Source organism: Rissa tridactyla, chromosome 1, assembly GCF_028500815.1.
Source record: "Rissa tridactyla isolate bRisTri1 chromosome 1, bRisTri1.patW.cur.20221130, whole genome shotgun sequence".
NCBI lineage: Eukaryota > Metazoa > Chordata > Aves > Charadriiformes > Laridae > Rissa > Rissa tridactyla.
Window position 1 is genome coordinate 63,080,501 of NC_071466.1, and position 72,089 is coordinate 63,152,589.

At 39.7% G+C, this 72,089-nt stretch overlaps 1 protein-coding gene across 1 annotated transcript; it reads right to left on the reverse strand.

Moving 5' to 3' along the window:
• Positions 1 to 9,932: 9,932 nt before the first annotated feature.
• Positions 9,933 to 21,340, reverse strand: SLC10A2 (solute carrier family 10 member 2). Its single transcript, XM_054217017.1, has 6 exons — positions 20,829 to 21,340; positions 17,611 to 17,729; positions 16,384 to 16,472; positions 14,077 to 14,252; positions 13,074 to 13,231; positions 9,933 to 11,966 (listed from the first exon to the last, which is right to left on the reverse strand). Exons 1-6 carry the CDS (start codon positions 21,248 to 21,250, stop codon positions 11,833 to 11,835), a joined length of 1,098 nt encoding a protein of 365 aa, XP_054072992.1. The 5' UTR covers positions 21,251 to 21,340; the 3' UTR covers positions 9,933 to 11,832.
• Between the last annotated feature and the right edge of the window lie 50,749 nt (positions 21,341 to 72,089).

Genomic DNA, 72,089 nt, shown 5'->3' on the forward strand with positions numbered 1-72,089 from the left:
GTTGAAATAGTAAGTGGCAGGTCTGAGATGACCTGTGAGTTTAAGTCCACAGTTCCCTGGGTTTTTTAAGACTATTGAGTTTGTTTAGTTTGGTGGTATAGGATGGGCATGGAATTCACCCCACAATATCTGCAGCCAAAACCTCATCGTTTTTGGAAAAGAAAATAAGCTTTTATTACAGTGCTTCAAGAGATGGAGTACTCACTATCATCCAGGCCAAGATTTCAAGGGATCAATTAAAATCAATACAAACTACAATAAAGGATTTCAGTTATCCGTGTTAAGATCTAAAATTAGTCTAAAGTCTGAATTCACAAATTCCAATTGTCTATGCAGAACCTTTCTCCATGCAAAAGTAAGACCTACCTGCGTGGGTTTGATATCAGAGTTAGGGATGAAAGAGAAAGTCAATTTGTGCAGTCTACTACTCAATGAGAGCACAGTGAAAGAAATCGTGTTGAAATATTTTATATTTGCTTAGACTGCTTTCTAAACTTTGGCCTAAGAATATACAAATTATATTTGCAGCAATTACAGTACACCACTACTTAACGACACAATGATGGTAGAGAACAATACCATTCAGCTGTTTTGACAAGTCATTTCCTGTGAAAGCTCAGTCTGTGGCATAAATTCAGTGAAACAGTGTATTACTTAAAACCTTTTAATGTATATCTTACTTTTTCTGACTCAAACTAACCAATGAAATTAATGCAGACCGAGAAGTTAGGGACTGTACTGCACCCAGTAGATTAAAGTCTGTTAAAAAGTTGCAGAGTAAACCTGACTGAAGTGTTCATTTAAAAGAACAAAATTAAACAAATCTTTGTGTGTTTGCCAGAGTATAGGCTGAAGGGGAAAATAAATTATTTTCTTTTAACTCTTCACAGTTTAGCAGTCGCCCATTGCTCACTTGCTAATCCAAAGTGCATATCTTTTAGTTGAACTCCTGTCTCATATATCCTGTAATTTATCTGATAAGAAAAGCCATTTTTATCTTTGAAGTTGTAAAGATGAGACTCTCTGGTAAAAGTCTATGGCACACCCTATTTGATTCAGCATGTTGTTAAAGACAGAAGGAATATTAAACTTTGTGTTCTGATCGGAAATCTTGGAGCTGTTACTTAGTCAACTGTTTTGATGTCTAAATCTTGAAGGTACATTTTCAGAAAGAAAAGGAGGAATATTGAAAAATGTTCCTTCTTTGGCATTTCTTGATGTCAATAAGAAAAGTACCACAAACCCTTTTTCTCCAAAAACTGTTCCTACTAATTCTGGTCCCTCTTCTCAGTCTTATTTCAGAGCTCTTCTTGGTTGGATTGCAGTGCTGCAGTCAACACTTCTGTTTTTCCTTGTGGTATACCCACTTCTGTTTCTACCTGCTGGGGCTCCTACTCCAGTCAATATTCAATGTAGTTGCTCAGCTTTTACCCACCCTTCTTCTGTTATCTGTCTTCCTCATTTCTTTTTTTTTCCGTATAGTGTCCTCTATGCATATACCTAGTCATGCATTCACATGCATACTCCTGTAATAGATAAAACCTTTTTTTTTTTCGTCACCTTTCCGCTAGTGATCTAGCCAATCCGCATGCAGTAGGACAGAAGAGAAGAGCTCTCCTGTGGGAAGATTGCACCTCTCTGGCTGTGTCTAGACATCATTTGCTGTTAAATGTCATGTGACACATGGCGTTATCTGCCGAACGCTGACAGAGGGTTGGTGTGTACAATGATGCCTTTCTGGATGTGAGGTTTACCTCCTGCAAAAACCAGAGCAAGCGCTGTCCATAATGGGACTAGGACATGCTCAGGAACATCTCAGCATGAGGTAGAGGTGCCTTTACGCTGCCGGAAGGAAGACTGCCCTGCTATATTTATATACTGCTAAAGGAAAGAGGACCAGGGTGTGACTGATGTCCATATTGCTGGGGGGATGTCCTCTGCTATTACTGATGGGTACTGCAGAAACAAATAGCAGCATGGGTGAAGTGCAGCCCTTTGCTCACTCAGACTTACTTCCTGGCCACCTTGGTGTTCAGGAGCACATCCTTGTGCCCAGGGTAACTTACACCGACAAACTGGAGCATGTAAGAGGTTGAAGTGTCAGGGCTGACGCTGGTTGTTGCAGACACACACCACTCTGAGATGCAGCTGTGTTGGTCACTCTTTGCCAGTGTGACCTTCTCTGTCCATCCGCCATTTGAGCTGTGCTCGTAATTACCGTCTCTCCGGCCAAAGAGCTTCTCTCCCTTGGGCAGCCCCAGGGGCAGGGGATGGTCCCTTAGGTGTCTTGCAGTCCTGTGATGCTGCACCACTGATGTCAAAGTGCTCTTCTGAGGGGATAAAACACATGCCTACACATTAAATTTTGTGATTAAAGTCATAATCCACATATTCTGCCAGCTCAGTTCACTTATTTCAGTGGGGAGTCTGGAAACAGTACTCTGCTGCGTGGTGTCTGTCTGCTCCCCCTGGTGTCTACGCACTGTTCTCTTGTGCTCTTGGATCATCTTTATTTCAACCTTCAACTGAAAAGCAGGAATGTAAGCAGTTGCATCACCTCCAGGGAAAATCGTCATGCTGTTAGGAGGACAGGACTTCTGCCTTTGAGAATGGCCAGTCGCTAAAAGACTTGACACAGTGGAAGCCAGTCAAGAGCAGAACTACAAGGACAGCTTGGTGCAGAGGCTGTGAGCTAAGGATGCTGTGATAAGCTGAGCGTAAGGGCATAAGTGGCATACAAAGAATTAAGTGATTGAGCTTTCTTTAGAGAGTTGGGAAATGTGATTTAAATCTCCTTAGATAAAAGAGGAAATTGAACTCTGCCCCCCACCCCCCTGCAGCAAAAGTGAATTGGCTAATGTACAGTGAGAGGAAGAGGGCAAGGGTATAGAAAATGGGTCACCAACAACTGCATATATACAAAAAAAAAAAAAAAAGCAGCTGAAATGCCCTGTTGCTCAAGGACGCGACTAGGTTTGCTCTGAACATGATCATTAGACTGATCCCCTGCGGAGAACTGGGTGGGGGAACTCCTTATTTCTAGGGCCTGGCTGGGCTTTGGGGTAAACTTGTTTCTGACCTGAATGGTGTTATAAAGGAGACACTTCCAGAGCCTGCATGCCTGTGTTACTTGAACTGTCTGAGGAACTCCTAAATAGAACTGCAAGGTGCCTCTGGACTTCAGGCACTGTTGCTGAATAGTTTAGTGTTACGTACGAAAAACAGTTTTGTGCATTTGCAAAGGTGTTGATGGATCTGACTGATCAGCCTTGCAGCACCAATCCTTCTCCACCTCCTACCTTGTCAAGACGTCCTTTCTTCTCATGTAGAAAATGCAGAAGTGAGTCTACATCACCATATACATTTGAGTCACAGATTTTTGAAAAGCGGGCTTGAAGGCAGCACGTCACCTCTGAACGTGGCCCTGTAGTTCTCTGCAGTTGAGCACAAATAGCTCTTGCAATACAATTAACCTTCTTAACACAGTAAAAAGTAGAAATTCTCCTTCAAAAATTAATCCCAGGGATCGCTTTCATTCCTTCTCATAACCATTAACTTATTTAACAATAAAAATACACAATGTTCAAAGTGCAGTATAAATGGTACCAAGATCAAATTGTAAAAAAAGAAGAACATTATATGAAAGACATAATATTCTTTTGGGCTGAACATGCTCATTTTTTTCTATAAATGGAGGCCCTATTCCACAAAAGTAGAAATTGTTCTAATTGAAGTATCTGCTTCGTTAAAGCTTAATTTATCATTAACAGCATGAGTCAGAGCTGCCATAGATCTACAAGGAAACAACAGGGGAAAATACATGGTCTTTACCCTGAATTCTCTGGTCCCACTAAAGCCAGACAATTCTGAGCGGTTACAGAAAAAAATGGGTTTAGGTACATACTGTTACATCTATACCAGTAAATAAGCCAAGAGGAGGCAAGGGCTTGAGGACTGTCTCGTGACTGTCTGCACCCCTCCTGACCTGGCACTCTCGTGTGGTGCTGTGCTAGGTCTGGTGAGGGGGACTATTTCCAGAAGGGAGCCTGAAATGTGTCCCTCCTGCTCGTGGGGAAAGAGAGCTGAGCTTTGTACATGTAAGATGGCCAGTGCCACTTGGCTTTGGGGTCAGAGACTGCTCCCTGGATTATTTATTTATTAGCAAAGGTGTAGCCTAAACTTGCATTTCTGCTGTCACGTTAGCTTGGACTCGTGCCTGAGCCCAACCTATTCTCTTGTCATAGAATCAAACATAGAATGTGTTGGGTTGGAAGGGACCTTTAAAGGTCATCTAGTCCAACCCCCCTGCAGTAAGCAGGGACATCTTGAACTAGATCAGGTTGCTCAGAGCCTCATCAAGCCCAGCCTTGAATGTCTCCAGGGATGGGGCCTCCACCGCCTCTCTGGGCAACCTGTTCCAGTGTCTCACCACCCTCATTGTAAAGAACTTCTTCCTAATGTCTAATCTAAACCTGCCCTGCTCTAGTTTAAAACTATTGCCCATCGTCCTATCGCTACATGCCCTTGCAAACAGCCCCTCCCCAGCTTTCTTATAGGCCCCCTTCAGGTACTGGAAGACCACTGTAAGGTCTCCCTGGAGCCTTCTCTTCTCCAGGCTGAACAACCCCAGCTCTCTCAGCCTGTCCTCATAGGAGAGGTGCTCCAGCCCTCTGATCATCTTTGTGGCCCTCCTCTGGACCTGCTCCAACAGGTCCATGTCCTTCTTGTGCTGAGGGTTCCAGAGCTGGATACCGTATTCCAGGTGGGGTCTCACAAGAGCAGAGCAGAGGGTGAGTATCACCTCTGTCGATCTGCTGGCCACAGTTCTTTTGATGCAGCCCAGGATGCAATTGGCCTTCTGGGCTGCAAGAGCAGATGTCCACTAAAGTGGTGTCTTGTGGCCTGGCTCTGGACTGGAGGGAACCAAGCAGGGGAAACTAAGCACAGAGAGTGGGAGTGGCTCATCCTCCTGCACTGCCCTCATGGATGGTGCAAGCACAGCTGGTGCAGTCCAGCTGGCTGGAGAACAAGGGGTTAAATGTTGCTCTCTGCTCACCACCACTTGACCCCAGCTTCCTTTCCCAGCCCTCCCTGACTCCTCACCACCCAACTCATGCAGTTGAACGCCCTGCACATTTAAGAGCGCTGCAATGCTTCTGGGTAGGTGCCTGCAAGGACCTTGAGGAGGATTTGCTGTCTCTGAGCGAATGAGTTGCAGTGACTAGTCTGACCATATTCCAGTGACGCTCCAAATACCATAAGTGATGTTGGTGTTGTAAACAGCCCAGCTGGTTTGTTTTCTGACTGTGTGAGGTTTTTATTGTGTCTATCAAATGTTTTTTGTGGAAAAATTCTGAAAAAAACAATAGAATGGGTGAAATGGTACAGAATAGAAAGAAAGCAACTCCTGTGATTGTCCCTCTATGGACAGCTAAGCATGTATTCAGAAAATAATTTTCTCTGAATTTTCTCCTGTCTCTTCTATCACTACATTGTTCATTTCAGCATATACTGGTCTGTCTTTCCACTGAGATGTTATTTCCCTTTCAATAGGCAAAATATTTGAAAGCAGCTTGTGTTTTTCCTTAGGTTTAATGATTACTGGAAATGATTGCACAGACACAAGAACCTCAGAGCTCCAGTTAGCTTGGCAATGACAGAAGAAGGTGCTTAGGGAAAGGGTGTAAGACACAAGGGCATATAACTCGGCACCTTCCAGCAAACAACTATTAAAGGACTTTCCGAGCCAAAACCTGTACCTGGAGCATCATATTAAATTTCCAGCAGTGAATTTATGATCCATGAATTAGTTTTTTTTTTTTTTCATCTCTTTCTCAAGCCCACTTTTAACATATTGTGCATTAATTTTATCCATTTTTTTTCAAATGATCACTGGATATCTTAAACATGAAATATGCATTCATCTATGTAAGCTGTATGTTTTGTTCTGTTTCCTAAGTAGGTGTACTTTTATGGAAAATTGGTCCATATCAGATGTGGGTTATTTTATGAGTTCAGGGTATATTTTTAAAGAAAGAGCCTTACATGGAAAGAATTTGTGTTCTACCTACAGCAGATTTACTACTGACATTAGAAACACATCACCAGCACAACCTGTAACCCTGACATTTTCATTAATCCCTTGCAGTTAATTCCACTTGTGGGGAATTAATTGTACCATCAAATTATTTAAACAGGGACTTACCATCTCAATATGACCTCCTTACATCTATTTTGAATTCAGATGGGGCAAAGTGGCTTTTAAAAACTGTGATGAAATGTCCCAAATGAGTAACACACAAACTCATTGCAGAAGAAGGAGACAGAAGGTCTGCAGTCATATTTAAAAGAATGTATCAGATTACTTTAATGATATCTGATCAGCATATCTAATCAGCATATCTGAAGCAATTAAGTTACATCTATAAAATATGAAGCAATGTTAAATTTGTATGAGATGGAAACGCTGCGTGTGTAATTGCTAATATTTCTCATGGTCAGGAACAATTGCAGTGAATGAGAAACTGTGTACGAGCTTTGTGTGCTCTGTGAAAAAACAACTAGATTCTGTTTGCCTGGAACAGAAATTATGTCTTTTCATAACAATATCTAAGATAAGTAGTAACCAGGGAATATGCCACTTAAAGGAACTGATCAGCTCCCTGTTGTGATCAATAAGAATTTTCTTCAGTGTTGAGGTTTCCCTTTCTGTGGAGTTTTGAAATATTTTCTGTGATTGGAAAAGATTTCTCAACTGGTGGGTTATCAGAAAGTCAAAGCTCCAGTCCTTGTGGCTGAATCCCCAAATAATTGAAGTCCAAAGACGAAGATCTGTATTTCAACTTATTATTTTTAATGTTTCATGTTTTCTTAAATCTATCTTTATCTGAGGGAGGAGGCTGATTTATGATCTTTCAAATGTTACTGGCAATGGATTGAGTCATTTTACATTAAGTCCATTATGAGCAAGTAGAGATATCACTAATACTTTTTTATATGCTCTCTGTTTACACAGACATGGCTTGGAATGTCCTCACTGAATTTTATTCCTAGCCTTTTCAAAGTCCCATGTAATTCTGTGGAGAGATGCAGGGGTGGGAGAAATTTATTAAGGAGGCATACTTTGGGTAATTTCCAAGAAGCAGCTGGAAGTAACACTTTTTTTGTTTGTTTGTTTGTTTGTTTTTTCTAAATTCTGAAATATTTTGCAATATATTGCAATGGTGTTCTTATGGGCTTGCAATTATCCCATGCGAAGTGCTGACCCTTCATCTGACTGTGGACGGATTTGTATAGATCAGGGGAAACCCTGCAAGTAAGGATGACTCACACAGAAGTCACAAGGAGGGTTTAGCTGCCTACAAAAGTGCCCAGTGACATTTTAGATGCTGTGGGGCCACAGGACCGACGGAATACCTGTGACTTTCTGGGCTGGCAGCGGAAAGCAAGGCAGGACACCCCAGGGCGTCTCACATCACACTAGGTGCCTATGTTTAGGCAACTGAATTTCACACCCAATTCTGCATAATCTCTTTGTTTCCTTACAGAATTCCTCCCGTCCTAAACCAGGTATCTGAGAGGTGTGATGGCTTGCTTGCCAGAGATATCTGTCTTTTCCTACTGACAGTACTGACTGCTTGTCAGGGAAGGATGAAGGTCAATGCTGGAAACTTACTTGTAGATGGCTAAATTTAATGGAAATTAAATGGAGACAGTAATATCATTCCACAGTGCATATCTATTCATGAAAACATATTAGGACTCCTTCAGGGCTTTCAATTACCCATCTTCTGCAATTCCAGTTTGAAGACTGGCAAATATCCTGGCGAGTAACAGTTATTTTTATATTTGATATTTTAAGTTAATGTAGTGCTCAGCTTAACTGAGATATTAGTGCTTCTGGAGCGTAATGAATATTCCTTAGGAAACAGAAGCAGACATTTAATTCTACTGCCCTTCATTGCTGGCTTGGAAAATCCAGTCAGACTGGCTTGTTTGCCATTTGGTTGTGGTACGATTGCACTATATTTGCTTTAATTCTGGACATGAGCAAGTGACAGAGTTAATCTGGAGAGAGCAAGGGCATTCTTGTCAAATACCAAGCGGCAAAGGTCTATGCCTCAGGAGATAGAAAATACTGATTATTGTTTTAGATTTGCATCAAGCGTACAGTATGTTAATTGGTTGGACAAAAAAGTAAGCTCATTTCTTCTTTCTGAGGCTGACAAAAATAATACTGATTGGCAGAGTTTATAGTAGTGGTTTTTGAACATCATAACATGATTAGTCTAAAACAAGAAACTGATTTAACATAAATTGCAAATCAATATGCCTGTTAATGCTGTTCAAATTGCACTCTCTTCTGACTAACACAGCACACTATATGACAGAACCAGTGCTTCTACATGTCTTCTGGTCAGCTGAGAAATTAGTTATATGTTCACAGGAGATTATAGTCACCATACTAGGGAACACATCTTTGTACCCAGATTTATGGCTACAGACTTTGGTTGGGCAAGGGTGATTGTTGCATCCTTGCAGCCCTTATACTACATCCTTGCAGACCTTGGGTAGAGCTAGGCATTAATTCAGCTGTCATTTCAACTTTCAGATTATGTCTATCCTTAGACACACTTCAGCTCATTTTGACTGCAATGGCTTGAGAACCAGCAGTGCCCCCAAGTTAAAGCTCGGGGACTACCCAGGGTCTTTGGACATGAATAACTATCTAAAAGTAGAATAACTGTGTTAACCTAGAACCTACTAAGGCATCTGTAGGACTTGTTAGCCTGAACAGTAAATCCATGGTTACCAGTAAGGGTAAGAGTTAATTTGATTGTTTATCTGTTAGTCTGAACATCACTGCATGGTGCTTTTAAATTGCACATCCTGCAACGCCCCATCCACAAGTTGTTTCAATGGATAGAAGATTGCCTAAAGAACAGTGGTCACTAAGTGATACTGCCTGCCTTTGAAAGGGTTTTCATGCTGGAGAACATGAGAGGGGATGATGCTGAGCCAGTTAAACAAGCTGATCTTGTCAAGCCGGGGTTTTTCATTTGGCAATACCAAGACAACTGCAACTGCAAGGCTGGATGCCACAAGCCGCCTTACACTTAGAAGCCCATATCTCAGCATTTACACGGCTGACAGCCAAAGACACATAGTATCTTTCTGGAGACCTTTGGGGACATGCTACAACTTCCCCAAAAGTCCCTTATGTTGCTGTGAGATAGCCCACCCCAGCTTCACCAGTGATGAATGGACATTGATGCTGCCCTGACTTCTACATCTGGAGATTTAGCAGCTGTCATGACAACATAAGCCTGCTCCTGCCAACATTAACAAGCCTTGGGGGTTTTATTTTAGTTTTGGTGTGCTCTAAAGGCCTATGTTCATTACGACCTTTGAGCTGGCTTTGCTTCGCAAAAGCTTGGGACATATGACCCTTGCTAGAGGTAATTGTAGTGGCTGCAGAAACTGCATCCTCCCTCCTTCACCTGGAGCCCTAAGTGCACATATACATTAAAAAATGTGTATCAAATATGCCATCAGACATCCCATGTTCATTTAATCTTCATCAGGTTGCTCAGAGAGGTGGTAGGTGGCCCATCCCTGGAAATATTCAAGGTCAGGTTGGACGAGGTCCTGAGCAACCTGATCTATTGAAGATGTCCCTGCTCGTTGCAGGGGGGTTGGACCAGATGACCTTTAAAGGTCCCTTCCAACCCAAACTACCCTATGATTCCATGGTTATTAAACATATTCATTTTACACATAATCTGAGGTGTTTTTCTTACATCTCAAAGCCATAAACTTCGTCTGCATGTTAGGTTTCAGTCTCAATTCTTTCCCTCTTAAATTACTCCAGTGGGCAAAATTATAAATACTTTCTGACTTTATTCAGTTTAGTGTTTATACAGTTGCTTTAAATACACACATACACACACATAGTATAAGCAAGACAAACTATTATTCTTCAATACATTTTCAAAATCTGTTTAAAATATGTACGGAAGCATTGAAGTTTAGCATGGGGAAAGAGCAGCAGCTTGGTGTGTAAGAAAGACATGATCCTAACTAACTTCTGCTGCCCATTTTTTGATGGTCGCAAGATAAAGACAGTAGCCTTTTAACTACAGATGTTACAAATAGCAACTTGTCCTTTTCTCGATGAATGTGCTTTTGCACATTTATGATTCCTCCATAACAGACTTCACTACATTTTTCTGTTTAATCTTCGTTCCATAAAACATAGTATACCTCGTTATGTGCTAACTCCCGCTAAGTGTTAAACTCCTCCTTGGAGGTTATGACCACTCTGAACTCCCTCTGAAAACAAAGCAGCTTCAAGCCTCCCAGAGCTCAGGAACATTTCGAGACCCTTTCCCCCACATATGGTAGATAGAAATAATTTATTCTTTGTTTAATACCGGCATATTTCTGCAGCAGTGGAAAGCCACACGTCGAGAACTTAAAGTCCACAATTTTGGTTGTGTTTGTACAAAACCTGCCACCTTAACTCACAACACCTCGGAAGGTCCACTTGAATATGACAGAGAGGTGTATAGTTTCCATGTGTTGATAGTTGGCTCATTCTTGAATTTTTTGGTCAGCCAACCTCTCACTCATTTCATCTGAAGTTCTCTGGATGTTTTCTTTACATAAGAGCTACAGGACTAATGTTACTGAATGTATCCATAAAAAATTACAGCTGCAAAAAATTTACTGCACTGTTTCTCTTAGAATTATACTCCTTTTCTCCACACACTTAGGACAGCTTTCCATATGTACTCTTGAATTTTCGAAGACAAATAATGTATATGTACATCAAATTATTTCTGTCTGTGGTTCATATAATTAAAAACTTAAAGTTATCAACTACATCAGTGTCTACATGTCACAGGCACCTGTTAAGTTCAAATTTATTGAGTTCATAAAAAAAAATATAACTCTCTACAAGCACTATTGTCTCACGTTAACAGTGGTGAAAGTAGTCTTGGATGAATCAGGGACAATTTTGTTCCATTTTCAAATGCCTTCCTTTCAGTGCAGAAGTTGATGATTTCTTACACTTCCAAAAGCTCTACCTACTCCTTTTTATGCAGCTGTCACACTAAAATTGCTCTGGGCTTTGTCTCTCTGTTCATGTTTCCAGCACCTAAAAGACCCAGACTGAAGATGCAAAGATGTTACTTTCTATTACTTTGGGCAAAAAGTTAGAGTCATAAGGTACCTTGCACTTGTTAAAATTATAGTTTTAGAATAAATTAATGTTTCAAACAATTAGTACAGTGCAATGACTTTATTCTGCCCAGACTGACCTAAATGAAACTTTATTTCATTATTAGCTTGTTCCAATTTCATGGTTGATTCATGTTCAGTGAAAGTCCTCCAGCCTTATCAGATCTTCCACATCAACTCCTGTTGCTGCTCAGGCGCTTTTACAAGATTTCTCTTTGTTTGGTGTGGGGGCTGAGACTAGCAGACAGATTTGAAGGATCATGCGCTGGAGTTGGTAATGCAAATATCTGCTTGGTTTTTTTAGCAATAGCCCACCTTTATTCTGCCTTTCTTTAAATAAGCCGTAATAAAACATTAAATACTTTTAGGGAATTAGCTTCAAAACTGGATTCTACAATTGTGGCAGAAACTGTGTTCAAAATCAAAGTAGAAATCTTTCATAAGTTAATCATTTGTAAGTCTTACTGTACAATATCAGCAGAACTTCTCCTTTTGTTAAATATTTCCATATAGCAACGATGTGAAAAAAAATGCTTTAAGTAAACTGTGTATCATATCTTTTCAGTTGGTGGGAACAGGGGTAATTGTCTATTTGGACTCATTTGATACAAATCCTCCATTTATTTTAGCATGTGATGATGTTGATTTTGAATCCTCTTTTTCCTCTGTTTTCTCGACATCTGTCTTTGTTTTGACCCGATGTCTTCTGTAAAGACGGTAGCCTGGGAATTGGTATATATTTAGTATTAAATAAAGAAATTGTAACAATTGCCTGAAAAAGACACTGTAGTAACATGTAGCCATGCAACATTTTCCTTCCCTATATTGCTAAAATATCCCAACACCTCCAGACAGTTTCTTTAAAGCTATGTTTAATTATTTTATGTCAACAGCACTCATCACTGGAAAAGTACATTTAGAAAATAGCAAGGAAAACATTTTAAATTCTGCATTTGGTGTTTGACTGCTTTGTGTTCCTGTTGTGTGCGGTGACTTTTAAAAGTATCACCTGTCTCCCTTGGGGAGACTCTGGGCTCCTGGCTGGGTCTGTGGGACTGACCCTTACTTGTACGTGAGCCCAGTTTGGCAGGAACTGGGACAAAATGGTTTGTCTGTCCCCACGCCGTTGCCTGACAGAGAGGTGGGAGTCAAGGCTGTGCCTCACAGGCTGTGTCCCTGGGGCCATGCTCCGGCATCAGGCAAGACGGCTGGTTTGGGAGTGGGAGATCAAGAGTCACAGCTGGTTTTAGGTGTGAGCCACAAGGGACAAGGTCCCGACCCTCGTCAGGTTGGTTGTAGTAGCAGCAGTGCAACTCACGAGAGGTGTACGTGGGAGGAAAAAGAGACCTGTACTTCTAATGGAAGATGTTTTCTTACATTAACTTTGAAGCTAATGCCTGTTCGTTCAATCTCTGGTAGGAGGGAGAGTTTGCGCATGATTGTGGGGATGGCCCTGATGGGCAGCTGTACACCCAGGGATCCTGGGGCAGTGGGAGAAGATGCATTTGCCCTTCCTCAGCCAAGGGTAGTAACAATCCTGTGCTCAATGTATTCTCATGTGCCCAGTTGTAGGTGGCGGAGATCCCCTCCCTTGTGTGGATAAAAGGGGGTCTTCCAAATCTTGAACTGAGCCTTGTATATTCCTAGTCATGTACAGGGCACAGCACAGTCATGATGCTCAACAATCATTTGGGTCATTATTTACTTAATTATTTTCCATTTGATTATTTTTATCCCTTCTTGTTTTCTCCATATCTGTGAAAAATGAGACTAATAATAATAATAATGATAATTATAATGCTATAATAGAAAAAATATATATACTTTACCTCCTAAAATTAGTAGTGCAAACAACAGCTGGAAAATGCTGTAGATGAGTGGGAAAGTAAACATCAGTTCAAGTTGTTCAGGAGTGAATGAGAGCTGTACTATAGTTGAACATAGCTGAGTGTTTTGCATGCCGGTTTCCAGAGACACTGTACGACATCTAAAGGGAATAATAGAAAGACAATTGTGAAATAGCAGCCCTGTGAGTCCTTATGCTTTTTAGTAATTTGGGTAAGAAAGAAACATAAAGTAACGGATAACTAAGAAAATGGTATCCTTCAGCTCACATAGTCAACAAAACACTCCACAAGTCATATGGCTCTTACCACCAGAACACACAGTTTTATGGAATAGAATCATAGAATCGCCTCCGTTGGAAGGGACCTCTAAGGTCATCGAGTCCAACCATCAACCTAACATTGCCAAAACCACCACTAAACCACGTCCCTAAGCACCACGTCTACTCATCTTTTAAATACCTCCTGGGGTGGTGACTCAACCACTTCCCTGGGCAGCCTGTTCCAATGTTTGATAACCCTTTTTGTGAAGAAATTTTTCCTAATATCCATCCTAAACCTATGGCAGCTCAGCAATTGTAAAGGACTGTGATGCATTTTGAAGCTGTGTATGTGGCACTCACTATCTACCTGTCTTGTAACCATATTCTAAATTATAGGCTGCTGTGTCTTCATGAGAAATTTTACTGCAGTCCTGCCCCACTTATGTCAGTCCTGTTTCACTCATTTAAAATGTAGGACATGGGCACACAAGGGGAAGATGTACAAAAGATACGAGGAAATAGTATAGTCAGAATCTGTAAATAAAAATGTGCACAAGAAGGCTTTTATCTACACATAGTATCACAGAAACAGCATTGGGGAAATTGTGACTCTGTAGCATAGCTAATGTTTAGGGAGCATTCTCAGCATTGATTAATCATTAAATGAAATTTCTTTCACAGCTGAAAAAAAGCTACAGCTCTCTTTGTCACAGAGAATTCCATACCTGTGCCAAGACAGACCAGCTATGCGGGCCAGAAAGAATCCCAGAGAATAGCCAGCTGCTGGAAATATGGTGCCAATGATCCATAATTTGGGTGAGATAATCCAGGAGCCTTTGTAGAGTATTCCCCCAACGACAGCAATGAGCACGATGAGGATTGCTCCCACAATGGAACCGACCTGTGAGGGGAAAGAGGAAGGACTGCGTGAATAAGAGACCCCAAAGAGATTTAATTGCATTAAACATAGTGTCAAACCTGCCTGTGGAGTATCTCTGAGTCACTGAAACATCTTATTAAACCTAAAACCTAAAGTTTATGGCAATATAATTCACAGCAGACAGATTAGACAGCTGCCATTTTTCCCAAACAGGAGATTTGTGACATACTTTGATGTGTGACTACAGATATAGATCATGGCACAGCAATAATAGGTATCTATAGCAGATACCTGTAAAACTAGTCTCTTGAAGCCTTGGCTATAATTGTACTTAGAACTGGAGGTTAAAAATAATTTCACAGGTGTGATGTGAGTGAGGAATGGTGCACACATTAGGAAAATTTCCCCAGAGTTGTTGGGAAACTGACAGCCCAATATCTAGTACAATGCACTTTTCTTCCTCACTTCTTGAGCAGTCTCACTCTGGGGCTTAGGATAGTGTATGCTAACTAGATGCTAGATTGTTAGTGATAGGAAATTATTTGCCAAGTGGAGGAGTAAATCTGTAATGTGGCTGAAAATTTGTATTTGAAAACTGGCTGTGAGCTCCTATAGCATTTCTACATGGACATAGTCGCTGTGTTCGTCTTATTTCCTGTGGCTGAATGTACTGAGATCTTCTCCGCTACTTGCCAAAAAAAGGGTTCATTCACTCTCTTCTCAATATCCAAGTGAAATGTCTGCCCTTATGGCATATGTTGCCAGGGATTTCACCATCAGACTTCTGGGGCTAAGCTTAGGAGAATCCATTTCTCAGCTAAAGTGTGTATTCCCATTGAGCTGGCTTCATCAGTCTTTGGCTGAAGCCTTTTTAAGAGCACTGAGTGAACAAATACTTTTGTTTGACTGAGCTATTAACCACATGCACCTTGGAAGAAGAAACATGGTCTGGCCATGACAAGCTCTTCTATTTCACCTGGCACACTGTCTTTGTGCTCTTATCTCCATTTCTCACTATATGGACCTTAATCTGACAGTTACGGCTCAATCTTCACTTGAGGCTTCATTGTCCTATATAAAGCAAACTGTCAACGGACCTTACTGTGTGTTGCTCACCCACTTGGTAAGAAAGAGGATGAAACGGTGTTTTGCTGAGAGAGCAAGTAGAGTTTCTTTTCATGTGAGTGCAAGTCTGTGCTTTTCCCTTAACTGATTAAACAGGAATAGTACAGTTTTGAGCACAGCACTCAACAATATACAAGTTCATAAGTAACCTGTGAGCACGTTTAAAAATACAACACAATAAGCTAAGAGTTTAAGAAAACAAATTGACTTAGAAGGACCTTATTTGTGTTCTATCCTTCCTGAGCTGCTAGATGAGTTTTCTTTAAGAAAATTTAGAAAATATATGTGTTAACTATTAATGGTTAAAAAAGGCCAAGGGTACTTTATACGACTGACAATTGCTTTAAACCTAAACCTAATGTTCAGAATGATTAATTTGCTGTTAACGCTAATGCAGCTAAGTTGTTATTGTTGTTATTGCTGTTGTTTTTATGATGATGATGATGGTGAGAGTAGTTTGTGCTAAAACCCCCATATTTTTGATGCATCTGAAACTATTTTGCAAAGATAGTTGAATTTTGTGAATAGTTAGGTTTTTTTAACAGTTGGAATATTTTCAATTTTTTTTTTTAAATAAAAATTTACTTCACACTGAAAAAATTGCCCTCCAAAAATCAATAAACTGGTTTAGAAGTAGAATGCTTTTTTTTTTTAATCCAGAATGTTTTCATTTTTTATTATTTTGCATAGAAAAACAGCTTCCAGTTGACCTGAATGATTTTCCTTCCAATTTCAGTTTACATTATAAACTGAACTCAATTACTAACATAGTCGTAGCCAAAGACAAAGTAGGCTCTTTGGATAATGATGGTTTCTAATAATGTATGCAACTCATGCATGTTTGTGCAGGGGGAAAGCAATATGTTTCTGCAGTGTCTCATTTGTTTTCTGCTGAAAACTTCCTGGCCCTTAAGAAGTCAGATAGTAATACTATGAATAGCAATGCACTGCTTCAGTGGTGCCACTGATTGCATCATTTGGAATAATTTGTCCATAATTATTATTGCTTCAGCCTTATATATCCTACCTTAAGTATGACTTTTGCTTTACTTGGCCATCTGTGGTTAAAATACATTCCGAACGAAACGGGAATTACAAGAGCTACCAGTGAAATCCCTGTAAAAAATAAGAGAAGAGAAAAGAAAAGTTAAGCCCACGTATCATGCAGAAGTTCATGACAGGAGGACAGACACCGTGTAGAGCGGCTGGGGCTACAGAGCAAGCCTTCAGAGGATGTTTCTGGTATGCGCACCCCAGAGCACACATGCACCCTCTACCCACACCTGCCCATTTGCTTTTCTATAGAGTCTGTTTCCTTTGGCAGTCTGTTGAAGTAATTGCCATTCTGCTGAGCTACACGCTCATTCACCTGCATCAGAAAGGCAGACAGAAATTTGAGTGTGCTAATCATCACTACCCTGTGATGTGAGTAGCTATATTAAATGTTCATTTTGTCTGCACGTGTTTCGTTACTGTACCATATCAACAACCGGTTTAGAGCTTCTTTTGTTTTAGCCTCCCCCCTCCAGTATTTATTTTGAAATCACAAGCAATGTATGTGATTTTTTTTTTTCCCTGGGACAGTGGGAAACGAAACTGAAGGATATGGAAGTGACTCTGATGGCTTTTAAGATTAGCACAACATGGAACTGCATTTGGTAAGCGCTAGGGCCACAGCTCTGCAAAGCACTGGAGCGTGTATTTCCAAATACTTTGACTATTTTCTCTTTGTAGCTGGATGAGATTTTTGACAGGAAGTCAAATGAAGCCACTCCTGGCTGTGTAGATTGCAGCTTTTCAAAGAGACTCAGCAGTTTTAATCACTTGCTTAATTATCCACGTGTGCTTAAGTACTTTGCCGGATTATGGTCTCAGAATTTAGCACTTTGCAGGATTGTGCCTTAAAGCTGTTGCAAACACAGGGGAAGCGGCAATTCCTGTACGAATTACTCTATACTCTTATCCCAGTACCACATAGGTCTCCAAACCATTTGGAAAGAGAAACATGCACAGTCTCATAATAAATATCTGTACAACATCTGTCATGACTTCAAGTCTTTGTTCTGCAGAGCTGTGGACGAAGTGAAGTGATCTAGGTAACATGGAAGTTATTGAAAAGTAGGAGGATGAATATTTTTAAAAATCTGGGGTCATTTCTTCATGACTCTGCAGGATGATGACATAAAGGTGGTTGTTACTCAAGGGAGGATAAAGGACAGAGTCAGAAGGGAAAGCGCTGGTTCACTGGACTCACCAATGCTGTCGTAGGGGAGTACAATTGCGTTAGAATCGGTCCACATCTTGGTGTAAACAAAGAGGCAAAGCGGCATCATTCCCATTGCAAGCAGTGTGGAGCAAGTTGTCATGCTGATGCTGCAAAGACATCGGTTAGAGTGACAGTTCATCTCATGCTAGCCTATAGTCTTTCTCGTTTTCTTATTACGACTTCACAGCTTATGAAACGTTGGGCAAGAAATGCTGCTGGCTACAGTCAATTTATCCTGTATATCAGGTTAGAAAAAAAGCTAAATGGAAGGAATGGCTTCTGCTGAAAAGGACGGAACATAAAATATCGACGTGTTCTGCAGCCACAGAACAATAAGTTTCAGTGCAAATGAGGCAGTCGGACAGGCAGCCGTCAGAAAGGTCTGTTGGCAAGTCTGTCTGCATGCTGCCTGTCCGGCTGGCTTCTGAGAGGGTGACAGGCTGGACAGGGTCAGATGGACGTAAAATGGAGCTTTCCATTATACCATCAGTTCTAGAGTGTTAAAATTTCACTCCAAAGCCAACAGCAAAAAAAAAAAAAAAAAAGAAATCCGTCCTCTAGGATGCGTGATGTAATAAAATCCCCTTTTCTGGCTTGTTTTGCTCTAGACCAAAGAGTAGGTGCTGAGAATTACTCAGTGAAGCTGAGTATAAGTGTTGTTCCTTCTGTGGTTTGTGCAAAAACATTTCTGCTTTAAGAATACAAAGTCTTGAAAGCATCAGGCTGATACACCTTGCACTAAAAGATGCATTCTGCTACAGGAATCAAGAAGGCAGAAAAGGCAAGACAGCTAAAATAAGGAGGAAATTCTCAGAATCTGGTAAAATACATAAAAGTATGCCTACAAATCACACTCCTCTGACATAAAAATAATGAGAGAGGGTTCTGGTTAAGGGACTTTGGAAATTTCCTTCTGAGCCTCACTTCTGATTTCTCTTTTGTGTCTTTTGCCCTCAGAAAAGGGACTACAGACCCCCTCCCGCAAAGTGGGCAGATCCAGAGAAATCTAGAACAATTAGTACAAACCCCGCAGTAATATCTGCATTAATTTTAGTTCCTGTCACTCTCTGTTTCAGAGTCATTGAACAGAGCCTTGTAGGAGCCTCTGGCAAGAGTTCCTACGCACATAGAGAGAAAAGACCCATGGGCTACAATTAAGGTCAGGTGAAGCCCCAAATGGATAAAGAGCTTATTTTTCTTCCTCCATATTTCCTACAGCTTCATACTGTCCCTGTATCTACATCCTGCTCCAAAGTCTGCATGTTCTCTAACCCCAGTCCCTGTCAAAACCAGATGTCCCTATGGGAAGCTTTAGAGGGTATCACCCAGGTCTGAGTTACTAAGAAAGGTATAAAACCTCATACTTCACCTTCCTGTGATTGTATGAGCAGTAGAAAATAAATTCCTGCTCCAACGTGGTCTATTTGCCCTGGGATGTTTTGAAGCAGGACCGTAGACGATGGTGATGGGTTGTTACATATAAACATAAAATATTATCAGTTATAAAGAAAACCTTGTGTGATATTTCTATAATACTGTGCTGACTCCAGAAAACAGCCAAGCTACTTATACTGCTATTCTTCTGTCAAGAACTGAAGATACCGTACCTCCCATATCCTCTGGTCCCTGCATTATCGTCACGAAAGTACTGACCAAAAGTCTGACTTCTTAAGGTAAAGGTCTTTACCTGAAGAACAACCTTTTATAGGTATTTTCAATTTACTTCACCAGTAAGTTCAATCTACTTCGTCAGTATCATGGGATGTAAACCCTGCTCATATTTATAGCATCATCCATTTGGATTTTTACCATTGATTTCAGTGGCGCCACTCAGAACATACGGAGCTGAGAAAGCATAGTTTAGCTCAATGTGTTCTTCCAAGGAAAGGTTAGGACAGAATTTCAGACTTGTCCTGGATATCTTTCCATCTGTGGTTCCTTAGACCCATATTTATTGAAATTAAGTGTCTTACAGTTCCTCATATCATAGGTCTTTCCTCCACAGTGAGGAAGTTGGTGATTAGCAGAGCTGACCTCATACATAATTTGAAAGCTGGTATTACATTAACACCTGTATGTGACAGAAAAGTTCACTATTTTCAAAGGATGGAAAAAATGTCTTATTAAAGCTACAAATATTAACATTCTTAGTTTATTCGCCCTAGCTCCACATCTTTCTTACTTCTATTATTTTTTCCATTTCTAGTTCAAACTGGCATATGATAAATTGGATGAACGCTCCAATTTATGTTACTCTATGGGAAACAGAGAAATGATCCTGTTTATTTTAGAGCAAAGTAATCAGGATATAAAAATAAAAAGATGGCTCATTTTTAAAGGCTGTTAGAGTTAATGAACCCCCCACGGAATTTGCATCAAGAGTAGGGTTCACTTCTCCTGCATGTTTGATGTCCTAGGCCATGCCAGGTGCCTTACATATCTGTTTTGGAGTTCAGAGCACCCTGTCACCGAGACCCTCACACTTCACCACAAAGGGGTTTTTTCATTGCCCCCAGTATGCAGCGCTGCCTTAGTCAATGGCTTCTAGCCTGTAAAACTTTCCCTCAGTTTGAAGACTTTGCAGAAGGTGCCAGGAGCAGACAGAATTACTGCAACCGATTTTCAGTTGTATTAGTTCCCAAAGAGAAAATCTAGGCCTGTCTGTGCATTGTATAGAACACAAAAGGGGGGAAAATATTTTTCCACAGGTGGTCTTTTTCAAGAAACATTACTTCAAGAACTATTGCATAGCCACTATTTTGTACAGAGGATTCATATCCTAAAATCCTTTGGATTTTTTTTTTTGTTGTTGTTTGCCTTTTTACTGCCTGTTTCTCTTGGGAGAAACAAAGTCACAAAAGCATTTCTACCTTGGACAAAGATTTCATAATCCTTAGACAGTCTTATAGTCTTACAGTCTTCATTAATGGTATTTTCTGCAGAATCTGAAGATTTACAATAAAGACATTTTCTAATATACACAATGCTGTTCTACTATAATCTTCCTCGTGAATTCTCAATGAACCAAAGATATCTGCTATTCTGCTAATATTTACTGCTATTACAGTAACTAAACATCTTTACAAGAAGAAAGCTCCACCATGCACAGGCCAGGAAGGTATGAAAAAAAATCAGACAGTTCTTTTCAATATGAATTTTACAATGTAAAAATCCATGTGAACTACTCAGAGAATGTCTGCTCTTACCTTAGGTCCATGTCTCCATCCACCCAGTAGGCGATGACGTTGGAGGCTGTGCCCCCTGGACAGCATCCCATGATCAGCACCACGACAGCTTGAATAGGAAGCACGTTAAAGGCCAGGGACAGCAAGAAGGCTGTGAGAGGCATAATTCCAAACTGGCAAAGGAAACCCACAAAAATACCCCAGGGTCTTTTTATGTGGCCCAGGAATTTCTTAATGTCCACATTGCAACCCATGGAGAACATCACCAAAGCCAGCATGATTGTTAGAACAGTACTTAAAACTACGCTCAAAGTTTCATTAAAATTATCTTCTGGTAACACACAAGACGTGCCACTGCAAATAGTAGCATTTGCTGGACAAGCTGTGGAGTTTTCTGCCAAAGACCTAGTGTTAAATTGCTGGGAAAGAAGGTAAGTCTGCATTTTGAAATGCAGAACCGCTCAGTACATCCAAGTCAAACTTTCAAGCCTGTGTAAACGGTTGTTTGTCAGTGACTCCTTTTAAATGATCCAGGAAGCAATAAAGTGCAATAAATACTGGAACACTGTTGCCGTTCTTGAAGGGTTTGGAACAGTGCTGATTCATACAGTTATAAAAGTTGAGCTTGCTTGGTATGGTGAAAATTAATCATTTATTCATATGGTAATGAGAAATCCCACATCAAGAGGATAGCCGTGTTAATATTTAAGAGTGTAAAGGAGGCTTGTGGTGCAGCTGAGCACACGAAATGACAGTCACAGGAGAACGAGAAGGTTTAGCCTTCATTCTTTGAATTTCTTGTATGCCTCCAGGAAACCCACTTGTGCCTGCACCGTCACTGGCATCACAGGCGTCTGTGGGGTGGAAAGGAGCGACCGAAACACAAGAAACCACGAGTAGAGGTCCTGAGCTAGGACTTGAAGCTGCAACTCTTGCTAAGTGATGCAGCATTCACCATGACACATGGGCTCGTTTGAATCCGGTGGGATCCTCATTTGATCGTATTTCTAGTATAATAGAAGTTACAACTGGTGTACAGTGATAACTCTACCACAGGACTGCATGCATATTTGTGTCAATTTTGGCCCCTAAATGCAACTTTTAGGTAATCTTTCTGATTCTCAGCTTTCACATAATCCTGGAGATGGTCAAGTTCCCTGGCTGCAAAGTTTCCCGTGTTGCAGTCTGATAAAACGTCACCTGTTTTGGCTCTGGCACATGGAGAACTGCTGCCGCCCTGACATCTCCACGTCCCTACAGCCTGGGCAACTGGGTGATCACCCGGTGGCTGCTCTTCCCTGTTTGTGTCTCGCATTGCTCCTGGCCACGTCCACCTCCACACTGAGCTCATCAGACGGGGAAGAGAGGAGAGGGGAAGGCAGGGAGGCGGGCAAGGAGAAGTAGGATGTGCTTATTTAGGCAGCGTGGAGATTAATGGTCTTCCTGGCACCTTCTGCCAGGCACAGCTGGCGCAGTCATGCTTCGCTTCAGCTTGGGCTGGAAACAGCAGGCAGTGAGGAGTGCAGGGTGGTGAAGGTGGAGGAGGAAGGAGACGCGTTTGCTGAGCTGATTGTGGGGAGCAGGGAGTGGGGTGGCGGGGCCAGCGTGCTGCTTTGAAGCCCTGGTACCCAGCCAAAGCCAGCCGTGTTCCCTTCAGTGCGGCAACGCATTCAGCATCCACAGTGGGGGTGCGGGTGCAGGTCACCTTTTTTGCCTGGTGTGGCATGAAGGTTGGGAGACAGATTTTTCGTGCCTGGCTTTGGTGTGACTCGTCATTCTCCATCATCCCCATGGCTCACATGGGATGAGAAGCTGAGGCAGGGACCTGAGACCTTTCTGGGGTGTGACAACTGTAAGATGAGGTCTGGCTGTGCTTATGCCTTGTTTGTACATGGGAACAAAGGATCTTTGTGGAGTCCTCGATGTATTTGCCTCCTGCTGTGCATCCGTGTTCTCCCTCCCCTGCCTCAATTCATGTCCTTCTCTCATATATGCTTTCGTGTGGAACAACATCATAGATCAGTCCACACTTAGATATCTTTACCATGCTTATCACCCTACCTGATGGATGCTGTGCAAATATTCATGCACTAAATATCACAATAACTTTGTGCCACTGATACTCCGTAAGAGCAAAAGAAGGCAGGAGAGCAACCAGATGAGGTCTTCATGCCAAAACAACAGCAGAAACAGCAGCAACAACAAAACACTGGAAAGCTGGGATAATTTTGACTATACGGCATACCTGAATCTCAGTCTCAAATTTCTGAAAGCTTACCAAAGTCCTTGGATCTTTTGGTTGGTCAAAGGTTTACCCCTCAGGCTTCCTCCAAAATTTGGAATGTTTTCAAGGGAAGAATTTGGATGCTTCTTTATCTGTACCCAAGCTTTGGGGCAGAATTAACTTCAAGTGTAGATCTTAGACTAAAATCAAGTCTGAAACATAAAGTGCAATTGATGCCCCCCAAGCATCTTTCATTTTCAATACAGAACTATTATTTACTAGGGTAACATGCTAAGCTGTTCTTATCTTCAGCAAGCAAGACTCCCACTGAAAGCCTCGGCATTTTGTGCCTAACCTCAGTGTGGAAAATTATAGGCCTTGCTATTTCTTTTTTCAGTTTAAATGGTGAACCGTAGAGGGGGAGCTGACTGCATTAGAAAGGATTTCCCAGCATGCTCAGATGGCACCTGTTTCTTTACAAGGGGGTCAGCTAAATGGCTGTATCTCCTAAGTCTCTGTTGGGTGCCTGATGGGATAATGTCAGAGTAGCTTTATCCTCCCAGGCAGCTGGCAACTCCTACCCTGTGATTAGTGCCACATCTGTGTGACTATGATATGTCTAATAGAACAACAAGCAAGGTAATAAGGAGTAGATCAAAGGAAGAGAAAGCTACAAGATCTTGGTTCGGCAGAAAACTTATTCTCCTTATTATTACACTTGCTTTCAAACAGAATATTTTAGGAGCTCTTATTTTTCAATCCAAGCCTTTTAAAGGGCTAGGTAGGTTTTAAAAGCACACTTGTATTAACATTTTCTAGAAAACCTGTATCAGAGTCTGCATTTGCACTTGAACTTGCTTTTTGTTGAAACTAAAATTTTTGACGAGAGCATCCTGAAATCTCCAACAAGCCTTGGGGCCAGGGGTGACTTTCCTAGGCCTGTAAATGTCTGTAATGCTGTGGGAAGCCACAGGGTGAGTGGTCTGGGAGAGGAGGTGAGCGATCCAGCTATTTCTCAGGCAGAGCCTCAGGCAGAGTTTTGCTTTCGGCTCCTCCCTCCCCCTGCCAAATGCGTGTCTGAGCTGTGAAGGGGTGCTCGATGCCATCCCCCAGAAATGGCACAGAGCAGGTGTCCCTGATGTTGGTCTCCAGCCTCCGCTGAGGGAGGTGAGTGTCCAGATTTCATATTGGAATTTGACTTCTGGAAATGGAGTGGAGGGGGAGACCTTCCTGCACAGGCTTTGGGCTCGACTGAGGAGAGGTGGGACATCAGCTACTCACCTGCGTGAGCGTACTTACACACTCACCTTGTGTAAACTTAATCTGCACTTACTGCTAGGTTTGCCTTCGTTTTCTCTCCTCTATTGTAAAAGGGACGGTTCCCAGTCATTAGTTCATCAGCTAACTGTGTAAAACCTTAGATCACAAAAAATCCTTTCTGAAAACAGAACTGAATCCTTCTGAATTCAACTTATTATTAGGCTGACAATGCCACAATTTGGCACAGATGCTAATATCTATTTCAAGAAATCCTCATGTGTTGTTAGGGAACTAAATCCACATCCAAGACACTGAAATATTTACAGGCACAGTTAAAAACGTGGTATGTTGCAGGAGATACAGTGTTATGAAGTAGGCAGGCGGCTCTCTCAGGAGTGCTGGATTTCAAACGTTCCTCCAGTCTGTTTTGTTTTTTACAGTGTGCTTCTGGGATTTAATCCACATGCAGGCTAGTGGGAGAAAATAGATCAACAACCCCAAATTTGGCTGCTTTCTGTAAGTTTCCCTGACATCCTCAGGGAAAGCAGCATTTCAGAGGTGGTTGTCAGAGGTACTGAGCTGTACAGCTTCTGTTTTTTTGCCAGTTTTCCACCTGGGTTATGGTGCTAAACTGGTGAGATGGACTATGTACTGCTCTGTGAACCCAGCTGGCATCTTTTGCCTATTCCTGTTGTGCATGTTATTCAGTGTAATTTTAAATATTTGTTACTGATGTTCGGAGGAGAAAGTGGCAGCGAGCCTGGTGGCATTTTGGTGATGATTAACATCCCTGGTCTGATTCTGGACACTGTCAGCATACCTCAAAAATTAAAACAATCAATACTTAAATAGAGAAACACCAGCCTAACTGTATGTTTGCATCCCAAAACTACCAAATTGCTGTATTCTGAATTGTCTTCTTGAATTTTTGTGGTGATGAGGTTGCCAGCTTGTGCAAGTGAGTTCAGCGTCATTTCAGCAAACAAATCCAGGCAGATGAAACCTGTAAGGATCTGTCCCTGTGCCGACAATTAGATAATTGATTTATCCATTAACTCGAGAAGTTATAAAACATGAATAGCAGCAAGTGCATACAGAGCCCTACACTGGGAGAGACAATTTAACAGTTTGTCTTTTATGGCTGTCTGGTGCTTATTTCTGTGATGTTTCTCTTAATGAGACTTATGAATCTTTCCTGTCTGCTTAATTCAGACTCTGAGATGCTTCTTAGTACATTTACGTCTTGGTTAGACGAATCTTTTTTTTCAGATAACTGATTTCCTAAAGGCAATTGCCTGCTTTTTAATACATCTTTAAAAGAGGGACAGCAGTTATACCTAGTATTGGTGACCTTGTTTATAACTTTAAACTTTAGTGTAACTACAGATGGAAGATTTTTTTGTTGTTGTTGTTTGGTTTGTTTTTTTAAAAAAAAAGTTGTACTACATGATTGGAAGTTTATAGAGGGCATTAAGAAAAGAAAATCTCCATGGATTAGCAGGAGAGAAATTTATGACATTAAAATACATCTAGCTCAGGATATCTTCATAAAGAATAGTGAAATGTCAGCTGTAAAGCTGACTTACTGAATCTTTACATTTACATTTTTACATTTCACTGTCTGGTGCATACATCTACATTCTGCCTGTTACAGCTGAGTCTCAAATGAAACATTGAGGGCAGGGGTGCTCTTGCATTTGGCCGTTGATGAACTCAGCTGGGAAAAATAAAACCCTGATGTGTTATGTACTTGGATTACAGGCAAATTTAGCTTGCTGGTGTACTAGCCCTGAGAGATGCACCTTACACCCTCGGCTGAACTCCTGCACACACCGAATAGCTGATTTGAGCTATTGAGAACCATAGCGTGGTTCTGCTATGACTTGTCAGAACTAAGTATTATGCGTACAAGGGGAAATACCTAGTGCATTTGTATTTTCTTATCCATTTCAGCCTTGCCTATCTAAATCATGACAGAAAGTGCAATCTTTCAGTGTGCTCATCTTCAGCAGCCAAACACAAGCATTTTCAATAGAACCGAATATCTTATCCCAGAAGTGCATAGTTACTACGCAACTGCAGGTAAGAGCATGCAGAAGCCTTAGACTTTAAAGAACTTATCTCTTTTTTGATATGTGCATGAGGGGAAATCTGCACTTCCATGCTGTTCAGCAAGGACTGTCCGCTACAAGACAAATAAGTCTGCCAAAAGTGTAAGCCAGCCTTTTGGCTGCCCAACTGTAAGGGTGACCTCTGACATTGATTAAAAAGCTGCAAGACAGATAATTTAATACTAAATAAAAGAAATGACTTATGCTACCACCTATAAAAGTGCAAATTTTTGAATGATTCTATTGGGTTGGAATACCTTAATAAAAGCATGTTTTTCATGTTCCTCAGCAAGGATTGACTTTGGACTTCAAATATTACGCAAATATTTCAGTGCCTTTACTTGTCCTTTCAAAATTGTAATTTTAATTAGCAGTAAGGCTGAATTTGGGATAAGTGGTCAAAAAATATTAGACGCTTAAATTCTAGATCAAAGGTCTGATTGATTTTAAAATCTGCAAGGTTAAAGAAAAATGAAGTTGTTATACGCATTTTTATTCTCTTGGAACCAAAATTGACTCTTCTAATTTCAATCAGAAGGGGAAACAACTTATGCTGTTACTTGCTGTTTGTTGGTTTATCTTCTGGCAAACAGCAGGAAACTAGTGTTTTTGCCTGAAGTTCCGCTGCCCTTTCCTATCATCATCTAAGCCTGGAACCTGGCTCCACCTTTTAAAATCTGTGGTTTTATAATTGATAAATGACTTTAATATTTTTTCTTTGACTGAAATATTATTATTATTATTATTATTATTATTAAACAGGAATAATTTTAATTTTCTTTCTGCTATTTTGAGAGGTAAATTTAGAGCACAGAAGTCACAGAATTAAAGTAGAATAAAACAGATAGTAAGTGTATAATGCCCATGGATCCATTTACTTGTCAGTGGATGGGATGTAGCTTATCAAGGAACTAAGTCAGCACAAAAGAAGCAGCTCTGTAGATCAAAGCATCTGGTGCTGAGGTCTTTAAAATTTCCCTGCATGTGATTTGGGTATTTTACTTCAGAATAGGTTTAGTCTGTTACCTAATCTAGGTGTCTCTATCATGTGTTCCTTGAAACTGTCTGAAGGATCAGTCACGGGTTTGGATCCGTACGTCCCTACTAAACATTGGAGCACATCTGCAAATGTGTAGTGGGCTTTTTCAATTAGTTATAACCTGTTAAGGGGAAACAGTTTGCACACACCAAAACTGCTCTGCAAAACAACCTGACACATAGCGAATGGGAACAGTTTGGGGATTTACTTCAACATTGCTCTAGTGCTCCGGGCCAAAACAACAAAGCGGGTGCAGCCTCAGAGCATCCACGTTGTCTGCACTGGGGTGGCTAATGTGCTATGGGAGTTGTGTGTCCGGCTGGTGTGGTGGTCAGATGGAATATCCTAGGGCATCAAAAATACCATTAGACACATATGTTTAGACAGCTGCATCCCAGTCTGGATAGCTGTGCTGGAGAAGGGGAATTGAGCTTGAGGGTCTCTGCTGAGAATGAGGTAAGTCTCCTGTGAACACCTCTGAAGCAGACAGCTACACCGAGGATGTTGACAGCCAGATTTTATAGAGCACATCCTTTAACGAACACAGAAACAAGAAAATTGAGGAGAAGAAATGTTGCTAAGTTCCTGCTTTTGGTTTGCCCAGGGAGTTGAATAGGAGCAGAGAGCCATGCAGCTGGAATTGCTTCATGTAAGCACTGAGCAGTGCTGCTGGGAATGGGAAAAAGAACTGAAGAAGAGAAAAAGCAAAAGTAAAGCTCTGGAGATTTTTTATGGTTTTCTTTGTTTGTTTGTTTTCTTTTGTTTTTCTTCCCATTCTTAAGCATATGTTTTGCGTTGAATTAAGGCTTTGTTGAGGAAAGCAAACATTCATTAACTGAGGAGGCTATGCCCCCTTCTCAAAACTGGGCTGGTCTCTGTGAATATGGGAGATGCAGCTCCTTAGCGTTTCTTTTTCTGCTTTACAGCAGAGATTTGAACTCAGGTTTTCCACATCACGTGTTGGGAGGTGCTGGTCTCAGACTGTCTTCAGAGGAGCGGCTTTACCTGTACAGCTCAGTGGGCAGACGTGGGACCCACATATGCCATCTCTTCTGTCAGTACCCTAATTACCGGGGACTATTCTCATGTTCTGCAGATTTATAGAACCCAGAAAGTTCTGTGTCAGGTTGAAATATTTTTTTCTGGTGAATATAAAAGAATAGTCTCTTCGTTAAAACTGCCTTGGATCCACCTGAGGTAAAAGGTGGTGAGATTTAACTAATGCTGATTCTAGAGCTTTTTGATTGCATATGATGAGGTGTGAGGGAGGGGAATCAGATAATGGCAGTTGTTACAAGAATAAGATCCCACTTGTGCTAGATGCAAGGCCACAGTGAGCACCACTTCCCACCACTTCTGTTTTTTTCTGCTAATATTCCTCATCTTCCTTCAACATACAGGAAATGCCAACACTACAGGCACAGAAATGAAGAAAAATCAAAATGCAAAAGGGTATGCATTGCATACATAAATGACATATAAGAGGACACCTGTTCTGAAAAGCAAGTCTAGAATCATTACCCTCTTTTCCTCAGGGAAAAATTTTATCTGCATGTCCATCTTCTTAATTGGATTTTAATTTGCTTAGAACACCCATCTTCATTACAGTGGATAATACTGGCCAGGATTGCACAAGATTTCTAGGCCTTTAAAACTTTCAGCTCTTGATAAGACAGATTTCAGTGACTTGCTTGGCTGTTTGTTTTCAGAATACCTTTTATTGCCAGGAGACATGTTTTAAGAGTTTTTTTTAAGATTCACCTTAGTATCTACAAGGTCAAATATAATCGTAAAACCTTCAAGAATGCTCTGTAGATGCAACTTTGTCTGGGAGCTGCTGGACTCTCAGCACTTGGGAAATTTGAGCCACCTCCCTGGATATTGGAAGTTTACTTTAGCAACGCGCTTTTGGAAATTCAGACAGGTGGCTCTTTGGTTGTGGGAGTGGAAAGTACAGAAGATGTGGTGCCCCTGATCTGTGTACTGTAGTGCTGACGCAGCTGATAATAGGGCTGGTAAAGTCTCTGTGTGAATGTCTGCGTTGAAATGTCAGTGTAATTCTTGTTTGATGCTTGGAGCTATACAAACAGAAGAGGTGGCAGTAATGAGGTTTCATTATTTAATAGAACCTGAGTAATGTTTTGGGCCTTCAGTTAGCTGTTTGGCTGAAGATGCAAAAGCTTGATAAGATTGAACAAGTAGGCTTTGGGGTCTAGGAGAATCCGTAATTAGATGCTTGGTGTCTTCATGCAACATCCATCAAAATGGGTGATCCCACAAAAACAGTACAGCAGGTTGGGAGTCGTCCACAGCCATCAGTCGAAAACGCCAAGGGATAGGTCTGTGACCTGCACCTGCTCCCCTTCTGCACTGCCTCCTAAAATACAAGAGCTGGAATAGGACCTGGAGCCCAGGTCTCTTTTCCCACAAGCCCTGTTTGCTCATGCCCCCTCTCCATCCCGGTGAATATTTGATTTTACTGCATCATCCCTGCAGGAAGGCTGAGGGAGCACTGGCTGGGAGCAGCCCCTGGGCTGTGCCCAGGGCACTTTGCAGATGGCTCTGCTGGGATCTGGTTGATGCAAGCTCAGATCCCTCCGGGCAGAGATGGGCAATTTTAATTCTGCTCCTCCTTCAGCTCACGTAACTTTTTTAACCAGTGGACCTCGGGGTAGAAAAAAAAGCAGAGATGCCAGACATGCTTTCTGCATGTTAGTGCCCATGCTTTACGCCTGTCGGTGGAGCTGGGGCACAGTCAGGCATAAATGACAGCTCAGTGAAAGCCTGAGGATCTCACCCGCAGTCAGGCTCCTGCAGCGGCAGCCTGTTAGCGCAGCACCCGCAGCTCTTCTGGAAGCATGCATGCTTGCTAGCGTAGATATCTGTTTCGAAAACGCTCATCGAAATTATTTCCATCAGTTCTGTTTTGAAATTATTCCCATGAAAATATAAGCCATCTCTTATTGCTTTAATTTCTGATACAGCTGAATGTCTCCTATTTGGAGTATAAGGAATCAAAAAGGTGGATTCATTCCATCCTTATAAAAAATGGAATTTATATATGAAGATGTAAAAATAAATATATATAAACCACTACATATATGCATTTATACATAAAATACATGAGATATGAATAATGATCAAATATAGGCAGTGATATTTTGGTTTATTTTTTGGTATAGAGAGGACTTGTGCTTTCTGACAATTTCTATATGACTGAAGTGTCTCTTCTAAAAACTTTCCTAGCCTTCTTCAGTAAATGACAACATGGTTAAGGAATTACTTTTTTTTTCTTTTTTTCTTCTGATGCTGAAATAAGTATAGGGAGTTTTAGATTTCTGTACGTTGAGGTCTTCTGTACCATCAGTAACATCTATTTTCTCTTCAGGAGGACTTTGTGATCAATCAAAAAACTGATGACCTTCTGTCAAGTGGCATTAGTTAGGAAAAAAAAAAACCCATGTCTTTCTGAATACGTTTCTCAGAAATGGGGACATGTAATCTCTAAACTGTGTTTTTTATGCTCCTAATGATTCTTGGGTGATTCAATGCAGTTTCTCTATCCTTTTGCCCTCTATGTCTCAGTTTGCAAATCTAAATGTATGATATTTACATACACAGTATTCCAGTTCAAAATGTTTGAAACATGTTTGAATGCTTTTAAAAGCTTCGGGTATTAACTGAAGGAACTTGCTTTCTTTGTCTTCTAATTCCTAGACATTTAGACTATGCTTTAGTGATGTTTTTGAACTCTCCTTCATGAAGTCTAGAAATTATTTAAAAATGAGAATTAGGATGCTCATGCATGGAAAAAAACATCACTGTGGGACTTCGATGAAATTCATAAGTTGGTGACAAAACCCAGTTATCTGTTCTCGGTATTATCTGTAAAAACCTTTCAAGTGAGTTTTAAATAAAAGTGCATGGGCACAAAATACTAATGTAGATGTGGCTTTTACAAGAGTTAGGAATATAAAATTGATGAGTGGGACTCATTATAAAAAAATGGGACAGCACCATACTAACCAATGTATTAAATTTTAAAAATTTTATTAACCTTCTTTTAAAGCAGTTTGTGTACTTTATGTCAAATAACAAAGTTATGGTCCAAAAATTTTTCATCTACATCTCTAAATGTGTGGGTTTAACTTTCCCCTCCTTGTTTTTAACCAATGTGACCTGGAGGTATCTTCTGGTGGAAATAAAAATATCGAAAAAGAGTACAAGGTAGATCCTTGGAGACTGAAGTAATACCATTAGTGGACAAGCTGAAATAAAAAAGCAGCTCCAATTTAGACACGCAGCCTGGTGAAGTCCATTTACATTATAAAATATTTGTCAGAAGTACATATTTTTTTAAATAGGAAAAAAAAAAAACACTGGAAATGAAAGCAAAAAGTCTAAATTTTTTAAGTCACCCAAGAATATGGTTAGGAAAAAAAAAAAAAGGAATAACTTAGGTTCAGTGCCAGCATGTGAACTAACTCCTCTTACTTTTCCTCTCTGCAGAAAAGCTGCTATTTCTGTAGCTTTTATGACAAGAACAGTCCTGTCAGGTGGCCAGTTTATTAATGTCATGTGTGTGTACCCTGGAGGAGATGTCCTGCCCTGGTCCCTCTGCAGGGACAGATGCTCACGGCCAGGCACGGATGACACATTTTGAGGGTATTGCAGGCTGCAGTGGTGATGGGAACCAGACTTCGCTCTGAGCAGGACAGTAAGGAGAAAATCACCAAAGCAATGCGCAGGTCTCGCAGCTCAAAGCTTTTCTTTAGCGTAGGATGACTTTCTGCATGTGTCTTTTGTTAGCTACACATTGACCTTGAGATTTGATATACACTGAGCATGCGGGGCAGATAGACCTTTATCTCTCTAACCTGTCTTATCTTATCTGTTTCCTTTGGTATCAAACTCCTCCTTCTCTGATCACTAGCAAGAATGAAGAAAACCCCTTATTAGCTTTGTAGATTCCTAGAACCAAGCTTTTAAAAGCAGTCTCTGAAGTAGGAGATAGATAAATTCGTGTTTATAAATAAATACAAATAGTAGCATGGGAAAAAAGGAGCCTCGTAAGCTGGAATTTTCAGTGCTAAGACGTGAATGCAACTAGGCTTTAGATACACCTGTGCTTGCCAAGCTTTGTGTACCCTGATAATGTAAACAAAAGGAGCTGAGAACTTCAGGGGAAAAATGTTTCTGTGTGATAATATCACCTATATTCAGCTAAGCCTGGGTAAGACACAGACCACGACATGCCAAATAACAGACTTGCTTAGCGGTGGCATTATGTGGAAACTGGGAAATACTATTCCACTGAAAGATAAAATATTCACTTTCTAATATGGAGGCCTCCTTTCTTCACATCCTACAGGTCATCAGCGGTTCTTAGGCAATATTAATTTTCCTCTGATTCTGTGACTGAGTGACTGAGTAGTCTGAAGGTCTCCTTTTGTTTTCAGAGCAGCTTGTGCTCGCGTTATCAGCACCGAACACACCTGAGCAAATGGGGCTTGTTGAGATGTTTGATAGGCAGAACTTTCCAGGAATCCAATGGTCCTACTGTTGCCCTCTGTGTTCGCCCTTGGTGGGACAATAGTGACAAAGACAGACAGACGATGATTAATGCCTCATCCCCCGAGCCCTTTCTCCCTTGGAAGGCCCCCATTGTCTCTGGCCCAGGACATTTTTGCACAGTGGAGAGAGGAGGGGCGAGATAGGAAGAGATAACTTCACATCTGAATGAGACATTTTCCCTTTCTGATCCCTGGACTCCCAAGAACTGCTGCAGGAACCGGGAGCTGCCTGAGCTAGAGGTTTTCTCTTCTCCTCTACAGGCTTTCCAATTCAGTACTGGGAACTACATAAGGAGGAGAATTTAACCCTTTGGTTTTGCCAGTTTGATGAGAAAGATGTCAAGTCATCCTATCCTTTTAATTTTTAATTTTTTTTACTCTTTTTGCATAACAGGAGGACCTCTGTCATTGGCAGCAACGTGGAGTAAGTGCAGTGGGTAAGCTTCAGCTAGGGCTGAGGAATAGGGGTGAAAACATGTTGGTGAAATTAAACTGACCAGGGGAAGGTCACTGTGGAAGAGCTTTCTGGAGAGATGTGGAAGCTTTCCTTCTTGGGCTTGAGGAGGAGCACAAACACAGAGCAAGATAAATAAATTGATAATGCCAAGGATTTTATTTTTAAAATGCTTTTTACCCTACATAAGTATAAGTAACAGCTGATTTATTTTTTTTTGAATCAAAAATCTGATTCAGTTAGCTATTTCTTCTGTCTTGAGACCGCCTTTTCCATCCCAGACACTTAAGTATGAACAGCCAGTTCATATGGCATTCATCGATTCTTCAGCAGTTAAATTGAAATGGGTATGTGTCTTCATGCTGTCATTATTCAGCAATATGTCACCATGGAGAGTCATTTTTACCTCAGGTGAAAGAATGGAGTATACTGAAAAGCCGTCTATTAGGCTGTCATCATCCATAACTTCTGATGCTTATTGCTTACTCACATGTTTTATTCAGACACATGAAGCAAATGCGTTTTTCTGATTTCTGTGGTAACATTAGTTCTTTTAATAAAGTTCAGACCCGCAGCTCTGTTACTTTTTCAAAATTTTGATATACTTTCAGAACCATGATGGCCTCATGCCTTCAATCTAGCCTGATTAGCATACAAGAAATTAAAGAAATAGACTTTACATTCCACAGAATGTTACACTGAGTGTATGGAAGAGCAATAACTGTGGAAAGCTGTTAATGGTCCACTACTCTGTTCAGCTCAGACTTTCCCTGTGTGGGAAACTACTTAGACCAAAGCTGTGTAAGGAAGTGATATGGAGAGTGGAAACATTCATAAACTAGGGAAAGAAAATAAAAAGCATTTGTTAATATATTGGCACAGTCAAGCTTAGGAGACTCAAACTTAATCTCCTAAATTAAGGATAAGGATAAATAAACAGCATTCCCATAGGTAATTATCCATTACCTATTTAAAAACTGGGCAATATAGTATTTCATTACTTCTAAGGCAGGGCAAACTCACTTCTTTTGCTTTTTAATATATATTTATTATTATTGGCTCCTGTAATCACTGTAAATGACACAAATGTCCTCACTAAATGGTGTTTGAATTAAGCTCTGTGACATGCCTGCAACAGCCCATCAAACCTAATGCGCGGGCGATTACCAGCAATAGTTTGACATTTGGTTTTCACATTGAACAATGCTCGACAGCAAGAAATGGTGGAAATGCAAACAGTGATCAAACAGTGTGGTGATGAGAGACAGTGTTCAATCCCAAAGCCTTCTGACTGTCCTAGAACGATTACACCCCATGGGGCACAGAGCCGGACTCTGCATCCATCCAGACGAACACTTCTAGCGTGAAGAAATTCCAGGTTTCAGTTTAGTAACGTCAAGTCCATTGGTAAGAACTGTGGGGGAAACATCCATAGGTATAACTTGCAGATTGTGTTACAGTCTTCAAGGTAGTGCACATGTGCTTAAAATAATATTTTCTTACATCTGCAAGGCAGTTCTCCATCTTCTGTGACTGGGATAATTAGGCTGGAAGTCTGGACCACTTTAACATATCACGTGCAAAACTTGTGGTAAAAGAGGTGTGACTGACAGTAAAAGTAGCCCACCAGGGTTTGTTTTTTGGTTTTTTTTTTGGATAAAATTTAGAAAGTTATCAGCAGTAGGAAATAAGATATCAAGCAGAATGACTACATCACCAGCAAATACTTAGGCTGGAAAAGATAAACACTCGACCAGCCCCCTTTCACACTCACTTGTCATAAAAAGGTAACGGCGACATTATCTCTGAGTTTATCTGGTTCAAAGTAGCTTCTCTGAATCTCTTTGAAGCAGTTCATGGACTCTTTGGGGTCTGAGAATGGCGGCTTGAAAACTACTGCTCTGTAGCAAAGTTTCTGGTTCTTAAAGCACTTTACCTCCTCAGAGAAACACAAATTCACATTTTTGCAACCGTGGATGATGAAGTTCCCCTCTCCACTCCTCAGGCGTGGAGGAGTGTAAGAAAAACTTTTGCTAGGGCCCTCTCCACTGAGATGAAATAAACTCTGCAAATCCTCTCCTACTTGTGAGGACAGGGAGAGCTGAACTCGGATGCTTTTCTAGGAGGCACTCAGTAGATAAACTTGGAAGATGCTACCTAAGCAGTTTAATGAACAGAACATCTTAAATTGTTTTGACGGTTTTACTGAAAACTGATAGGAAATGTGAGACAGTAAGAGCAAACGTGTATATAGGTGTCATCAAATGTATATTTTAGTGTATCTTACTATAGATTGAGTGTATGTCTTACATTATTTTTTATAATACAAATTTTAAATTTTGAAATTATTCCTTCTACAGCAATGCTTTTGCCTTCTTGGGAGTCAGAGCCTCCCTGCCATAACAGACCTTTATTTGATGTAAAAAAACCTCATGCAACAAAACTATGAAGACGTATGTAGCCATGAGAAATCTGGAAACAGACCATGGTAGTTCAAGATAAGTACTTTGTGAAGAAGCGGAATTTGAGGAGGTAGCAAATGTAACAGGAAGCTGGTCTGGGGCTTTTTTCATCTTGGGAACTGTGATCACCCCACGCAGTATGAAGGCATTGGGCTACTGGTGTCACTGAGCTGTGGAGGAGGAGAAAGGACAGACTAAGGAGACCTCATCTTGAGCCTGATATAGTATCTTGCCTACTGACATAGGTGAGACAGTAGCTCTATTAGTTGTTGTGGTCTGTCCCAGTGTGCGTTTACTTCATTATGTATTTTTTTTTTTGCTTTTGTCATGTTAATGTTAGTTATGAACCTAACAGCTAGTTAAGCACCTTAAGTTATTTTTTAATCCATGTAGAGTACTGTTTTCTATCTAACTTCTGCTCTAAATACTTTCCCCTCCCATCTGATAGAGGAAGAAGATTCTACCTATTCACCGGAGACTTCTAAGTTGTTGCATCAAAATTTTAGCTCAGGAAAGGAAGAAACGAGTAAAAGTGAATGAAACTGAATAGCATTTGTCATCCTTTTTGGTTATAAAAGACCCTTCTTGCCAGAAATGAGGATTTTATGGAAAATTAGTGAGATTGACCTTTTGGAGTTGCTTGTCCCCCTGCCCCACCTTGACACCCCTGCACAGGGATTCAGCAATGGATGAAAATGACACCTCCCACACGCAGGAACAAGAATCACCTCGTCGCCTAGGTCATGTACCTTCACAGAAACTGTTGTTCTTTGTGTCACTGCTAATACCAAATCAGCATTTCATTAGAAAGGGTAAATCTGTAAGACTGTCATAAATCCAAGTAAAAAATGGCATCACTACCTTCCCACCTTTTTCTGCATTATATTGCTACTCTCTACAATCCTGTCCTTTTGTCTTAGCTTCTGGTGAAGTCAAAAGTGTCAGAGAAACATGCTTTTCTATGGACACTGAGATGAAGTAGGGATTCCTGGAGAACGTGTTTCAACTTAATTTCTGTCAATAGTTTCTACATATAATAATTTTGATTCTTAATGCTATGAAAAAGTTTCAGGGAAATTATTCAGTATGCTTTTTGGTTTATGAGCTCCATCGTTTCTGCTGCAGGATGTTTATTTTGTAAAAATTTAACTGTGGCCAAATCTGTATAGTGACAAGACACTTGACCTTGAATTTTGTTATACTGTGAATTATATTACAGATTTTTTTATTTTTCTATATGATAGATCAGGAATACCCGACTCTAAAAAATACTTCATTGATATTTTCACAGTTCTTATTAATGAAAAATGAACACGATAGTCCTACACATTTAACTTGACTCCTATCTTTACATAAAATGGCTGAATATAATAAAAGAGTTGAAGGACACATGAAAGGCAACTTAATTTTATGGAATGTAGAAGTTTTACTTTTTTGGTTTCAATTCCATTATCTAACAATATGTTTAAAGATTGTTAAACAATTGCTAGTCATTACAAATAAAGAAACAGCATTTCTCCTAAAGGTATCTATTATGGAATAGATAACCAGTACAGAAGAAAAAAAATATTTAATTTATTTGCAAATGAAATCAAAAGCATAAAGCAACCAGGCAGATAAAAATTTATGTCTATTAATGATTCTGTTGGGCTCCATGAAGTATCATATTTTTGGTAATGATGACAAAGAAACCCAAATAATGCAAGTTTATGTCAAATGCTGTCTGGAATTGCTGAATTGCTTTTCCCCTCTCAAAAACATAAGCCTAAGACCTTGTATCTGTATAATATTTTGAAACAATCAATCATGGAAACAGCATCTGATTGCAGAAAACATGATTTCAAAATCAATTTGTCATGCTCCTATATGGATTTAGTGCCTTCCTTGTTTTGACATTTCTCATTTGCTAAATGTAGGAATGCTACTGTAATTTCTCTATGTCGTGTTACAAATTAGAAGGCTGGAATGCAAGAAGTTTCTTTGATTTTGAATTTGTCCTGAATATGGAATTATTTGGTCGTTTTTATTTTCTGATACATTTATTTTGTGATGCCTTAGAAATTATGCTGCCTGATTTCCATCTGTAAATCATTTGCGACACCCAGTTCCCATCACAAAAAATTCTTGGTAATGGCTTTGACAACATGATTGGCTTTTAAGACCTGCTTGCTGAGGAGAAATATACTGATGTTCCTTCTAATGTTAAATTTCACAAAGGAGAGGACTGGATTTTGATGCAGCTCTCTGTGCAGTTAATACACTTTACAGCATGCTGGTTCATGACCCTTTTAAAAAGTACTTATCTCGGGGAAATTGCTTTATAACAAAAATGTGTACAGTGAACTGGCTGCCAGTTACTTTGAAGGAGATATGTGACATTGTCATATATGTAAGTGATAGGCCAGCGGTCATCATATTCCCAGAAAGGCTTGGCTTTTATTTACCAATCAGCACAGAGATTTACTGTAGGACTTTGAAATGGTGAAAAATACTAATGTTGAATAATGCGTCTGTTTTGTACAAATTTACCTTTTAAATTTTTTCTAGCATGGGTAGCTAATGCTAGAAAATGAGATGTTCAGATTCTTTTTCTTCAAAAGTGCATGGACATTGTTTATTCCAATGGCTTTTGTTATGATTTAAAATACATATACTTCTGCCTAGAAAGTTGTTTAATGCCTGTGAACTATATTGCAATGCCTAAGAATGGTATCGAGCTAGTTTCAAACCTTCCTCCCCTTCAGCCACGAGGTGTGTCTGGCACTATTTCAAACAGTGTTACCATCTACATCACTCATCTACAATCTGGGGTCACATTCTTGGGGAGAGTTTGCTAAAGATGCTTTAGATTTGGCACAGAATAACCTAAATCTTTATGAAAATTTGTTCGCAACTGTCAGTTTTTTGATACAAGTTTGGATGCCAAGATATCCTTTGTTGTTGTGGTTATTTACTGTAATTTAGAAATACCTTAAATGAGCACTCTTCTTTCTAGGTACCCTGTCAGGAATTTTGCACAATTACTATGTGCTACTAAAACTTTTTAAGTCCTCTGTCTGTGGAGGAGTGAGATAACTAGTGACCAAAAGGATCAAGAAACACCTCCACCTCCTAGGCTCTACTTTTCCGTCTTCCCTGACTCAATCCAGTAACACAAAGGCTTTCAGGAAGCCTTCCAGGTAACACAAGAGAGGGCTTCTGATGGAGCATATGCTTAGAAAATTAATAAGGATGGCTTTAGGTTTGATTTTAGGTAACTTGCTTAGCTGCCTGGATGAATCAGCTAAATTTCTGAGTGAGCTGCAACTCCAATCTGTTTTGGCCTCCATCCCAGGCAGACCTATTCAGCCATCCACTTAATTGCTAGTGCATCTTCATTTATGTACCTCTATTGATTTTAATCTCAGATGATTTATACAGCACCATAAGCAGGTAACAAGCCAAACCAATGACATTTCACTGGAGATGAAGATGCTTATAAACTATCTTAATTTGTCCAAAATCTGCACATATATACAGGGCACCTTTTGCTGTGGTTGTGTGTTTAAAGTTTGTACTTATCGCTTCTCAGCTAAACTTTTATTCTCTTTCCCGCTACAGGTTCACAGACTGTTTCCCGGTATTTTAAAAGTAAAGTACTTTTAAAAGTAAAGTACATTTGACTCCAAGATACCTCATGGCCTGCTGCCAGAGCTCCCTGATATTTGTTTTTCATTCTAGCTGTTTGTTACTGATACACTATTCCTGAATGTGTATAGGATTCGTTTGGCCTGAACTCAGATGCCAGTGTGATAAGGACCTTTACGTAGTTATGAGTGATGGGCCATCATTGGCTTAATTCATAAACACGGGAAGAAATTACGTAGTTTCAGAGTAAGATTCATTTCACCTATTTAGATCTTTATTTCAGGCTGAAATAAGTCCTAGACAATTTTTTTGCCTGGAAAAGGGTTTATTTGTTCCTGAGATCTCTTTGTAACTGAATGAAGGCTGAGCATGCTCTTAGAAGTCGACAGCTGCGACTTCCTTGACTCTGCTACCTGAAAGTCCTGGAGCAGCGTTAGATCTCAACTGAAATGTTCCTGGATGCATCTGTAGCACTCTTCAAATAGCTATTTAAAACAGCTTTAAGCTAATGTCTGCATTGGTTCTTATGCTTGGATATTAACATAACTAACGCTGCAATCAAAACAAGGGAGATAGATTAACATTGCACAGACGAGCTGTCTGTCCTATAGGTGTCTAAGCAGTCCATTTAAACAATACGTTGTGTTTTCTGATTTTATTGCAAAGTATTATGCGATCTAAAAGAAAAGTGCAAATGAGAGAAATCATCCTTGTTAAATGAATCCCATCTTATTTTAATTTTCCACTTCAAATCACAATTAATATGTATTATTCACACCTTTTCATTTCTCTGGCTATATTATATTAAAGTAGAACAGATGCTTTGTGCAGACGGTCCAAGACATGGAAATCGACTACCATTATTCATATTTTTCAGTTGTCCTTCACTGTAGGTAATAACAGTATAACAGAGGGGACTCACAGTTACTGAAAGCAAAGTAAGTTAACAATTTTAGGAGGCTGGTCACCGAGCGGTTCTGACCGTTTCTTTCCGCGGTTACCACATGTGTCGTATCAGACTGCTCATCCTGGGCAGTGGGAGGAGGAGCCAATGGATTCAGGTGGGAATTGCCTCAGGAAAGGAAAGTCTCATTTATGTCATTTAGGCTAGAGATTTGTGGCTCAGGTTCTGGCATTTTATCTACAACTGCATTGGCTGGCGTGTACCAAAATGAAGTCTGGGATGAGTTTGGGGATAACTTGCACCCAACAAAGCTCTTTGTGATAGAGTTCATAGCTTTAACTTAGCTTACTTGTGTAAAAGTCATTAGGATCTTAAACATGAGGTAATTATTTAAATCAAGAAGTCTACTAGCTATAATTTTTTTTTGAGGAGAAAAGAACCAGCATGATTTTTGTATGCAGCTTGTCTCTAATTTTGAAGGCTAGTCCATACCACAGCTCAGCACCTGGGGAATGGCAAAGTTTAAACAAAAGAACTGATACAACTCACTTGGATGACCTCAGTCTGTGGTCTCGGTTAGAGGGTTATCTCTAGACTGCATTAATTCATGTGAAATGTATATATCTCTATGATGCATTCAGACTGCTTCAGGCCACAGAAGCTGCCTGCACAGAATGAAGCTTATTCAAAGCTGAGCAGGGCAATGTTTTCCACAGCAGCACAATGATGTTGTTTCTTCAATAAACTGTGGAACAGTATGAACAAACATTTCTCTAACAATGCTGAAGAAAGATGAGAAGCTGCCCAAGAAATACTATAGGACTACTGTAAATGATGAAAACATTTTAAAAGCAGCCCGAAAATATTAGTAACTTTTGTATCCACTGCTTAATTATGACACTTCGTAATTTTGCATAATATCAAGTATCACACTGAAGCTGTGGTGGAAGCAGAAATTGTTACAGCAAAGGTAGAAAAACAGAAGCATTAGAAAAATATAAAACATGCAAACTCCCAGTTCTTAATCTGCATTGCAAATTGAATTGCAGAAACTGAAATTACCCCTAACTCTCTATTAGCTCAATGAAGGTCATCTTATGGAATAGCTATATTAAATTGAAAATCATTACCATAAATCTTTGTTTTCAATATGTACATATGATCCACTGTGAAAATCAGATAAGTTACATTCAAATGTATTGTTTAAACAATATATTATTTCCTTAGATTTGAAAAAGTAATAGACTGCTTTTATCTCTGATGTACAAGGATCATCTTCAAGAGATATAAATGTGTCTGAAAAGTCACAGAAGAGAGGTTTTTTTAGGTCATCTTTTGAAGGGATCTTTTAGAAGAAGGAAGGAAGGAATCCTTTAGAAGAAGGAAGAAAAGAATCTTTTAGAAGATAAGGTTTCAAGACACACTGGAATAAAGCTATGTCAGAAAAAGAAATGCAGATAATTATATACTCCCATATGATGCTGTTCTTTTGTTCACTTGTTTATTGCTGCAGTGGTGCTTTTGGCTTCTCCAGTAATTTCATGTGCTGTACTATATACTATATATAGTTCTTGTCCTACAATGATAAATGTCCCATTGAAAGTACTCAAAATATTTCAAGTGACAATTAATTGTAAAAGTCACCCTCACTTTCTAAAGCTCTGACTTTTAGTGCTAGAAAATGAATACGACAAGTTCTCATAACCCAGCTGAGGGCATTGTAAATGTAGCTGAAAGAATAACACCTTCCTAATCTAAATTATCACCTTTTAATTTAAGCACTTGAAATTTTGTGATCTTCCCTCAACTGCTTTCCAGATCTTTCCAGAACTGTGTTGAAGCAATTTTTCAATTTTCTTAACTTATCTACTGGTCCAAGCTCCCTTTTATCCCCTGGGAAGAACCCCCCCATACATTATATGAATCACCACGTGGATTGACTGAAGAGAGTGCAGATTGCTAGTCTTTGATTAGATTTCAAACTGTTTCTCTAAACAGGATAAATTTTGATCTAAGGATATACTTAACACTTTGTTGAACTGAGTTAATTAATAGGCGTTAACACAAGTTACTCCTTCCTTTTTGATGTTTTTTTAAACAAAAAAGAAAAAGAAAATAAAAGGAAATCAGTCTCTTGCTACCTACATGAAAATGAAATTCTGCATTGAATAAAATAGGAAAGCTATGTTACTGTTTTCCCAAGTACTCAGTGGCCCAATGAAACCGAACTCAATGGCTTAATGAAACGAATAAGGCTTTATGTGAGCTCTTGAGCACAGAACTCATCTGATCACAGCTGAAATCCCTATACTTGACCTCATTATTTTGGAAAGCACTGAGATTTCTCAGTCGTTCTTGATGCTTTATAACACTAACATCAATGTTTTTGGATGAGAAACAACTTGTGAAATACTTATTTTTATTTGCCTGCTGGTGTGTTGCTGCTTAAAATTGCACTCTATAACTAATTATAGCCTTAACAGTGGTACTAACTAATTTTAAGAATAGTATAAAAGACAGCCACACGCCATCTTCTAACTGCACACAGCCTATTAATCAAGGAACAATAGAGCTGGAGTCTGAGTATTGTAACATTGCTTTTTTTAGATCATGCCCAGCTCTGGTGTCCTCTGTGTGTTTGTACAGCATGTAATATAGCGAGATCCAGGGCTGCCTTTAGGGCTCGAGTGCAATGCAAATAAATACACACAACCTGTCTGTACAGCTAGTGTTAAGACTGTCTCTCTTCCACCAGTCAAAAGAAATTATTCCAAGGCTTGCAGAGAAAACCTGCTCCAACAGTCTCCGTCTGGGTATTTACACCACACTCATCGCCGTGGTAGTGGAGTGCTTTAATAAGACGTCATGTGCACAGTGAAAGGAGAATATACTCATTAGTGTCTAATGTATTGTTCAAGGTTATACACAGGATATAGAAGTTTAATGAGAACTTAATGAGACTTCTACTACTACTGATTAAGTGTATCTATCATTTTGAGGATGTGGGTAAAACTGCTTAACACTGTAAAGTTAAGGAAAAATGAATGCCCAGTATGTCACTCCCTTTTGCCATTAATCACGTTCATTAGCTGCATTCCAGTGACAAGACTCTGACCCATTGCTAGTGCAGTACTGGGAGGACCACCACCAATGGCCTGCTGATTTAAATAGTAATTAATCACATTAACTACTATGACTGTTTTTTGTTCTTTCTGTCATATGTGGCTTGTAGATTAAGGTAACAGACAAAAGCGAGAGTCCAGTACTTACCGTAAATTTATCATCCATGGTGGCTTGCCAAAATCCTAGTTCCAGAGGGGGAGAGGCAGAGCTGCTGAGGTGGCAACGGGGGAAAGAAACAAGGCGTCGCGGCTCTGCTTTAGAGGGCTGTTTACCCCAGGCAGGAACTCAGCATCTGTAGGAGCCTGTCAGCTACTACATCCAAAAATGATGATTTTTTTTTAAAAATCCTGATTTACTTAGTCTCTTTTTAATATCTAACTGTTATCTTTTGGCTCAGGGAGCACCCAGGAAGGCATGACCAATGAACACTGCTTTTATGGTGGACTTTGTAAAGGTAGGAATGGTATTTTTGATCTGCTTTGTGTCAAGCAGATTTCATCCAGTGTCTTGCTGACATTTTTCTTTGTCATGGGGCACCCTATTTCTAGTAATGAAAACAATATATTAATGTTTGAGACATTGGGGTGGAAGAACAAAGTTCAGATCACCAGATATTCCAAATACAGAGAGAACTATTTCTTCTGTGTTCAATAGCAAACCAGACAATACCTGGCCTTTGCAAGCCAGCACGTGCTAACTTCAGTTATTTTCCTATGTTACTTTACTTTTAAGGGGAAAGTATTTCTGCATGTTTTTGAAGGCACTGAAGAGCTCCTGTTCCCCAAACTGAGGTTATTTTGAAGGCTGCTGATGTCCTTAGCATAACCTTGAAAAATCCCCAGGTGCAGCAAAAATGGCAGCTCTCCTTGGGCTGCCCAACATCCTGCAGTTTCTCCAGGAACATTGCTACTATGCCGGGACTTGCAACATGCTTCCTCTGGTGGAAGATGAGCTGCTGACTTGTGCATGCCCTGCAGAAAATGTCTCCTGGAGAACACCTGACCTTGCTCTGGTCCCTTTACACTGTGCTGAGGTTTTGACCATAACCATCAAATGGTTTTTTGCTTTTGCTTCTTTTCTAACTTGCAAGAACATGGTGGGGTGTTTTGTTTTTGGTTTTTTTTTTGTTTGTTTGTTTTTTTAAGTTGAGAGGGTAATAGGTAGAGAGAAAACCCTCTAAATGTACATGCCTCACATGAATGTAGAATGTAGAGAAACAGTCTAGTTTCTGTAACTCTAGCTAATGAGGTTAATGTATTTTAAACTAAATCATGGGTACAATGGCACTGTAAATACTGTTCAGAAGAAAGAAAGAAAGAAAGAAAGAAAGAAAGAAAGAAAGAAAGAAAGAAAGAAAGAAAGAAAGAAAGAAAGAAAGAAAGAAAGAAAGAAAGAAAGAAAGAAAGAAAGAAAGAAAGAAAGAAAGAAAGAAAGAAGGAAGGGTGTAACCCAGCCTGTTCTTGCTCAAAATACGCTTATAGGATTGCTGTTGCTCTAATCTGTGACTTCTGCATAAGTTTTACAGATTTAGGTCTGGCAAGTTTTGTTTACACAGGAAGAGAGTACTTGAATACTGAATCTGAAAGATGTTTCATGTTTGACTGTAGCTCATTCATTGATAGCTCATATATGATTTTTTTATTTACTTGCTGGAGGCAGTCACATAATTCTTCCTAGTTTAGGGCTTTTATTGAATTAAGTTACTAAACTATATAATTTTATATAATTGACATGGATTTGTATGAAACATGATTTGTCTACTGGAAGTTCTATGAATCCTTGGGACTGTTAGATTAAGGCGGATGAATTCATCATAATCTGCATCCTTAACAGTAAGTATAGAAGAATAAATGATAAGCTCATTATATTACAGTATTAATATTTATTTTTTATTGTTTTCTTGCTGATTTCACTTGACTCCAGTATGTGGTCTGGACCAGAGGCAAGCCTGCTATAACAAGCGCTTTGAGTGATATTTTGCAGATATTTTCCCTTTTGCTGCAGCAGGAGCATCACTGAACAAACAGCCTTTAAGAGGCAACATTGAGACTATTTGTCCTGAAAGCTGGCCTACCTTGAAAGTTTTTATAGATTGTTAATCTCAGCTCAAACATTTTAGGGCCATTATTTCTGTGGAGTGTAGAGCAAAGTACATAGTTACGGCTACCTAAGTGCTCTCTTTTTAAAGAGGTTTTCCAGTTACTACTAATTATCTGAAATGATAGCTATGTGAGCTTCCTTTTTTCCTTTATATTCTGTTTTGCCTGAAAGCTGTTTTTTAAAGTTGGATCTAATTCCTTCAGGCACTTCCAGGGGTGAACTTGATAAAACAATTAAAGCCTTTCAAAATCTGTGTGAATATACGTATACTTAATGCTTCTCTGTGGCTCTGATTTTGGAAAAAATCTAGATTTACAGGAGTCTGGAAGGCCATAAAAACTTTTAAATTGCAGGGAGAGTTTGTGTTCCAGTAACTATTTTTATGCTTAGATTTTGTGTCTTGAAGGAAGAGAAGTCATTCATCTTTAGTTTTGGATCACCAGGCTGTTATCTGTTGGTTTTTGTTTGTTTCTCTGCTCGTTTTCTGTGTCCTCATAATTAGATCAAATATATTTAGATTTCTTTAGTTTTCATATGCAGCCTGGAGGACATGCTCATTTCAAACGTAATCAGGTGGCTGCATTAACTTTCCCTTTCACCAGCTGCTCCAGGCAGCCCTGACCACTTGGGCATGGAGGATTTGAGCATTACGTGCTACAGAAATGGCACCTGTCATCTAAAAGCCTTTGCCTTCAGGTCCAATTCTGCCTTCTCAGAAACCCTGGTAGGCTAAGTGTGTCATTTTCTAGAGCCTCAGCCTCATGAGCACTTTGCAATAGTGGTTCTTGTTGAGTGCTCTTCTCCCATGCTTTTAAGGGCTTAAAAAAACCCTCATGCTTTTTTTTTTTTTTTTTTTCATTTTTCTTTTTGAGTGGTTTCAATTTTCCTCTTATATGTGACCTCTGAGTCTCGGAGTTTGTGCTGTTTGCTCCAGCCTCTACCTGCAGAAGCAAAACGGGATTCCTCTGCCAGTAAACCACGTCTCCCTCCTTCTTTTGTGACTGAACTACCTGCCTTTGGGCCTCTTGACCTACCCCTCAAGCTTTTAAATAGATATACACACATCAGGAGTTAATCCACAGCAAGTCTGGCTGCTCTTGTTTTGAAGAGATGTGGACACCTCCAGCTGTAATTTAATCTTGCTGCAGCAGTAGCCAACTGACTCCGGAACAAATGGCAGCTACATTTGTCATGCTTGAAAGTACCCTTCCTCTCGATGCACAGCATGCTCGCTCCTGCTCTCAGAAGCACAAGGTGGAGTTCGGATGCAGCTGTCACGGTGTGATTTGCTTCAGGCTTTTTGCCTCAGGCTTTACTTCTCTGTCGATGTGTCCATAATCTCTGTGGTTTCAAAGACCCAGCTGTAATGCCCGACTTCTTTCTCCTGCTCCTGGGGAAAATGCTGCTGCTCTAAGTAAGTGCCCTACCTACGGGCAAAGTTGTCTGGACTTATTATTATTGCTCTTCTGTTAGTGGGCTGCATTGGATTATTTTCTTATATTGAGAATCACCCAGGTTTAGGGATCCTATCTCACCTCCGCCTCAGGAGATAGTTAGAATGTCCTGAGTGATATGAAAATTTTCAGAATGTCAACTCTTTGGAACATAGATGGGCTTCTTGTGCTGCTGCAACCGTAAAAGGTCTTTAAAATTACTAACATTTTCCTGTCAGCAGGGAGAAAGGCAAAATATCCAGGGCATGGAAGATCTGAACAGCCATCTGGAAGAGCCCAACTTTTACCATGGATGCTAGAGGGAACATAAAAACGCTGCATTTCCAAGTTTGGTGCATCACTCAGGAGTCTGGAGTTGGATGGAGTGACTCCAAGCCACAGGCTGCCGAAATTTTAAAAGGGCTGTTTAAAAGCCTGAGTCTGCTGGCTACTATAACAGGCTCCAAAGTTGGATACATAAAATTAGATGGATAGACCTTGACATCATTTGATTAAAACATATTTATTTTAACACATTATTTTTTAGATGAGTCTGTTAGAGTAGCCTATCCGTAATGTTTGGGGCTTAATGCCCTTGATGGCTTTAAAAAGGTTTAATAGCTTCCATTAGGCTTCCATTAGCGGGGCTGGAGAAAACAGGAAGATAAACACGCAGAAAGGTGATGATTTGTTTTGTTATTCACTATGTACCATAGTGGATGAAAGTGTTTGTATACACTGCCCGTGAAAACAGATGGCCATTACAGTACAGATTCCTCCTGATGTTCTTTGGTTCTCATAGACACGGGTTCAGAATTGAAGTTTAATAGCTTTCTAAGATTAGTGTCATAAGATCATCTGTAAAATAAAGCAAGCGGTCTCCCCTTCAGCCCTTGCCTCCAATGAAGTTCAGTGGTGTTCACATATGCTCTTCATAAGTTTGACTGTATGCTCTGCTGACTTCTGCTCTCTGTATTTTACTGCTTACTCGCGCATAGCAGGAGACCTGTAAATGTTTTCTGATGTACCTGCAGGGGAAGAATGGGATATATACTACACATTAAGTGGTTTCCACAAAAGTTTTCAAAAACACTTTATTATTTCACGTGACTCATATAACAGTATATTTGTATGAAAATGAATGCCATTTTTTAATTAAATAATTCTGACGACTATTTTCTAGGAAATAAAGACAATGAAGATAAACTTTAGTTCCAAACCATACCTGTAAAGATGGGTTCTTTTCATGCCACAGTTTTCTGTATCTGTAACCTGAGAAAGCTGCATGTGCAAATCTGTCCTGTCACCATAGGATCAGTTTTTGACATTGGTGGAAGGCCAAGAGTTTGGACCCTTTGAAGCCAATTTAGGTTACAATTTACTTTGTTATTGGAAAGTACAGTGCTATTGGGACTGGCAGAGGCTTGTGTGGAAAACACACAACTTTCCACATAGAGAAAAACTGGAGATTTGGGAAAATTTCTTAATTACCTTTTACCTTTATCGTCCTTAAGGCTTTCATTGCAATTTCTGATATGTTTTCAATGGCTCTCTTTCCTACCTAAATATAAAAGTAATGTTTGAACTAAACCCGCAGTTTGCCAGACTGTGCTAGTGCATAGGCATTATTAACTGCTTGCTTGGTGCTGAAGAAATTACAGACTTCTGATTTTTATTTTTTTTCCCCTAGAGATGATTGCAGCATTCATCTTAATATCTTATGGGTACAGAAGAGTGTTCCAGTAGACAGCAGGACATCAATTACAGATGTGAAGCATGCTCGCAGGCATATGGGTCTTATGTTAGCAGCCTGTTCAAAGAATTAAGTAGTGAGGATCCAAGACAGTCCAGATGTTATGAATTTCTATCAGCGGTCACTGCAGCGTGAAATCTCATGTGAGTTTCACTTCTTGGAATCATTCAAGGTGAGTTATATAACAAACCTCATAAATTATTATTATCAGGACAGGTTTAATGAGTGATTAGCAGGAAAACTGAAGGATTAATTAACTTGAAATGTTCTTGCAGAGTAGCAAACAGACTGAGCTTTTAGTATGTGAAAAGAAGGTCTTGGCTTTTATGCAAGTGGTCACCCCACTTCTTCAATGACCTAATTGGGTTTTTCAGTTCTCACTGGAGGAGCAGATTCACTAAAGCAGCGTATAACTCTTGGGCAAAAAATGTGCCTTAAGCACTTTACTCTTAAATTTTTAGCTATATTTTGCCTAAAGGCAGTTGTTAAAACTGATGTTCAGAGTCCAAGTAAATGAGCTGAGGTTTTTTCTTTCTGAATTCAAAAAAATTAGTAGTACACTGAGTCCCTAATTCTCTAGATCTAATTGAGAATTGCTACCACTTTTATGAGGAACGCTTTTCAAGGTCTGTGGTAGTATTTGAATATTACAGATTAACATCCCTTTCCCCCAACAACAATGACAAATGGATTTTAGCAGCTGGGAGCATAATTTTTTTCTTTTCTCTTATGATGGGTGAAAAACATGACAGAGCAGAATGGCTATGGATGCTTAGCAAAGGTGACCAACTCCTTGTTACCATAGATAGTGTCTGCAGAGTCACTGCAGTGTCACCAAGGACAGTCAGAAAATATAGAATATTATGTCAAACCAATTAAAACAAAAGTTGAGAGTTAAAACTTTTTATAATAAAAGTTTATGATAAAAATATATTTTTAGAGCCTACGATAAACAAGTCTTGCAGTGTTTCTTTGGACTAAGCATTAGATGTGGTACTCTTCCCTCTTTTCCTTGCCATTACAGAAGTGAGAGATGAAGAGAATATGAAGAACTAGGACGTTAAATGGTTTAGTCTGTATTCCACAACAGACATAAATCTGTGCTGGAATCCAGTCCGGTACTGTAATTCACTAGCTGTACATACAGTATCAGTAGAAACAGTTCTCCTGTACTCAAACCTACCTATTATTTGCAAAGCTAACAGAATTTTCCCCCTCATAAAGAGAACATTTCGAGTTTGATGGGTGAACTAAAAACAAGAAGCAGCTAATTCAAACAACAAAGGAATGAAGAGAGCTCCTTTGCAGGGGGTTAAATGAAAAGATTCCATATTTATTCTTCATGGTTTTATTACTTTCTAAAAATATATCGATTCAAAACCTTTTTTCCTCACCTATTTTTCTGAGCTTAACATTAGTATACAAATGCCTTAGTCTATAAATGTATTACTTAAGGGAAAAAAAAAAACATCCAGAAGAGAAAAACCCTTCCAAGTACAGCAAGATTGCAATTCTGCAAGGATTTACATATTTACAGAACTGTTTTTGCATACAGGAAGAGGAGTACTATTATAACTGCTTTCAAATTCAAGGCCTGTGTTAGGAATAACAGTTAATTGAAATGTAGATTTGAATGTAAATCCATTTTTAAGTCTTGAATTCTATTGCCTTTTCTTGTGTGAAATAGTACTTTTATCGGCATGGTCCTGATTAAATTAACAATACCTAAAATGAATCACATTGAGTATTATTAAAACATTTTTTAATAATTATTTTCGTTTCAGTAGTTCATTAACTAAGTCTGTAGTAACTTTTCGCTCAGGATCTTCATGCTTTTACTAGAAGCATATTTGTCAGTGCACATTTTTTTCTGGTGAGATTTCTCACAATTGTAATGTCAGAATTTGGATGTGTTAAAATCATGCAAGAAGAAAGGAAACCCGTGCTCCAGAAGAGTTATGCTTAATGACAGACTTGTTATTTTTTAGTTTTGATAGTTGGAAAATTCCTTCCTAATTGTTTCTGTCACCTGATTTTTTTTCATTAAATGAGTCTTCTACTTACACACAAAAATGTTTTGCATTTATTGCTTGTTGTAAATACGGTGAATAAAGTGTAGCTGTTGCAAACATTTTATGAAAAAAGAAAAAGAAAAAAAATGAAAAAAGAAGCCGAGCAAATTTTTTAATTACTTAATTCTTAAGATGTAGGGTGTCTGCATTTCTGAAGAAAAGTTTAATCATAGATTCATAGAACAGCCTGGGTTGAAAGGGGTCTCGAAAGATCATCTGGTATAACCCTTAAATACCATTAATTTCAGTATACTATAAAATAGGAATTCAAATTAGAAGTACATCTTTTTAAAATGTCTATTTTGAAGTGGGTTTTATGTGAAGTAATGTCTGCTTTCCTACTATCAAACAAGTATATGAAATCAGAAAATAACGTGAAAACTAGTAAATACGTACACCAAACTTGGACAGAGGTTTAGCTATGAAATGTATGGTTAAACAGAATGCACAGAACAAAAAGACTTTACACTATTTTTGCAAAGAGATTCTTCAGCCAGATCTGATGAAGACTGAACGTCTGTTTGATGGAGAACTGTTGTCACTTGGTTCCATCACCCTTCTTGGTGACAGTGTCAGCAGCTCCTGTCCAAAAAGGAGGCCTCCAGCCTTTGCTCTGAAGGGGACTGAGAACGCTGTTTGACCAATCCCCACTCCAACATTTTCCATCCAGATTAGCAGAGTTGAGACATATGCAAGTACTTGACTTGGGCATTTCTAGTCAGTCCTTGAGCACAAAGAACAGCAGAGAGAAAACTTCAGTGTACAGAGCTGAACTAAGCAAAGTCTTTTTAATAAAAAATATTTTCTTCTGATTTTTTTTTTACCTTCTAAGTCTTACAGTGCAAAAAAATCCATATTCTGCTGCAATAAATATTGAAATCAAATGCTGATCCTACTATAAAACATGTTGATATGAAAATGCATAAGATTATGTGGTAATATTTCCAAAGGTTGCTATCAAAACAACAACACATGGACTTGTGGAAAGCTTAATTAACCTTTGGTGTTTGAAAAGTTACTACTTAGTTCAGCCACACTGAGGAGATTATCTGTCAAAGAAGTGGAAAGCTGATGATTTGAACACAGGCATGCAATTATTCTCACTGGTAGATTATGTGCTGATGGGCTCCAATTATATGCCAACCAAACCTCTCTGAATCATCAAAGAAGAAATGTTAAAAATTCCCTTGGCTCCCAAGCATGATCTCTACTGCCATATGTCAGAGAAGTTTTCTGACTAATGAGAGTCCCTGGAAGACACTTCTTTCTCATCCCTGCATTACCACCTCTCAGAGCATCCTAAATGATTACATGAAATTACAGGCCATTTCTTTGGAGTGTATGTGTTAGATGTTTGTTACCATGAAATTATTCCAATTACCATACTGTCGGGATGGAATAATCTGATGTTAGCTAATGACATTGAAATTATGTTTTATACAAGTCAAGGTCAGCTGGAAGAGAATAGGAGTTAAATATCCGACACACATGAGAGAATGATGACTCCTTATAAAGATGCAGGAGAAAAAGCTCATCTTAATCTACCAATTCCATTGTAGAGAGGTTGGTGCTTGTCTCTTCTCACAGGTAATTAGTGATAGAACAAGAGGGAATGGGTTCAAGCTGCAACAGGGTAGGTTTAGGCTGGACATTAGGAAAAAATTCTTCACAGAAAGAGTGGTCAGACACTGGAATAGGCTGCCCAGGGAGGTGGTGGAGTCACCATCCCTGGATGTGTTTAAGAGTCATTTAGATGTGGTGTTAAGGTATATGGTGTAAGGGAGAACTTTGTAGAGTGGAGTTGATGGTTGGACTCAATGATCCCAAGGGTCTTTTCCAACCTAAATGATTCTATGATTCTATGATTCCAAGATGCAAGCTGAAAACTTTTCTCTTCGCTTCAACGTCTACAGCTTGTTGGCTGTATAACTGTTGTGAGCAAGTGGCTAAGCGCTCAGTCTTGTTATGTGCCTTGGGTGCATCCACAGAAGAGGAGATGAGTCTGGGAGACTCACATTGTTTGAGATTTTGATTATTTTTTCAAGTCTAAATTGAGCTTGTCAAGATCTTTATTTGTTCAGGGATATTTAACCTTCTCATTATGGAATACTAACTGTCCCTTGCTACTTCTGATTGCTTTTGAGTTACTGGAATCAAGGCAGGATAGGTGCAGGCAACTCCCATGTTTGCAAAATGAACCGCTGCTTCTCCAGGGATTTGTTTTCCTGGAGAAGAGGAGGCTCCAGGGAGACCTTACATCAGCCTTTCAGTACCTAAAGGGGGCCTACAGGAGAGGTGGGGAGGGACTCTTTATCAGGGAGTGGAGCGACAGGACGAGGAGTAATGGTTTTAAACTGAAAGAGGGTAGATTTAGATTAGATATTAGGAATAAATTCTTTCCTGTGAGGGTGGTGAGGCACTGGAACAGGTTGTCCAGGGAAGTTGTGGATGCCCCATCCCTGGCAGTGTTCAAGGCCAGGCTGGATGGGGCTTTGAGCAGCCTGGTCTAGTGGGAGGTGTCCTGGCCCATGGCAGGGGGGTTGGAACTACATGATCTTTAATGTCCCTTCCAACCTGAACCATTCTATGATTCTATGGTTTTTTCGATATCTGGGAAGGTAACGTACCATTTCTGTATGAAACATTTACCTAAATTGTTCCTTATGTTTCACATAAATATATGACTACTGTTATTTGTCAATGCGTTAATAACTGTACAAGCAAGTACATAAGACTAATGCCTTCGGATGCTGAATGAGACCAGCCCCAAAGGCAGTCATTCCTTTTGGAGTGACCATGGGTTGGAGTGACTGACATCTCACTCCCATAACCTTCCCTTTGACCAGTGCTACCACAAGTTATTATGCACAGAATTAGACATTCACAGTGATTTGAGGGTGGGATCTGACCCTCATTAGGTTTTGTTCTATTGTGTCTTAGTATTAAAAGAATATTATTGCCAATGAGTGCTACACAGATCAAGTCACAGAGTGTTAGCACTAATAAAAGGAATATATTTATTTCTTAGGTAAAATCAGTTTGCTTGGTTGGACAGAAATAAATTTGCTCTACTTCCTATCAGGAAATTGCTGTCAGGCCCATCCAGCAGATAAAATTAACTGACTCTTGATGTATAAGAAGGAGTGTGTTTCCTTGGTTATTATTCCCACATTTAAGATTACAATTTTATGTTTAAGACATTATATATCCAAGTTTGGTAAGTTTTCATGCTTATAAAGCTTGGAAAGCTGCAAGATCAGCAATTTTCAAAGCTTCTGGGGAAGCTATGCTTTGAGACCCACACTAGAAAACCACAACATCCACTGTATACAGGTCACAGTTTTGTCCGAGGTATGTGTATGTATGCAAATATGCCTATATTGTGTACTACCTTTATTTTTTAGATAATGATATTTTCCTAACTAGTTAACTCTCAAGCATTCAGAAAAATAAAGCATAACGTACGGATCAGCATGGCTGTGAGGAATTCCAGGCTTTAATTTGAAGGGGTTTGAGAGCAAGGTTGGCGATACAGATGTAGAGATTTGAGTTGAGTCAAACTTTCATAAAGATGCCCTTCCTTTCTTCTCTCTACAGCAGACCTTGGATCCCCTGCAGATTTACCCTTTTTATTTCAGTGTCTTTAGATCTGAAGCCTTGTTTGGAGGACAGAAAGGAAATGTGGGCAACTGGACATCCACCCTGTGGAAACCTGTCTTCCTTGCCTGTGACACTGAAGAGAGAGAAGTATTTCCTGGACAACTTTGGACAACACTGAAATAGCTGGTATTTTGTTGTGCTTTATTTAATAAATATTATTATAAAAGTATAAATATAGATAATCTTGCATTTTCTAGACCTATGATGTAGACTGTAATAAAAAAGTCACCTTACTTTCATATGTACAATGCAAATATTAACAGAACTCAAAAGGGCTTAATTCATCCTTGCTCTAACTCTCTTGATTTAATTAGCATTAGAACATGCATTGATTTGTCTAAATATTGTTTACATCTATACTGTCAACTAAACATAATATAATCTATTATATATAAACATAATATAATCTGCATATCACCTGGAACATATAAAATAATAGTAGGATATTAGAAAATTTATGGTTCAAATACTTTGAATTTCCTGATTAATAATATAAAAAGTCAAAATAAGAGTTCAATTCATGCTTAAAAAAACAAAATTATGGAAACAACATCTGTTATTTTGCAAGCCCCTGTTCGCAGGCAGGATGTTTTTAATACCATTCTGATCTAATAAAAATAGAAATTTTTTATACACTATATAAACTGCAGGTTCATCTGTTAATAACAGCCTCACTTTTGCTGCTAGCATATAGTTAAAGCAATAATAGAATCATATTTTCAGTGTTCTGAACAGTCATGCTGGAAATTACGAATTGAAACACAATGGTGTAATTTTTGTATATGTGCATTTCCTCCAGAGGCTGAGGGACCTCACAGGGTGCCATTAAGAAGTCAGATCCTATCAGGAGTTAACCACATGATGGTTGCTGAGGAATTACAGAGCAACCCCAATGATTGGAGTACTGCAGTGCATTAACTGTTAAACAAGTGATAAATGTTCAGCTGCTCCATCTGTTTCCCCAAATGTTCATGTGTAGGCATTAGGATCCTCCTCTTGGTTATGTTTCCTGGGTGCTAAAATAATACAAACAAATTATACACAGGGAAAAAAAAATGCTGGTAAAATTTTGTGCCTTAAAAGTTAATGTTCGTTCACTACATATGTTTTTAAAATACCCATTATCTTCAGACTGCTGCTGACAAACAGGGAGGTTATATTGGTGCCAGCTCCCCCATACATTTGTCCTACTCGTCTCACAGAGGTTCCCACCCATCCCAAGATGTTTAATCACTCATCAATTCCACAGTGAACAGTTCAGTGTTTTAAATCTCTAAGTGGTGTAAGTTTCTATCTTTAAATGTAAACTAGCTATCAGCAGTATCTATTTAATTGTTTCCCTAGCAGCTCAGTTATCTCTACATTGGTAGCATGAACCTTCTGGATGTGGGAACCTCCTCTAGGTATGGCATGCAAAGGAGATGGTAATAATCATCTCTGTCAATCAGAATCTTTATTTTGTAGCATTTTAGCTACAGTACTGTAGGAAGGTGAAGTACTCTGATCACTCCACGTGGATTAAAACAAAATCCTATTTGCCTCATCTATCTGAATAAAGGATTTTTCCAAATACACAGCCTATTACTCAGTTCAAATGATTCCTCCTTGTTTTGGTTTCACTGTGAGATTAAAAAAACCTTAAAATCTTTCTCATCAACACCAAGCTTTCCTCCAGGCAGTCTTTGTCTATCACTAATCGTAATTAGTGTTGCTTGTTTACTTAATGACGAGCTAGCAGTTTAAAATAAGCTGTCTCATAATTCCTGCTCCAGAGTAAGAATAACAAAGCTAAAACAATCAGTATGTTTCATCCCAGGTCCAGGCAGAGAGAAATTCTTTTTGAAACCTGTAATGGCAGGTGGGAGGTCAAGTAGAGTTCTGCTTTTTGGATGGTCTTTGCAGTAGAGTGTCTCACAAACTCTAGGATCCCTTCATTCCTCGTACAGCAAGACTGTAAAGAATTTAGGAGGTGAATGTAGGACTTAGAGCTGAAGTGTGTAAAGCAAAAAAAAAATCTTATTCAGAGCCTTTGTTGTAGGCTTTTAGGTACTTGCATACCTGAACTCTATTCTGAGATCCTCATCATCTCTCTTTACTCTTGGAAAAAATTTAGCCTGGAAAAAATTTAAAAAAATTTACTTCCTTTGCCTAAGTCACCATGGCCATGTCTAGATGGGATCTGAGAGTACTTCTAAGACAGGTGCCACAGGCGAGACCAAGTGAATGACAACCCACAGTGGATCTGGATTTTAATGTTTATTTAAGAACTAGTGAGGTGATTTTTACACTGCTTGATTATCTGAGGCACCCACTCCCTTACCATCTTCAGTGCTATCGTCACTAGATCTTGCCATCCCTTCCTGGCAGGGAGGCCACTGCTGTCCTGGGACAGTTGGTCAGAAAGTTGGGTGGGTTCCTACTGTGCTGCTGCTCACCATGACCCCATTTGTGTGTTAGGGGCCAAAGTCACTGGGCATCCCCCTGGCATTCATCTCCATGCGGGTCTGATCTCTAGGAACTTCCCTCACTGCTAGGACACTTCCTTCAGCCGAGATCGTCACCACTTTCTTTTCAGCTTCCAAAGCCCTCCGTTTTCCCAACTTAAAGAGTTTCTGTGGGGAAGCACAATGCATGGTCAGTCTCCAGATTGTTCTGGTTCATGTCTCTTTCTTAACTGGAGGATTCAGGATGTGACACTTTTGTTTAGTCCAGGTATTATCAAAGTTTATAGTCAACCTGTACTCAGGTTGTACAGCTCAGAAGTTCACCTTGGGACATCCACCCCCACACATGACCCAATTGATCTGCCCCTTGTTTGCATTCACAATTAGAGCTATTTTTTCCTCTGCCCTGCACGTTCTCTAACTCTGCACTTGGGTGACATGTATCATGAGAGTGGCAACACCAACAGTTAAGTTGCAAGAGAACTGAGCTTTCAGGAGCAATCCAGGACTCCAGTCACCTATCCTAGGTGACACTTACCCCATGTGGGTCACTTTCGAAACCTCCTGAGGTATCTTAACCGCCCTGCGAAACCCAAGCTCCTGATGATCTCGTAGCACATTCCAAAGATAAACAACTAAACTCCCACCAGATCTTGCTTACTGCGTATTTCCTGTTTTTTTCCACATTCAAATACTCGCCTGGTATTGGTTTTTGCTACAGATAGCATCACAATTAAAGCGTTATAGCTTGAGCTTGGAGATTTTGGTTGAATTTCAGCACTTCCCGTGGGGCTCCCCCTGTCCCTCTGCAACTCAGTTCCACGTTTGCCAAACCTGTGTAATACTCTTTTCTGCTAAGGGAATGCAGTATGCATAAAGGAGGAAATCATAAAGGATGGAAAACACAAGCATACTTTGGAGTTTCTTTTTGGTGCTGCTTTATTGCAGCATTCTGGAAGAATATTTAGCGTATTTTATTGTTATCCTTTTGTAGAAAGTAACTGAAAACAACGTTAGCAAGTAAACATGTTTAGAAGTGCATGCTTTCTTCAGGGAGGGCTTATAAAGCAGCTTATTATGCTCAGATCCTCTCTTCCAGCTCCCCTGATATCTTTGTATCTTCACTGTGCTCCAAATACCATCTGCTGCTGCTTATGTGCCTCATCACTGAAATGTAAACTGAAATTCCTCCACACTAGCACAACAAGTGTACACTTAAGAAATATCTTCCTCTGTTGGTGAGAAACAAAACCAGAACCGCATTACCATAGCAGCTATGGGATGTAAAATATTTATGATGACCTGTGAGGTCCTCGAAGTTGTTTTCTCTAAGCTTAGTAATGCAGTAAACACAGCACCCATTTTTTTTTTTTTTCTTAGGCTAATTCACGGTTATGGCTTCCACAAACTGGGTGGAATAATTCTTAACAGGGGAAAATCAGTGTAATGAACACATTAACTCTGTTTTTCCTAAAGATTAAATACAGTTTCTCTCATGTGATCAGGCAGCATGCTTTAAGTGTGGAAAGTTTCTGCACTCTCACGCTGCTGAGAGCTTCTTCCATGCAGCAGAGCAGAGGACCAAGCAGCTTCTCTCTTCTGAGCTCCAGGCACTCTACTCTGAAACTACCGGGTTCACGAAGCGCAAAATGCACAAAGTGCAGTTTGATATTGAGCTGACTCTAAGTAGAAGATGTCAGTTAGTTCAGTAAACATTTTGATTACTTCTAAGTGTTTTGGTTTTGATTAAAAATGCCTAGAAGAAATCTTACCTTGCTTGGGAGATGGCAACTTTGAAACCCACTGTGCTGTAAATCAGCATTGTATAACTGCAACCGGGACCTGAAGACAGTTCTGTGCTGCTGAGCACAAGAAGACAGTTTCATGCTTGCTGAGGAGGAACTTCTTGACTTTGAGGGTGGCAGGGCACTGGAACAGGCTGCCCAGAGAGGTGGTGTCTCCGTCTCTGGAGACATTCAAAACCTGTGAAACCTCTATAAAAAATACATGTTACTGTGCAACCTGCTCTAGGTGAACCTGCTTTGGCAGGGGGTTGGACTAGATGATCTCCAGAGGTCCCTTCCAACCCCCACCATTCTGTGATTCTGTGATTCTGTTAAAGACCATAATTTCTGTGACCAGTTGTGCTATCTAGAATAGGGAAGATGGTTCAGGACTGGGCTGGATTACTTGTGTTGTCCCTCAGGCACTGAAAGTAGCTGGTCTCTAACTGGCTCACCATGTGTCAAAGGAGGCTGTTTACCTTTTGGAGGTGTAGCGCACTGACGATGAGGCTTACTAATTTAGCATAAGAAAATATTAAGTAAGTACTGAAAATTAAATACATATGGAAAAGTGGGGGTTTCTTTTCTGCTGTCCTCTTTTTGGGTCTTGTTTATGATCTTTAGGCTTTTCTCCATATTTTTATGAGATAAGACTAACTTTTTCATTGTAGCTGAAGTGTTCTGTTATTCTAAAACTCTGGATAAAAAAAAAAAATCAAAAAACCCAGCAAGCAACATGAAAATCAACAATGGTGAAATACTTAGCCAATAAAACTCTGGGATCCTCTAATTTATGGATCTGTTGGCTTTTGTTTGGGTGAAGAATGCAGGACATGTATAAGTTGATCGGAAAAGAAAAGTGATACCTGCTGTTGCCTTTTTGCTTATTCTTCTGTAGAAACATCTTAACCCAGTTTCACTGAAAGCTTCCAAAAACATTTGTTATTGGTTAAGTTGCATTTAGTGGATTGGATTTGGGACAGTACCTTCCCACACTTAAGGAATGTTACACTGATAAAATAATGCCAAGTCTTCTTACTTTATTTCCTATATCTTAATGTGAAATCGGTGCGATAATTAGATAATTTGAAAATTTAATAGAACTTTTGTCCTTGATTTAATACAGACAGATCACAATGACAACTCTGAGCCAGGAGATGAAATAGAGAAAGGATACTGTAAACTGCATGGAGTCACCATATAACAGTAATTTTCAATGTTCTTGTAATAGGTACTAATAATTACACATTGCCTAGGGAGAATTCATCAGCTTGGTGTAACAAATAATAAAGCACATTATCATGATAAGTGTATGAATTAAGTTAGAATCTCAAAAAGTACAGAAGTTCAGTAATTCTAGGAAACTCAATCTGCATTAGCAATTTCACCAAAATGAGGGCATGTATTAGGTCCCTTATTGCAGAATAATGGAATTGTTTTTAATAAAAAATGGAGGTTTGATTGTAGAGCGAGATGGTAGACTTTCATTGTTTTGGCTGTAATAAAGACAGATGCATGACATTATGTATTTAAAATGAACATTTTTACTCACTAAAGCACTGCACATTATATACGATGTACGTAGCACCAGACTGATAGATTGCTGGGAAGACAGGAAGAATGTCGGTTTGCATTACCACAATAGCATTACTTCAAATGGCCCCTACCAGTGTAAATGAGATAATAATCCTGGCTCTCAATCCACTGTTTTCAAGCTAATAGGATCCATTTCTTCTTTTACATGCACTAGCACAATTTCCACTGAAGTCAATGGGTCAAACTCTGACCTTAAACACAGTTGCCCAACCCCATCCATATCAATGTAACGATGGCAGAATTTAGCCCGGCAGGCTTGTTTCATGCAGTGACTTTCCTGCCATTTGCAGGCCAGATGGGCTGACATGTCCATTAGACCTATGGACGCTACAGTTGTACAGCCCTCCATAATTCTTTTGATCAATTAAGAAACAAAAGTGCTTCTGAAATTTAATTTGCTGTATCTTTATAGGCTTTTTTTTTTCCAATATAATGAATCCTGAGTAGTGTAATTATCTTTAGAAGAGACACTAAATAAAGCTACCAATTTAAAATATTGAACAAAGTATAGATTTGTGGGCAAAATGTAGCTTGTGCAAAGAATTACTTTATCTCCCTCAATATCTTATGAAAATGCTGCTTGTCCTTTAGGAGTGTATATTATAATGTTCTTCAAATTTCTTATCCAATAAAAAAAGACATTACCATTACAAAACATTAAATGGAAGAGTTTTACGTTACAAAAAGTTACAAAACCTGCCGTATGAATGTAAATAAGTGTGCGTACACATCTAGTCAACAATTACTACCAACAGTTGGCTGAAATATAGACCAAGATAGGCATCGGTAAAATACAACTAGTTATAAAGATTATAGAAATATAAGGTTGGTGTTCCCCTTTCTATCATACTTTGCAGATGGCTTTGCCACTTCTTTAAGAAAATTTTATTTTTAAATTATGGTAGTTCTTGAGCAGTACCTATTGATTTTAAGAGTGAAGTAAGTAGTTAAAGGGAAGAAAGACTTTTCTGTGGTTACTGTACAGACTTTTGAATTACTTTTCCTGGATTCCAGTTCGGGTTATGTTATTGATTTCCCATAGCATCTAGAGAAGTCCTGAATTAATTTGATAACCATACTGTAGGTAACTTATATAGGTGTTTGCTTAGAGATTTCTGGACGTCTTGGGGTGCATGTAGGTAATACTGAATTTTTCAAAAGTACCTCAGTCCCTAGCTTCATCTTTAGGTGCGTAAATATCTCTAAAATGTAGTTCTGAGAAATCAAGTCTCATTAAATTTAAATGATGCGCAGGCTATATGTGCACTGGTAGTGCTTTCCTGGTACGGAAATACCAATATTCTAATGCAGATAAGTGCTCCAAGAGGAAATTCAGTAAGAACTGTAAAGTGATGCATATTAAGTCAGCACCAGTACATTAAATGACCCACTGAGTGGAACAAGCTAAATTGTCCAAATTCCAGATATACTGGTAAAGCAGCATTAATGCTAGGAATTCTGCTGGGGTAGCATGTCAGTCAGACATAACAACTCTTAGTACCCTGCATTAGCTTAACTATATCAATAGAAACTCACACAGAGGACCTGCCCTTAGTTCCAAAATGACTTGTGAAGTGTCACTTAAACTCTGAAACCATGTAGGCACCCTTTGGAAGGCTGCATTTTTGTTCCTAAACACTCCCTTGCAAATACTCTCTGTTCAAAGTTATGAGAGACCTTTCCGGACAGAAGAATTGTACCTTCTAGCTTCAACACAATGAGTGGGGATGTTGTCGTCCAGACACTTTTATAGCCCCAAGGCCAGGGCATCCTCTTGGGATAGGGATTCCAGATCTCTCAGCTGAGAATTAAGTTGGAACACAAGTCTCCCATTTTAGCTCGTTCATAGACCTTTGGGTAGAAGGTTGGCAGCCTCCTACCAAGGCATGAAGGTGTGGTTTCCTTAGTTTCTCTTGCTCTTCGTCTTGGAGGTCTCTGTTAGTTAAAAGTCCTTGAGGCGTTGAAATTTGCAGTGCACACAGTGTGCAGATATCAGATTTATCTTAGAAATACCGCCACAATTTGATAGTGAGGTATCCACAGAGACCAAGAAGAGATAATTAACTTTGGTGCTTGGCTGTCTGTTTCAACTAGATATTATTTCACCAATTTACATGACAGTCTTAAAGGACAGAAAGTTTTTTTTTAAGAAGAAAACACATCTATGGAATGAGCAAGAAGGTTTTGGTGTCCTGCCAAGGTGTGACTGCTTGTAGAGTGCTTTGAAGTCTTTAGAGAAAAGTGCATTAAAACTGCAGGTGGTTGTTATGAAGCACAGAGAGACTTCCCCTCTCAAATTTTCCTCTCTCATTGTCTCTGACTATCACCTAATTTCCTATTTGGCTTCCATCCTCAGTTCTTTCTAATACAATTGCCTCTTGGCAAAACTGCTTTACACATTGGAAGATCAGTCTTCGTCCAGACTGTTACCAAGCACTAAACCTCCTCATATATCACAGAAGTTTCTTCATATTTTTAGATCTGTGGTAACATTTAAAAAGTTAGGTCTTCATGGGAATATTATTCAACCTCTTTGTAATTGACTTTGACCTTCTGTCACATTTTCATGCATGTTCTACAAGGTCATGGGTATGCCTGGTTTTATTTGGCTTGCTGGCTTCTGAGATAAAAGAGAAAGATCCTGAATTCTCTGCTTCTAGCAGCTGAGAGGATTTAATACCTTGCTGTGACTGAGATACTGGGATGGCAGTAATGCTGTATGCTGATTACCTAAATGCAATTTACAATATTTACACAGCTTAATTTTTAAAGCAACAATTGTCTTTATGTGCTCCTAGGCGAACTAAATGCAATCCCATTTCCATCCTGTTCTTTATACCACTAGACCTTGTTCAGTCTTGAAGCAGTGATGGGAAAAGTGCTTAATTTTCATTAGAAATACTTAAAACACTTTGGGAGCTTGCTTCTCTGCGCTGCGCTGCTGCATGCAGATACTTATCCTAGCCTCTACTGAGAGCTCAGAAGTCATCTTTATGTTAAGATAATCCTGTACCCAGCTGCTTCTGTGTCCCCTGACATTACTATACTGCCCTTAACGTCCCTTTTTGCAAGGTTTGCTGTCAGGGCCCGTGTATGCAGTCTGCTCGGCATCCTGATCTCAGCTTTGCACCGCAAGCACGGCCACCTGAGAGCTGCCCGGGAGCTCTGCCTGCACCAGCTGCTGCCAAACCCCCTCCATCGGTCATGAACTTTGAGCATGGCCCGTTCGCTTTAGCTGGGCATTTCATCTGGGAAAAATGTGGCTGCACATTTCCTGTAAATGATGGAGAACAGCACATGCTTTACCCAATTTATTAGACAGCTTCACCTTCCTCTTGTTCTCCTGTCGCTGAGTCGCAGGTAAGATGATCGCAGTTACTGAAAGCCCTGTGGTTTGTGCAGCGTTAGATTTGTCTATAATGAGCCGTCACTATGATTTGGGAGAAGTTTGTTTTGCTTGAATGGTTTATCAGAGGTTTGGTGTCTGCTAATTGTTCCTTGTTGTTGGTTTATTTTTGTTTTTCCTTTTTTCTCCTTCCTTAATTTTTATTCTCTGACTGTTCTGTTTGGATTCCAAGAGAGAGGCATTTTTTTGTTTATCTAATACTTTAATTAAACTACTCTACAGTCTTATTCAAGCATATCACTGTTGGTATTAAATAATAGAAACAAATTGCCAGCTGCAGGACAAAAGTCAGGGATATGTTTTGACGGAAGCGATGCAGTGTTACTGATGCAAATTTGTACTGATTTGCTGCAAATAGACAGCAGTGTTTTGATACAGGGGGGAAGGATTTTCTCCAGTGTAGATGGTGCAGTTGTGGGATGAAGCTACACAGTGGAAAAAGGTGTCTTGTGTGTGTAGCACATGTTGCATTTCTGTTTCTTCAGTGGAGTGTCAGAATACAGCCCCATAGATGCCAGATGATGTGCCTCTTCCTCTCCTAGGAAGGAATGACCTTCATTCTTACTTTGTAAATCAGTTGCCTTTGCCCTGTACCACTCTAGGGATTTGCTGGGCATGTTTTGAGGGGACGCAGGTTTACACGAGTCCATAAGCACAGCTGCGTGGTGGCACTCCTGCATCACTGGACATGTGGTTATGGTTGGACTCGATGATCTCAAAGGTCTTTTCCAACCATGAAGATTCTATGATTCTATGATGTGTATTCACCGCCACAAGGCAGGATTTCCACCAGGTACTGATGAGTTCAGTGGTCGTACATCTGGTTGTCTGTGGTCAGAATGGTTTAATAAATCACTACATGCTTGTTTGTAAACACAGGTTAATTTTAATAGGAGGAATAGAGCAAAAACAACAGGATAGTCTGTGGACCTGTGCTGCAAACTGGGTCACTGAAGAGGCACAAGCTGTAAATAGATGTTTTGGAGTTGTTATTTGACACTCCAATCAGCTGCCAACAGCTTTCCTGGCTGAGTGCAACCCACAACAATTCGTGTAGTTGGTTCCCAGGTTTCTCGTTTTTTTCTAATGACCTGGTTGGGAAGCTCTGTGGGACATGCGTGGACTCTTCCAAATCAAAAGCTCTCTCCTCTTCCCTTCGGTGTGTGCTGGGAGAGATATATTGTCAGTCTTTGTTTTCCTTCCCTGTTTTGTTTCCTAAGATTTATGTAGCACCCTTTGGTCATACAGTATGTGATTGACTTAACAGGGCAACACAAACTTGCTGCAACTGACTACTGAAAAATGCTAGCCCCATAAATGCCAGCCTGGATCCCTAGTTCTGTCCTTGCCCCTGATTTGTGTGGCCTCAGTCAAGTCACTCGAGCCAGAATGATGAAATCATTTACTCTCCTGCAGATGTGTGTTAGTGCTTTGTGGGTTAAGAACCTTGATAGATTCTGTACGTGTTATTAATTTGAATTTGGTGAATAGCTTTCACTTGTGTGCTAGTGACCTACATATATTTGAATTACCTGTTTATTTGCCATGATTTCCTCTTTTCTTCTAAGTTGGCCAACTAATGCCCCATGGACTTGTTATTGTGAAGACGAAGTAGCTGGTGAGAGGGCAGTGCTTTGCAAATGTCTGGAGGTACATACATATTTAAAAGGAATTTAATACTCCTTCATGACTTATTTTGCTTGTTGTCTCACACATCGCACAGCATGCTAAGAACAAAAATGTTTTTTATAACATAGGCAGTGTACAGTTTAATGCCTTTAGAGGCACTGTAGCCATGATTAGAGGACTGAGGTATGTGATACGACTGATCTAAGCAGTCCATAGGAATGTCTGTTATTTCACCTTCCTGCGTGCTACTATTTTCTTAACAGACCAAAATATTTCTAGAATAGACAGGATTTCTTAAAATAACAAGCAGGACTCACTGGATTTTACCCATTTTAATATGATGGGCTTTACTTGAATAATTCAGTGTGACATGTATCTTCCAGATATGCAACTTGAATTCCCAAACTAGTTCATATGTGCATGATAATTCTCAGTAAGTCACTGAAGGTTTTGCATTTTTAAAACATAACCTCCTAGTAGCGAAGAGGAGAAAAAAACCCCAAACATTCTTGATATACACAGAAAAGGAAACAGGAAATTCAAGTTCTGGATAAGGTCTGAATGTTTATAGTTATAGATTAGACTTGAATCTATATTTATATTTGCTATGTTTTCCTTCAATTTAAGCCAGTTAAGTTGGATTAGTGTCAAAAGACACACAGTATGCAGTGATTGCACTTTTGTCTGCATTCGTGAAAGAAACCTGCTCCAGTGAAAACCTGGGGCACAAAATAGTTATCAATAACTATTTCTTTCTAGCATGCATAAATCAATGTAACTTTAAAAGTTACCTTAAAGTATGTCACAGGAATGCATAGGGCACATGGGTGCAGGGGCCCTGCAGAAGCGGGTGCGGGTTGAGAAGCTTCTCTGCAGTTTGCCGGGGCTGCAAGCACGTTCAACCTTCCTCTCCGCCGCCTCGTCACTCCATCCCGGGGCAGACACACCAGTGCTGTGCAGCACACTGGGAGGGAGTCACAGAGAAGGAGAGAGGTGTCCAAAGGAGGAACACACGGTGCTTTCTGCAGTAAAATTTGTCTCGTCGTCAGTGCGTGCAGGGCTACTGCGTGCCTGGGCTTCCCTGAAGGGGCTTTGTTTGGTGCCTTCAGATTTTGCCCGGGAGCAATTTGAGGATAAAGGGGTGGTCGCTCAGGATTTCCAAGTGCTGGGCAATGTGGCAGGAGCTACTGTTGGGTGCTTGTAGCGTGTTCATGCGTGAGTTTCACAGTGGGAGCATGCTGGGTCTGACGTGCGCCAGCTGCACCACATTTGCTGTGCACGTCCCACGCGGCGAGCGGCAGCCTGGGGTGTTACCCCGAGGAGTGACGGAGGTCTTTGCCATCCCTTTTGGCTCAGGAAATCCAAGCAAGTGGGATTTCTCAGTCCTCCATGCGTGAGCAACTGTGTGATTTCATCTGAATGAGCTTCGATTATGGATGGGGAAAAAAGGTTTCTTCTGAATCGCAGATTAAATCGGCCCATGAGTTTCTCAAATAGGGCTTTTGAAAAAAAACCTTAACATTATATTGTAATAAAACAATCTCTGTCTTAGAATGTAAATGGCTTAACAGTTGAGCTCTGTACCTAAATTGCATTTTCTGCAATATCAAGCCATTGATACAAGAAATAAAACAGGGAGAAAATAATAGCAAATCATACTGGCGCTGTAAGCAGCTCTGAGTACAAGAATGAAAAAGCACAACATTATTGTTTCTTACCACTTCTCTTAATCTCTCATGAAGTTCGTTTGTATGACCTTTAGCCACTTTTGCGTGATGATATATGGTGTAGTACTCTTGGGCAGAGAGTAAGTCAGTTAATCTTTCTGTCAGAGGAGTACTCTTGCAATTCACACAGTAGCTGGAATTAGAGACTGGTGAAGCTACAGATGAGACGTCATGTTCTGCAGCAAGGAGGCTTATTAATTTTACCCATGCTGGTGCTCCAGAATTGACCATCTGGTTCTGTAAATAACAAAATTAATTTACGTGTTGACCAACTAGCAGCAGTTTCCATTATGCTAAACACCTGTTATCACTTAAAGCCATTTTACTGAATATGATGCATTAGTTGTATATTATTGGTGTTAAGGATGCATGCAAAAATATGTCATCCACTTACATGGTTCAGATGTTGCTTAAACAATCTACTGAATTTGCTGAAGAGCTTATGCAAGAAACAATTGTATTTTAGAGGATCATCAGACTGCATTCTTAATTATCTTAAATATTTCTGATTACTGCATTCAAAATGCGCTCTCCTGTCTGTCGTTGTATAGGATGTGTGTGACAATGTTGTATTCCAGTGGCTCTTCTTGTTTGTTTCAGACTTTTGTCCAATAATTAAGGAGAAATATGTGTAGATATTGTCATATTCTTATTATTGGAGGTGAAAAAAGATCTAGGGAAAACTGGTAGAATGTGCCAACAAATCTTGGAATAGTCTCTTATTTAGAGAATGTGTAAGCATTTAGTCTTTCAAGAAATGGTTTGTTGTTGTAATGATATTTTAGTTCCTAAAGGTCTGTGGTTTTAGAATCATAGAGTCATAGAATATCAGGTTGGAAGGGACCTCAAAGATCATCCGGTCCAACCTTTCTTGGCAAAAGCACAGTCTACACAAGATGGCCCAGCACCCTGTCCATCTGAATCTTAAAAGTGTCCAATATTGGGGAATCCACCACTTCCCTGGAGAGATTATTTCGATGGCTGATTGTTCTCATTGTGAAAAATTTTCCTCTTGTCTCCAATCAGAATCTCCCCAGGAGTAACTTGTACTCATTTCCCCTCGCCTTTTCCATGTGACTCCTTCTAAAAAGAGAGTCTCCATCTTCTTCGTAGCCACCCTTTAAATACTGGAACATGGTGATAAGGTCTCCCCTAGGCCTTCTTTTCTCAACGCTGAACAAACCCAGTTGTCTCAGCTTTTCCTCATATGGCAGGCTTCCCAGTCCTTTGATCATCTTTGTGGCCCTTCTGTGGACCCTCTCCAGCCTGTCCACATCTTTTTTCTAGAGCAGGGACCAAAACTGAACACAGTATTCCAGGTATGGTCTGACAAGCACTGAGTAGAGTGGAATAATCGTAGAATCATAGGATCATGGAATGGTTTGGGTTGGAAGGGATCTTAAAGATCATCTAGATCCAACTCCCCTGCCATGGGCAGGGACACCTCCCACTAGACCAGGGTGCTCAAAGCCTCATCCAGCCTGGCCTTGAACACCTCCAGGGGTGGAGCATCCACAACCTCTCTGGGCAACCTGTTCCAGTGCCTCACCACCCTCACAGTAAAGAATTTCTTCCTAATATCCAATCTAAATCTACCCTCTTTCAATGACTTTATCTCTGATGGTGATGCTCTTGTGGATGCAACCCAGCATCCTGTTGACTTTCTTTGCTGCAGCATCTCACCGTTCACTCATATTGAGCTTGATGTCCACCGTGAGCCCCAGGTCCCTTTCCACAGAGCTTCTCCCAGTCTGTGCTGCACTCCTGGATCATGTTGTCCCAGGTGCAAGACCTTCCACTTGTCCTTGTTGAACTTCATAAGGTTCTTGTTAGCCCACTCTTCCAGCCTCCTCAGGTCTTCCTGCAGGGTGTCTCTCCCTTCTGAAGTGTCCACTTCCTCAGTCAGTTTGATGTCATCAGCAAACTTCACCAGGGTAGACTTGAACCCATCATCCAGATCGCTTATGAAGACATTAAACAGTGTTGGGCCCAATATTGACCCCTGGGGGACCCCACTTGTAACAGGTTGCCAGTTTGAAAAAGAGCTATTTACCATCACCCTCAGCCAGTTCCCCACCCATCGCACAGGCCACTGTCTAGACCATAACACATCGGTTTTTCTAGGAGGAGGCTGAGGGGAGCAGTGTCAAATTATTGCATAGTGCTCCGTGAAGGAAAAAACCTTCATATGACAGGAAAAAATCTTTCAGACAGCAGGAAACTTGATTTCTGTTTTATTATCTGTTTTGTAGAGTAAACTGAAGACTGGAAAATTTCCTGGGAAATTAGCACTTATTATGGACTGAAATTTTAGGAAGGTGGGATGGCCTGCATACTGCCTCTGACTATTTTGCTCTTAGCCAGCTGCATAACCACAAATAAAATCTTTTTGTAGCACAATGGACTTCATCTTCTAATTTGTCCCAAACTGGGTAATCAGCAAGCCTCTTGTCTGAGGTCTAGACAGGAATTCAATATAAAAATGAGAGACAGCAAAATTATTGGTTTAGAAAAGAGGCATATGTCTGTCTTCCAGCTAGATTTAAAAAAAAAAATATCTTGCTGTGTCTTTTACTGACAATTTGCTTTTCATATTTATATTAAACAGCAACACAGTTTTTCTTTCATTTCAGTGCTTTCAGTCTCACTTCACTGTATGTGAAAAGTTTGCTATGAACATTCAAGTTCAAGACTATGTTAATTTTGTTAGGATTTCATTTGTCTTGTAGTCCTGTCTGGATGTGTATAAGAGTTAGATGTGTATAATAAAACCAACATAATTGAACTAGAAGTTCATAACATAATTGAACTAGAAGTTTTCATCCCACGAATCAGTTTTGGAATCATCTAGAAGTTTCCAGATTAAAAATGGCTGCTCTACAAATGTTAACATATGGACTTTTCTAGTGAGCTCTGCCCTTACATGTATTAAATATTCTTAAAAGGTCTTAGTGCATAGTAAAACAAACTAATGCTGTGTGGGTCTCGCTGCATATGAAAAATTCTTTTGAAGTTTATGATTTCATCCAGGGAAAAAATTAAGGTGGCCTGTCCAAAGGCAATGTGGACATTAGAAATGGTTGTTTAGCAAGGAGGCATTCCTCTTTAGGCAACTGTCCATGAGGATCCTCAGTCCATTTCAAATACAAGAAGTCAGAACATAAGTTGAAAGAAGAAATAGCAAAGAAGGAAGTCAAGCATGAACAGAGAGGCAAATAAAACTTTTCAATTAGTCAAATACTTAATTGCTCAGCTCCCTCTTGGGTACAATAGAATGACAAGAGAAAGCAGAAGGCCCTGAATTTTAAATTTGCTCATGTGTGACGCTTCTGCCTCTCTAGACATTCACAAAATACTGTTTAAAGCTTGTAATATTAAACAAACTTTAATGTTGATCAATTCAGATTGATACACTTTTTATGGTTTGCGATACTACTGTAAACTAATGACAGAAAAACTTGGGTTGGAAAGGACATCTGGAGGTCATCTAGTTGAGCCTTGATGCTGCTGACATGAACTTCAGTTGACAAGGCAAGACCTCATGTAGAAAACACACTAGAGAGAAATTAAAATAAAATTCAAATGCAATTTCAGAAACTGACACACACAATTTTTAAAACCAAACAAATCAGAGAGTATATTTTGCCACAACCTCAAAATCTATTTTTATTCCAAATCAAGAGACAAATATATTTTGAAATTTCCTATTGTAAAGAAAACTCTTTTCCTTTCAGTTAGTTGAAAGGCATTTTCCTATTAAAAGGACAAAACTGTTCAGGAAATTCTTTTGGGTGAAAAACGTGGCAATTATTCTTGTAAACGTTGTCAAAAAACAGGAGTGTGGGAAGTACAGTATAAACACAGCTGTCATTTCCCATTTACCCCAATCAATAAAGAGGACAAGGCATCCCTGAGGTGTGATCCAGGCAGCAGGTGGTCGTATTTCCTATATGAAGATGCACCTCCCCATTGACTTTAGAATTAGACATGGTAGGCAATAAAGGCCTAAATGGATCTGCAAAGATCCATACCCTGAAAGTGCCTTTTCCTTTCTTGTAAGTTTAAATGGAGCCTGAGATGACCAGTTCAGATAAAAATGTCTACATCTGGTTGAAAGAAACCCATCCCGGAAGTGAAGCAGATGAGGGATAAAAACCAGATATTACTTTACAGCAATATCTACTTTTGGTGTACATTTACTGCTGATATTGTATTGCCAATAAGATTTGGTGACAAAATCTAATCCTTTTTATATAAAAGCCTGTGCATACAAAGAGAAGAGTCTACGAGACATCTTGAAAGGAAGACTATGTGAAGTGAAATAACTACTATTTTTCCACAGGATTTTGCAAGTAAATTCATGAACAACAACAAAAAATAATTGCACTGTCATATACGTTTGTCATAACTGTTCCTGAAGGACAAAATGTCTATATAGACAAATGAAAAAAATAAAGATGTAGACAAGTTGTGTCTCTGGAGGTTTAAACTTTTTTTTTTATATATATATAAACCTACCTGATTTGGTTTCGGGGGGGGTTTGTTTGTTTGTTTGTTTGTTTGTTTTGTTTTGTTTTAAAGTAAATGGCAGTGACACTGGATGTCTTTTTTGGAGGTATTACACATTTAGTTAGCCACATTCACTCTTCTTGAAGTGGGCCAGAGGTAAGTGAAACTATCACCTGTTTCTCCTGGCACTTTGGGTTGATTTGAGAGTACGACATTTGGCCTAGAGGAGAGAGGCATTGTGTCTGCACAGAGCTGAACAAGTGTTTTTTAATTAACAGTTTATTCAGCTCATGCATTTCTTTGTCTACGTGTAACAGAACACCCCTGGGAACATCACTGAGAGCAGAGGCTGAACTTGGGACCTTGAATGTGAAACCCTGAATGTTTACTGC

Bases quoted from the DNA above. Each gene is read 5' to 3' on its own strand.
- SLC10A2 (XM_054217017.1), bottom strand. From the start codon at position 21,250: ATGCAGACTTACCTTCTTTCCCAGCAATTTAACACTAGGTCTTTGGCA. The intron at 16,473-17,610 runs GTGAGTCCAGTG...TATTTTTTACAG, and splicing joins ACTCCCCTACGACAGCATTG to GGATTTCACTGGTAGCTCTT. The intron at 13,232-14,076 runs GTATGGAATTCT...TATTCCCTTTAG, and splicing joins GCTGGTCTGTCTTGGCACAG to ATGTCGTACAGTGTCTCTGG.